This window comes from Quercus robur, chromosome 1, assembly GCF_932294415.1.
Source record: "Quercus robur chromosome 1, dhQueRobu3.1, whole genome shotgun sequence".
Classification (NCBI taxonomy): domain Eukaryota; kingdom Viridiplantae; phylum Streptophyta; class Magnoliopsida; order Fagales; family Fagaceae; genus Quercus; species Quercus robur.
In genome coordinates this window covers 36760607-36831486 of record NC_065534.1, presented here as the reverse complement: position 1 = coordinate 36831486, position 70880 = coordinate 36760607, and the positions used below count along the sequence as shown (strand labels likewise).

General features: G+C 37.7%; 7 protein-coding genes and 1 pseudogene across 12 annotated transcripts; all 8 read right to left on the bottom strand.

Moving 5' to 3' along the window:
• Positions 1–2240: 2240 nt before the first annotated feature.
• On the bottom strand, positions 2241–3099 carry LOC126688609 (cysteine-rich repeat secretory protein 38-like). The gene has a single exon (XM_050383368.1). It carries the CDS (start codon positions 3057–3059, stop codon positions 2334–2336), a length of 726 nt encoding a protein of 241 aa, XP_050239325.1. The 5' UTR covers positions 3060–3099; the 3' UTR covers positions 2241–2333.
• A 13447-nt stretch (positions 3100–16546) lies between these two features.
• Positions 16547–18401, bottom strand: LOC126706445 (B3 domain-containing protein At4g01580-like). Its single transcript, XM_050405942.1, has 4 exons — positions 18300–18401; positions 17289–17643; positions 17064–17191; positions 16547–16828 (listed from the first exon to the last, which is right to left on the bottom strand). The coding sequence occupies exons 1-4, from the start codon at positions 18399–18401 to the stop codon at positions 16547–16549; spliced, it is 867 nt and encodes a 288-aa protein (XP_050261899.1).
• A 3745-nt stretch (positions 18402–22146) lies between these two features.
• On the bottom strand, positions 22147–24265 carry LOC126706369 (uncharacterized). The gene is made up of 2 exons (XM_050405817.1): positions 22283–24265; positions 22147–22179 (listed from the first exon to the last, which is right to left on the bottom strand). Exons 1-2 carry the CDS (start codon positions 24263–24265, stop codon positions 22147–22149), a joined length of 2016 nt encoding a protein of 671 aa, XP_050261774.1.
• A 2737-nt stretch (positions 24266–27002) lies between these two features.
• On the bottom strand, positions 27003–29381 carry LOC126688592 (uncharacterized). 2 transcript variants are annotated; one of them, XM_050383358.1, is made up of 4 exons: positions 28853–29381; positions 28090–28193; positions 27865–27933; positions 27003–27279 (listed from the first exon to the last, which is right to left on the bottom strand). In XM_050383358.1, the coding sequence occupies exons 1-4, from the start codon at positions 28933–28935 to the stop codon at positions 27275–27277; spliced, it is 261 nt and encodes an 86-aa protein (XP_050239315.1). In that variant the 5' UTR covers positions 28936–29381; the 3' UTR covers positions 27003–27274. The 2 variants fall into 2 exon arrangements, with proteins under 2 accessions (XP_050239315.1, XP_050239308.1); XM_050383351.1 differs by having other exon boundaries at positions 27003–27290; positions 28853–29380.
• On the bottom strand, positions 29095–30292 carry LOC126688573 (uncharacterized). Of its 4 annotated transcripts, none has more exons than XM_050383342.1 (3): positions 29647–30292; positions 29451–29546; positions 29095–29333 (listed from the first exon to the last, which is right to left on the bottom strand). In XM_050383342.1, exons 1-2 carry the CDS (start codon positions 30281–30283, stop codon positions 29497–29499), a joined length of 687 nt encoding a protein of 228 aa, XP_050239299.1. In that variant the 5' UTR covers positions 30284–30292; the 3' UTR covers positions 29095–29333; positions 29451–29496. The 4 variants fall into 4 exon arrangements, with proteins under 4 accessions (XP_050239299.1, XP_050239281.1, XP_050239289.1 ...); XM_050383324.1 differs by having other exon boundaries at positions 29095–29380; positions 29462–29546; XM_050383332.1 differs by having other exon boundaries at positions 29462–29546.
• Positions 30293–31449: 1157 nt separating this feature from the next.
• On the bottom strand, positions 31450–49582 carry LOC126706282 (serine/threonine-protein phosphatase 7 long form homolog). Its single transcript, XM_050405725.1, has 5 exons — positions 49363–49582; positions 36533–36639; positions 35692–36449; positions 35432–35519; positions 31450–31878 (listed from the first exon to the last, which is right to left on the bottom strand). The coding sequence occupies exons 1-5, from the start codon at positions 49580–49582 to the stop codon at positions 31450–31452; spliced, it is 1602 nt and encodes a 533-aa protein (XP_050261682.1).
• On the bottom strand, positions 34204–34314 carry LOC126693200 (U6 spliceosomal RNA; annotated as a pseudogene).
• Positions 49583–55780: 6198 nt separating the features above from the next.
• On the bottom strand, positions 55781–65337 carry LOC126688562 (anthranilate synthase alpha subunit 2, chloroplastic-like). Of its 2 annotated transcripts, XR_007644305.1 has the most exons (12): positions 65064–65337; positions 64410–64594; positions 64116–64305; positions 63492–63643; positions 62777–62892; positions 62429–62675; positions 62283–62339; positions 61931–62083; positions 60805–60885; positions 59871–59957; positions 56306–56844; positions 55781–55991 (listed from the first exon to the last, which is right to left on the bottom strand). XR_007644305.1 is itself a non-coding variant. In XM_050383302.1 (11 exons), exons 1-11 carry the CDS (start codon positions 65227–65229, stop codon positions 56521–56523), a joined length of 1758 nt encoding a protein of 585 aa, XP_050239259.1. In that variant the 5' UTR covers positions 65230–65337; the 3' UTR covers positions 55781–56520. The 2 variants fall into 2 exon arrangements, 1 of the variants encoding a protein (XP_050239259.1); XM_050383302.1 differs by having other exon boundaries at positions 55781–56844.
• Between the last annotated feature and the right edge of the window lie 5543 nt (positions 65338–70880).

Here is a 70880-nt window from a genome sequence, read left to right as displayed (position 1 = left end):
TGATTTAAGGGGTCGGCACAATTAATTGGCTGCATGGAGGGAGAAGCTGAATAATAGAAAGCTGACAGCAATATATTTTGAGCACAACTTGTTGAATGAAATTGAAGGTTGGTTTTGTGGGTGTGTAATTCTCTCCAAGAACTGATCTATAAATAAACGAAACTTTTCGAGTTTTGGCCAAGTATGGAATTGAAAATGCTGACTTTTTTAGTGGCAACCTCATCAATCCTAATTCTTTTGATTAATAAAACTCAAAATTGCACTCCGACTTTGAATGTACTAGAGTGGAGTAAATCTCACACAAAATGTTACTTCTATAATATTTCCACAATAAATCACAGTTGGTAAGCTATTACTAGTGAGTAAAAAAATAATTTCAGTGGTGAACTTAGATTAAAATTAATGACAATTTTTCACTTAGGATTTAATTGTGAAAATGTTATAGAAGTAGCATTTGTCTTTTATTAATTAGCTCATGAAAATGCTAAGGAAACACTCTACATGATCCATAATTCTAAGCTCTAAACTAAAGACCAACTCAAATTAGTAAGGGACCAATGGAATTAAAGGCAAATGTTGAAAGATGTCACATGTGAGGGGGAGTATTAGAAATATGTGGTTAAATGAATAAATTTACTATATCTCAATAGTTTAAGCTTTTGGCACCATCGGTAATTTAACATTAGCTGATTGATTTTTTCTGCAGTGATTGGTTAAGCTTTTTGCTATTTTTCCAAGCATCTTTAGCACACGGGATGCAGTTGATGAGAGAGGGTTAGAGGGACTCCTGTTGCGGCTGAAATTCTAACCAAGTGAGTCCAAGTATGCACTCCGGTACTGTAACTTATGCTCTTCGGCTGTACTACATATAGCAACTCAACTTAATTCAATTAAGCCTTAATCCCAATTAAATTGAGGGTGGACTAGCCGTAGCATTAACATCTCTTTCGCTCAAAAATAACATTAACATGTCATGAATGATCATAACTATGAAGCAAGTAAATACACTACAATGATTATTGGTTAGTAACAGTATAGCACGTACATTAGGCAACATGACCAATTGTGTGTACTTTCTATTTGCATGAAATTGTTGGTGCAACAAGAAAGTAGGAGCATGTATTAGCCTACTTACCCATAAAATCTATTATAGTTGGCCATCACAAAACATTCTTGAGGGTTGTCCAAAAAAGATTTCACCGTTAGGTCTATGAACCTCTGCCAAAGCTATTGAAATTTGAAAGCTATTGAAATGGCTTGTGCCCTTGTGTGTCCAAGTTTTAGTACCCAATGTTGTACATTGTTGGAAAATCACATTTTTGTAGACCACCACCACCACCAACACCAATGCCGCCAGTCAAATCAAGCCCGCAACCTAGAGCACCAGTAAACAACATAGTCTCATTGAGTCCATGCTTGTCCTAACAACATCCTTTGAATGAAAAAGTGTACACTCCCATCATTAGCAGAGAAACTCAAATTGAAGCTGTAAAATTGAACTTGCTACCTTCCCCTCTATTTATTGCAGTGGTATAAGTAAGAATTTTCTCTGCCATTCATTTTTTATAGGTAAAATTCTATTACCAATGTTAATCTAAGTTTGTATACCTTCATGTATGATTTCAGTCATGCGGCAAGTGTTGATTTTTTTAACAAGTTGAAAAACTTATTATCTTCTATGAGAATGATAATACCTTGAAGATATGAGAACCTAAACTATGACTGAAACTTATGTTATGATATAACACTTAAATTTTTTGAGTAGCTGAATCATACTTTTAAATTTAAAAATAAAATAATAATAAAAACTCAAGTTTCTGAGTAGCGCATCTTGATTCTGTAAAAGAGAGAAGAAAAAACACTCTTCCATTAAAAAAAATAGTAAGTTCTTTTATTGTCCATATTTCATTTCTTAGACTTTGGGTTTTATTTCTTGAGTAGGCTTAAGAGTCAAGACTACATCAATAGCCATCAGTCTTCTTTGGGCTAATGTCAAGTTTCGAGCTAGGTCATCCCTCCGGTGGTTGACACGTGGCTTTACACAAAAAGAACTCAACCAAGGTTGAAGAAAAATTCTAAAAAGGATTTTGCCAAATATTTTTAAAACAGTAAAAGTTGCCCATTTTTTTATTTATTAAAATAACAATATTTAGCAATACCCCTGCCCCATGCAAAATTTCATCATCTAAGTACCAAAAATCTAACCAAATGATTACTATTGGCCAAAATTATGCAAGTGATGAAGCAAAGAGAAGTTGTCCCATTGGACAATTTTATTACCTTTTAAACATCATTACACAGTTTGATACATAAACATCAGAAACCATAACAGTCTAGGCATCAACAAAGGGGTAAAGTTCATATCTAACGTTACAACTGCCACCAACAACTCGCCCACCTCGTTTTCCATCACAACAGTTGGGAAGTTCACTAATCGCAGTATCAAGACACTTCTTACAATCAAGACCTGAAAGGTCCCTGGTGCATTGAGCCAAACCATATAGTTTGCTTGATGAATCAAGCTCTAGGTCCCCGGTAGCATAGAATTTTGGATTGGCATAAGCTTTATTAGATAAGCTGCTTAACAAATCCTTAACTTTTGGATTGAATGAAGTGGGATTTTCTACATCTTTGACGTTCCACATGTAGAACTTGTTTTTGTTATCGATTTCTCCAAAGAAATCTATGTTCGAGTACTTTAAAAGGCAGTTATCGTACCAAATTATCGCTCCTTTTTTATAAGGACAACGATCACCAAGCTCTTTGCCTGCATCAACGACACAGGTCGTACAGTTTGTGGTTGAGACATCACCTCGGCATAGGGCCAAACCATTTGCTTGATCTTGGCCTTCCCCAGTCGAGCCGAGCCCAAACCCTGTTGAAGGAACTTTGGTGGACAAAAGATTGAGCAAGCCATTTAAGTTTGTACCATAAGGGCTATTGGCAGTGTAGTTTTCCTGGCTAAAACAAAAATGGTATAATGGGCCAGCACAATTGACTGCATGGAGGGAGAGGCTGAATAATAGAAAGCTGACAGAAATATATCTTGAGCACAACATGTTGAATGAAATTGAAGGTTGGTTTTGTGGGTGTGTAATTCTCTGCAAGAACTCTATATATAGACGAAACTTTTCAAGTTTTGGCCAAGTATGTAGTTCAAAATGCGTTGACTTTATTCTTAGTGGCAACCTCATCTCAGTCCTAATCCTTTTGATTAATAAACCTCTCAAAATCGCACTAAGACTTTGAACGTGCTGGAGAGTGGAGTCAATAATCTCGCACAAAATCTTTTGGAGGCGCTTTTATATTAATTAACTCATGAAAGTTCTAAGGAAACTAGAAACCAACTCAAATTCGTGAGGGATCAATGGGATTAAAGTCAAATGTTGAATAATGTCACTATTTTAATGTGCGTGTTTTGCACTAATGATTTGTCGGTCACTAAAAATTTGTGGATGAACTTTCATGTTGAATGGATCTATGATATTCAAAGGCTACTGATGATATTTTATCTCTTCATTTAATTTTGACTGCGTTAAATTTCAATCCTCAAGTACTTGTTTTAGTTAAAGTCAATCTTTTCATTTAATTTTGAGCACATGCAAAACCATGAGCAGTGGATAATTTAGTTAGTTAAGGTTGCATGATTACATTAAAATTTGTTTAGAGGGGAAAGAGAGGGGGCCAAATGGGCATTTGCCCCTTTCTCATAAACTTTCCAGTAAAATGCTCTTTTTCTGAAATTATTTAGGGAAATACCCCTATTTTGAAACTCGATTTTCTAAAAATCAAGTTTCAAATGTAAAACTCGATTTTTTGACAATCGAGTTATAGCGAACGTGGACTTAGGGAAAAAAAAATTCTGGAACTCAAGTTCCATACAAAGAACTCGAGTTTATGGAACTTGAGTTCCACAAAAAAAAAAAAAAAAAAAAAAAAAAAAAAAAAAATTCAAGGAATTCAAGTTCTAGAAATTTTTTTTTTTAATTTTCAATTTTGTATAATTAACTCGATTGTCCAAAAATCGAGTTTTAAATTGAAACTTGATTTTCAGAAAATCGAGTTTCAAAAAAGGGGCATTTCTCTAAATAGTTTCAGACATAAGGGTATTTTACTAGAAAGTTTTGGCAAAATGGGCAAACGCCGATTTTGGCAAGAGAGAGAGAGGGATATATAAGAAGAAGGATTATGCTATATATGCTATGGTCTTCGCTATGAATGTCAAACAAGAAGGCTGTTCATGCTATCTCCCTTGAGAACGAGAGAAAACACCTATTTTATTGAGTTAGTCTAGTCATCTAGCGGCCAAAATGGGCAAATGCCCTTTTTTCGGAAATTAAACATCTTTGTGCCCTCATTCTGAAACTAAATAGGGAAATGCCCCTCTTTTGTAACTCGATGATCCTAAAATCGAGTTATATGAAATACTCGATACTCCAATAATCGAGTTATACACAGGTTTTTCCCGCACTGCTGGCATTTTTTGTTTTGAATCTCTACATAACTCGATTATTTAAAAATCGAGTTAGTTATACTGTTATAAACCCTGATTTCGTACTGTCTTTGTGTCAGGTGGAGTGTTTCAATGTAACTCGATTCCTGGAATATCGAGTTATAAAGTATACTTAATATCCGTAAAGTCGAGTTATTCTCTTATAATTTCTGCACACCTTCTCCCACTCAGTGTGCCTTGCTCTCTGCTGAACTGAGGACTTTCTGCTGAACTGTGTTGGAACTCCTCCACGGATCAACAGCAGCTTTCTTCAAACTCAATTGAAATTTGTATCACCTCAGGTAAAAAATTCACATCACAATTTTAGGGCAATGTTATTTTCATTTGATATTGTACTAAATTTTGATTTTTTAGGTTGAATGAATGTGAAGTAAGTACATTGGTGTGATTTTGGTTATTTGTTGTAGTAAACGTTGGTGAGAAGAGAATGAAATAATTTCTTTACTATAGCAACATTTTGTATTGCACATAATCATCATTGGTCAGACATTTACAACAACATTTAGTGTTGAAGACAATGTGTAGACATTACCAACAATGTCTATTGTTTATGAATGTCTTTGTTGTGTACCATTCTATGCAGGATTACATTATTTAGCAACAGTTGATACACACTGTTAAGTTGATCATTTGGTGTTATTGTATTCAGTGTCAATGTCTGGTCTGGCAACCCACAACTCTATAGGCCTCATGATGTGTTCACTGCTATGGGTCGTTGTTGGGTATTGGAAGATGAGTTCAGCTATCCAATCAATCCGAATTTGCGAAATAGTGCTTACGTTCACAATACCATGAGACAGGAGTGGGCTTGGTTATTTCGTGAACAACAAATGTTTTATGATGAGTTGGTTGGTTTTAAGTTGCCAGTGCCTCGGCGACTCGCATCACAAATGCCCAGAGACAGCATCGACGAACTTCGTAAAGCATTGAACCGCATAAGAGAAGAAAATAATCGAATGAAGATACGTCTTAATCGATATCGGACCCAAGTCGAGATTCGAGAGTCAGTGCAGGAAGGGTGGTACGAGCATGCACAGTTCATGCAATCACTTCTTGCTGATCCCATTTATCAGTCAGACGTGGAGATGTCAGATGAAGAGTAATCGTGTTGTGTCGTGGTGTAATTAGATTTTGTTGGAGAACTATTTTGCTTAACTATGTGTTATATGTATGGTTGCATTTGTACTATGTAAACCTTATTATTGATTATGAGAAGCATGCACGTTATTCGTAATGTAGATTATTCTCACATAAGTCATAAAAGTCAAATATTCTCACACATGATGTTTTTCAATAAGCACGTACGACATAACACAGAAAACATAAAATAACTTACACTAACATTATTAACTTAACCATAGACATAACACACACACACACACACCACAATGGCATTCATTCTGATAGGTAGTCCTCGTAGTTGAGGACATTGTTACGTTCTGCCGGAGTGAGTTGCCTGTTTGTTGCAACGGCTTGCTCCTCCGCCAATTGTAGCATATGATACCTGGACCTACGAAGTATCATAAGATTGTTCTCTTTTTTTATTTTCGTCACTGCACGCTCATATTGGTGCATGTTTTGTCGTGGCAGTGTGAGCGAGCTACGCTCGACAAGAGGCGCTCCGATTTGCAGGAGATCATTGTGCAGAGCGTTGGACTCGTTCACGCGAAAGTCCCACTCCTGTTGCAATCCGGCATAGTATTCCCTCTCGTCAGAATCTCTTTGCGTTCTATAGTTATTTGGAAAACGAGGTAGCATCCAATTACGCATTGACATTGGAAAATGTGACTTTAGATCGGTATGTGTAGAAGTTTTGCAAGGGTAGATGTATGTAAATGGGACTTCGGTATGTGTAGAAGTTTTGCAAGGGTAGATGTAAATGGGACTTTATATAGGGGTTTTGCAAGGGCAAGTATTCAGGTGGATGTGAGTATAAGTATTCACGTGAATAAAGATGATATGAGTTGACAGTATATTGTTCAGTGGCGTCTGTTGGTGCATGTGATTCGTTGAGGTAGCTGTCGAGTTACACTATAGCTTGTGCTACAGTAGCGGGCTGGTGATGTGTACTGCAAAAGAGGTTGCGTATTTATTCACGTGAAGACTATTCAACATTGATGTGCTTCATCTGACATGATTTGACGAGACAATGTTGAGCTGTGTTAAATGTATCATAAACTTCTCAGGGATGCTATAGGTACATCCTTTAAAAATGCTGCATTGCAAAAGGATGCATAGCTGTGTATTGACGTGCGTGTAGGTGATATGACTGGATAGGGTTCAACAGTGCAAAGCTATTGAGCAGCACTACGAACATCAATGTAGCAATAGGACCAATAACACTCGAAATTGATGCACAAAATTTTCTGCGTTGTTATGTGTATTGACGTGAGTGTGGATGGGTACTTCTGGTCAGGGTTCAACAATACTGAGCTATCCACCGTAGCTACAGTCATTGCTCCCTATGGTGGAATTTGGCAAGTGTGATTGAAGAAAGCTGATAACAACATTAGGTTTTGTAATGGTTGGCAGGATTTCGCTGAATACCATTCTATCTGTTATGGTTATTTTTTAGTCTTCAGATATGAAGGAAATTCAAGCTTCCATATTGTTATATTTGATAAGACTGCCATTGAGATTCAATATCCACGTAGGAAGAATTGTAAATTGGAAGATCATCAGGTAAAAATATCAAAAACTTAGATGAAGATCATACAAACATTTCTTCCTTAATGTACAAACCCATAAAACATGAAGTCAGAGAAAAGTTTGTTCTTAAAAAATTACAGATTATGTCCAGAGGAAGAGAGAGAGAGAGCAATCCAAGCAGCCAAAAAATTGAAGCCTAAAAATCCTTCTTTCATGGGTATCTCGTGGCCACATAATATGGTGAGCCTTTATACATAATGTGATTATGATGTTCTCTTAAATATGGCTTGGAAACATATATGGGAAGCAAGTATATTATTGGGAAGCAATTTGTCACACATCAATGTCTTGTGCTATTACCCTCCATCAAAACCTATTAAGCAATGAGATTCGGGGAAGGCTGGGTTGCATTTTCGAAAGACAATAATTTAGAAAAAGGAGATGTCACTGCCAATGAGGTGATCGAAAGGACTCCTGTTGTGATTAGTGTCTCAATATTTCACTTGGTTGACCATCAGAGTTTGGACAAGGATAACCTATTTAAAATTTAAACTAGTGATGTTTATGCTTATATTTAATTAGGGACTTTGATCAGTACTATGGTTTATTTCTCTGACCAGTTTGGTATGTCTTGTTCAAAACTATTCAGAATTCCTGTGCTTCATCTGACATGACTTGTTGAGACAGTACTGAGCTGTGTTCAATGTATCATAAACTTTTTAGCCATGCTCTGCATCCTTGAAAACGGTGCATTGCAAAAGAAGGCATATCTGTGTATTGACTGGACAGGGTTGAACAGTGCGAAGCTGTTAAGCAGCACATGTAGCACTACGAACAACATCTGTGTACCAATGTTGGACAGCTCACACCCAAAATTGATGCATAGCCAATTCAGGGATGCTCTGCCTCTTCGAAAACGGTGCATTGCAAAGGGTTGCACATATGTGTATTCACGTGAGTGGGGATGGGTACGTGTGGTCAGGGTTCAATAGTTTCGAGATGTTGAGTATCACATGCAGAACTACATCAATCAAGTGTAGCAATGATGGACAGCTTACCCCCAAAAAATTTGCTTACACTTTTGAAGGGTCCTCTGCATCCTTGAAAATAGTGCATTGCAAAATGTTGCATATCTGTTTATTCACGTGAGCATGGATGATATGACTGGACAGGGTTCAATAGTGTCGAGTTGTTGAGCAGCACATGCAGAACTGCGAACATGACTTCGCCGAACAGTGCCGAGCTGTGTTAGCCTTTTCCAACCTCACTTGCCAAATGCTAGTATTACGAGCAGTGAGTGTAGCAACAGTAGAGAGTTTTATCCCCCTGTTTCCCTACAAACTTTTCAGGGAGTCTTTGCAGGTAGAAAATGTAGTTACATTTTCTCAACATCAATGTAAAATTACATGAAGAAAACTATGCTTCCAAGTTTTACATCAATGGCTTCCGATCATCACAATTGCAATATTAGGGAGCTTTCAAGCAATGCTACAACAAACCAATAACTTGAATGAAATATTTCAAAGGCTGATCAGGCTTTTAGGCCTTTACTCTATTTTTAAGCAAACCAAATATCGTTGTGAGAGTGTGTTGGGTGAGCCATATGGATTTTCAGTGAGTGAGTGGTTAGTCTGGTTTGGACGAGTCTTTATGTAATGTATCTATATAAAGTAGGACACTATTACAACTAAGATACACAGATACATGCATATTATATCGTGACTCAAAGAACTCATATAAAAGAATTATTCGAATTATTGAATCATATGCGCGGTTGGTCTATGTGGTTTGGATCAGTCTGTATGTATTGAATCTATTAAATTTTCCTACAAGTAATGTGCAATAAATATAATTTGGAGGCATTTCACTTCCTAAGGTTTTCCCTACATTACAAAGCAAAGGACATTGTTCGTCCATGACCCACATTACTTGAATGTAGCAACAAAGAACACGTATGAAAAAAATGAGAAAGTGATTTCACATAAACTTAGCCAAAAGTAATAAACAGTTAATCTTTAGAGTTGCAAAAGTTGAACATACATAATCATCATTTGTCACACATTAACAATAACATCATGTATTGCACATAATGTGTAGACATTAACAACAACGTCTAATGTTCGTAGGTAGAAATTTTTGGAAATCATCATTGCTTGAATCTGAGAAGTCTGAAATATCTGTTTCATCATCTAACGCTGTAATTTCATTAATAGACTTCATGGCTCGCTCTTGCGCCTTCCCCTTTAGATGCTTCCTAGCTTTTTGGATTGCGTGAAAACGGTCTAGTCGCCTTTGCATTTGATTGTTCTCTTGTTCAAGACGAGCAAGTATGTTGGCAGGTTCATCTCTAGGTAACTCGGCAGAGCGTGCCTTAGGAACTCGTAACCCGTGACATCGACAATACACCTCTAACTCACACCTCTTCTCGTATAGGGTTGACCATGGTGGTTCTGCTATAGTGAACTCTATTGCGGTGGTATCTGTACTTAGTTTTGTAGGTTTGCCGACCATGATGTGTCCGACGCTTCCAAGACTCTCATACGTGTATATTGGCATATTAACGAAATCTCTCTTCTTTCCAACCCATTTTCCTCCATAGTGGTCTGTGTATGTATGTAGTTGTTGATCTGTTGGAACTTGTGATGATGCATTTGTTGAAGTAGGTCCAAACTTGTTTCGCATTGTACGATTTGATGTTGAGGCATTGTGACTCATAGCTTAATCAATCTACGAAGTTAGCGGGGTAGAAAGTTAACATTATATCACTGGTGCATTTATAACCTCATTTCACGGTCCAGGCATTACAATTTCACTTATTAGGGCCTGTCATGTCAAACCCTTCAGGAAAAACACTATATGAACAAGATTTTAAATGTTCCTAATGTCACATCAAAGGTGGGCAGTAGTTGCAACAGTAGATGTAAATGAGACATCTGTGCATCCAATTTCACAATTCTGTATTCACGTGAGTGTGGGTGTGAAACAGTGTCGAATTGGGTATCCACATCGTGTAGAGCACCGAACATGACTTGACTAAGCAGCAGCGTCTGTTGGCACATGTGCTGCGATTGAAGGAGTTTGATATGACTACAGTTGGTGCTACAGAAGCAGGCTGGTGACGTGTGTTTAGAGTTGGAACTTGGTCACCTTCAAACTTCGCTATATTAATTGTGTTTTGTCTTTCACCAGCAAGTTCGCAATATTAATTTATTAATTATGTTTGGTCTTTCACAAAATAAATTATGAAGATCACAGTGTTTTCTGTGATTTGGTCATTTTGAATGTCTGTAAACATGATGGTGTGTAAATATGACGGTGTTCATTATCTTTGGTCATTAAACATTTACAGGTTAAAAGCATCACTTTGGTCTCAGAACCATCACTCTTACAAATTACGTAGCGCCATAGGTCATGTACAAGTGTACTTTCTCTTGTAATCGTAGCCAATTGATGTGAGACTGCATTTGAGGGAATACCTACTTACTCGACTATTCGATCAAACATCGTGGTCAAAGACTTGTCGGTTTGAAGCGAGGCCCAATTTGGTCTGAATACCACATCTGTTATACCGTAGATGTTGGTGGTGGCTTGAGCTCCTGGTTATATCTGTTTAATTGTGGACTTTACCTTTACAAAATCTTAAACATCATTAGTCATTGTCGTTGGTCATTTTCAAGGATGGTAGTCAAAACGCTCTTCCCATAATTCGTGACTGTTGGTTAGAAGAGATTGCATATAGGTAAAACCATGTTCAACCTTGAAACTAAGCTCTCAAACAAACGCGTGCCATAATAATTTACAGGTTGAAAGCACCACTTTGCTCTTAGAACTTTGATGTTAGTGGCTTGAGGTCACTGTTATATCTGTTTAATCGTGGTTGGTCCTTCACAACATACTTAAACTTCACGATGTTTATTATCTTCAGCTCACTGTTATCTAATATACATGGGAAGAGCAAACCACTTCAGGTTTGGATTCCTCATATTTGATTAAAAAAAATCCGTTAGATCTAATGCTAGAGTGAATGAGGTCATGCCAAGTGTCGCTTTTATCTTTTTCGACGAGTCTGCATTGCAAGGTTTCATCAATAAATTTTGTAATGAAAATATGATGCATGAGGAATAGTCCAGGCGAGGATCAAATTCAGAATAATATAATTGCTGATTTAAGATCGACAAAAATATCCAATTAGTGGAAAATACATGTAAGCTCAGCAAAACCTCCAATAAAAATAGTTGCCTGAAGTCAAGATATAGCTTCAGCCATTGTTCCAAGGAAAATCTCCTAGGTGGTTCATCGTTAATATCAAAACCTGTAAACGAATTGTGCTTTCACAAAACCTTCCATTTGTATTAATAATTACTATAATCTAAAAACACGTGAGCGTCGTACAGAATTATGAAATAAATGTTATTTACACACAGACTTGGATCTACTTGATATTATATAGAATCACATAATAACATAAAAAATTCTTAGACCATTACATCCATTTCAATAATACTAATGATAGTAACGATGGGCATGAAACTAAGCATCATATTAATATATCAAATTACTTTCAACGGATACCATGTTCTTCAAATTGCCACTAAAATAAAAAAATATAGAACTGTCATACAATTCTCCAAATATGTTATAGCAACCACGAACTGAAAATCGTCCCCCCCTTGGGTACAATACCCAATGGGAATCATCAAGAGTCAGATGGTGTAGAAGGTGGAACAGGACGTCTATAGTGAGCTAAGTCCGCTCGCATAGCTCCAACCTCGGCAAGAAGACCATGTAGAAGCTGACCATGGGCTGCCTGAGTCGTCATAATGGTCTCCATCATAGCATGAAGAGAGGGAGGAAGAGGGCATGTATGCGCTGCATCAACAGTGTCAACATCTATCTCATCATCACCATCCTCGGCAACAACAGATGTGGGATCCCCATGCATGTCCTCATCTTGAACATCTCCAGCAGTAGACCGTACTCGTGGTCTGTTGGATGGACCAACACTGAGGTCGACAACCTTCTTTTGGGCAGTTCGCTGTTTCAGAAATTTGGCTCCTATAGGGGCTTGGATGTGAACCAACTCGTGGGAAGGAAAGTTCTTTAATCCTAAATATTTGAGGACCCTATGGATGAGAACTGGGAAAAACAAAGCATGCCTCTTATACTTGCTCCTACGCACCTTGACAATGGTTTCGATGAAAAGGGAAGGAAAACAAATGGAACTATTGGTGACAAGGGCGTAAAGCAAGATACACCTGTCTACAGGGATTGTATGGATATGAGAGATAGGGAAAATGTTGTGACAAGCTATCCTAAAGAAGATATAATTAAGCTCAGTCAACTCACTTGAGCTAATACTTCGGCCAGAATCCCGAATGTTTGATCGTCCACAAAGAACATCCATAACATCATCAATACGAGGAGACATAGAGTTTGGATAAGTAGGTGTACAAATTATAGGTACATCAAGGGCTTTAGATACGTGCTCCCTAGTTATTGTAAACGGTACACCACGTATGGACGATGCCACCTTGTGACCACCAAGATCCTCATGCACCGATAGATTCGAATAGAATTCTCTAATCAAGTCAGCTGGAGGGGGTTGTATGTTTGTACATAGGGACAGCCAATGCCTAGACTGTAGATTCTCACGAACAAAAGGATGCAGCTCCTGTAAATTGATTTGCCTTTCTCCCCAAATACGCCTACGCTTAATCAAGGTTTCAAAGGTTTGCTCATTTTCTGGCGTGAGGAACCTTAATTGATCAAACACCACTTCAGGTTCGGATGCAGCTTTGCATTTTCCCCTCTTAGTCCTCTTCGAACCCATAACTAATCGATGGTCAGTAGTGCAAACACGATCAGCTCACACAAAAACAGAACCAAAATGAAGTTTGAAGCAGAGAACAAAAATTGAAGAGTAACCAGCTACCATGTGTAGAAAATCATGCACACAATATACTGTCTAGAGCAGTTTACAACAACACAATGAAAACCAAATATTCTTATTCACGGGTTGTTTAGTTGGTGCAATAATTGTAATGCATTTTGGTCCGAGTCAATAATTTGAAGTTAGAGACCTAGAGTATATAACAGAAGTCTTATCATATAGGAAACATACAAGTGGATTTAGGAACTGACATATATCATACCATCGTAGCTACATGTAGTAAGTTTCACCAGCTTCTACAAAAAACAGAAAATAAATTGCACAATGTACAGTTCAGACATACAACCAGCATATATCTATACCACACACATATGGAGCCACTGGCAAGTTCATTTTGTGGAAGGAAGAGAACCTATGACATAGGCAACCTTACTAACAACAATGCATTTGACTAGGCAAACACCCAATTTCATCACAATCTTCATAGACATAGACATAGAAGTGTGAAGCATCAAAATGCAAAATTTGAGAATAATGCACCAACAATGTGTAATTTCAAAGACAGCAACCGTTAAAAGAGTCTTACTATGTAAAATCCTCGACGAATTTGCGCGGGAAATTGTGGGTTCTAGCCTGATGAAGCGAGAGCAATCGAAGATGTAATTTCGGACAGCTGCAAGTTCTGCAGAACTGGGGAAGAGTTACTAAAAATGGGTAATAGATTGTAATGTCCATATAACTCAATATTACGATAATCGAGTTACATGCAATCAAATTTTCAGCACAAGGGCTTGCACATAAACCGACTGTCCGTAAATCGAGTTATGTGTAGCACAAATAACAAGAATCCAGTTAATGGTGGAACGGCTTTCCCATAACTCGATGTTACAGAAAACGAGTTAATTTCAAATAACTCGATTATACATAACTCGAGTTATTTTTATGGGCCCCCAGGTATTTGGACTGGTCCAGATGCGGTCCAAGACGAATCGAAGTTTAAAGGTAGGCCTGCCACAATACTCGATTCTACTTGAATCGAGTTCTGTGCAGTGGACACTCACAAGAAATCAAATTCCTCGAGATTTGGAAAATCGAGTTACATTGTACACATGCACCCACCCAGCCCATATATTTGGACTGGTCCAGATGCAGTCCAAGAGGAATCCAACTGTATATGGCTACCTCGCACAAAACCGAACTCCGGTATAGTACTCTGTTATTTGCAGTAGAATATCTCAAGAATGCAATTTCTGTGTGTAATGGCTTGCATATAAATGGATACATCATAAAGCGAGTTATTTGCAGAGTTACTCAATTTTGTAGAACTTGAGTTATTTTCACTGGTCTCCCTTAATCTTCCTGTTAGGTGTAATCATTTGTCAACATTAATTGACAATAACAAGTAGTCTTCTAGTGCTTGTTCCAAAAATCATGCGGAGCCCTTTTATTAAATATTTTTTATTTACTTATTTTTTAGTGGTATGATTCTCAATAAAATGTAAGTTTCACAGTTTTTATGAAAATTTCAGCAAGAAAATGGATTTTGAAATAATCCAGACTCATGATTCCTTATGACAATGATAGAATTACTTGCATTTCTACCGTGTGGATGACCCACTTTCATAAGCAGTTAATGGCAGCAGTTATGATAGGAGTTTGACAGATGTTGTTTGCAGGTTTGTTTAGTTCAAAGATGATGTTTTTCTATAAATTTTGGTGTTTTGAATGCTTCCGTGTATCCTAAATCTCTCTCCTTTTTTATTTTCCCCTTATATTCATCTTTGCGTTTGCAACACCACTGTTCTTTTGAAGGACTACTGCAACAAAAAAAAAAAAAAAAAATATCATCCATTTTGTGTAGATTTGATTTCAATATAATTTAATTATCTTATCCAGAAGCATGAGTATGGTCTCTCGAATTTTAATGTTTTTGTACATGCAGGGAGCTTGGCATTGGAATAGTTCCATACAGTCCTCTTGTTCGTGGTTTTTTAGCTGGCAAAGGAGCCGTGGAAAATTTGGCTGCAAATAGCGTATTGGTACATATTTCACCAGTATTTTGTGTTATTCATTTGTATATTAGCAAAGATTTTTCAGGAAACAATGATATTTTTCTTTGAGCAACGATTCATCAAGTTTTTTTTTTTTTTTTTTGAGAAAGAAGCTGACTTATTTTATTAACTTGAAACAATTACATCCAAATCTAAAATCGAAACAATATGCGATGGGACATCTTCTATCCATACTTGAAAATCTGATATGCGTAATGCATTTTTCGGCAGACTATGAGCAACCCTATTGTCGTTTCTCTTAACATGAGAATACAACAATCGTTCAAAACTATTAGCAACCCTTTTCACATCATCTACCAGTAGACCTATTGGAGATAGGCTACACTCTGTTGACTTCAAAGCTTTAATCTGACCGAGAGAATCTCCTTCGAGAGTAGCTCTTTGAAAACCCAACTCACGCGCAAATGTCACTGCCTTCAGAGCAGCCAGCGCCTCAACCTCATCAGGCTTGTAAGCTTGATGAATTTTTTCTGAACAAGAAGCCATCACAACTCCATTATTATCCCGAATTACCACTATTGCCGCCACTTGAAATTGATTTCCCTTGGAATATTTTTTCAAGGCATTAATTGGATTAACTCCAATTGTACATGCTAGCTGGCTGGTAGACTCCAAATTGGGTGTAACAATTCTTGCCAATAATAACTCTTCATTATTATTTATATTTGCCAAAAACGTATCCTCCTGTAATACCTCCACCGAAATAGAAGGTGTATTAATTGAGTTGGACTTATTGCTAATTGGCGTGGACTTTGGCAGCACTAAATCCTCAATAATTGCAGACACTGAAGCCCAATCCAACTGCGTGGCTGAGGGCAGCATTAATGAGGGCGTTACTCCAGGAGTTGTAACTGAAGTAACGTTCCTCCAACTTCATCTATAACATTTGAAAAATTTCTACCAAGTGAAATTTTGAAAATTTAGCTATCAAGCTTTTCAAGTTGCCACATTATATTGATTGACACAATTGATGGATTAACTTCTCACTTATTTTATAAACATCTAAATTTGCAAACAGCTATAATAATGACTAAAAATTATTGCACATGGTGTTATTGTATTAAAGTGTTACAATATATACAAAACATACAACAATGTCATCTGAAAAGAACAAAATCCTATAGCAATAACAATGTTGACCCCCCTAAAATAAAATCCAAGAGTCGCCATGCAAAAAAGGCCAAAATCCAAACAAAACCGCAGAAAAAAAATACAGCATCACATTCATTTTAAAATACATATGAAATTTCATCATAGTAATTAAAAATTTCCCAAGAGTGAAACTCTAAACATCACAAAAGTACCCAATCAATAAAGTTGCAAACTGGGATGAACAAAATAGGGATGAATAGTAAAGTTGCAAAGTAAACACACTCTAAACATCACATAATATTATCATCACTTTGCATCCACCCTAACCACTTAGTCTTCGCACTTGAAAATGTGGACGTTTAACACAACACCGTCCCTCATAATCAGCTCAAATACGCAAACATCTCCTACTTGCAAACTATTTTCCCTCACAAACGCAGACCAACCAGCTGATACGACACATGATGAACCCCCACTTCGTTCATAAATGTATAGCTTCACAGGCCATAATCGGTCCACAATCTGGAGCTTGACAGGGAGTATACTTGCTTTGGTGTAGTCCTTGGTAAACCCGTCTCTTGGTAAGTAGTTGATAATGTGTTGGGGTAAACTCTGTACAAGGAACAATAATAGATATTTAACAAATATATTCCAGCAACAAGTATCTAATTGATCTACATCTTTTCACCTAAAAACACAAATAAGAAAAAATCATTACCAACAAAATGTCCAGCCACAAGTATCTAGTGTGACAATCTTTCTAATTGATCTATGAAAAATGACAGTTAATGGGAGTTGCATTTCTAAATTACAAAAATATTCCATTTTAGTGAAGCTAAAAGCTTACCGCACGATCCTTGCCATTAATGTAGGATGGACGCATGGTAACAGTGAAAAGGGGATTTTCTGATTTAAAAGCATTGGCTATAACAAGATTTTTAGCTACACCACCGTCTTTCTTAGGATGGGCTGATCCTGAAAGAAGTTGAAAATACGAAGTCATGCACATAAAATTAATAGAGCAGAAGCTAAACAAATCAAGCAGTTGCTTACAAAAGTGTAACATTCAAACCTGAACCCTCTCCCCTATAAAAGTGTTTGATGATTTCAACAGAGCTGTCATCACTCTCATCATCTTCGATCCTATGATGTACATGTTGTTCGTCGTCTAAAGTATAGTCTATTTCTGTTGCAGTGGCATCAAATATGAGTACATGAAACTGTGAATTTCCTTCATATTTGAAAACCAGCAAGTGCCCCACGGCTACACCATGAGAGCTTGCAAATTCGGACCAACCATTTTGAAACCAAACCCCCCCAGCATGTTGTGCCAACTTGACTTTCCATTTTCTACCATTTGGAATAGTGAGAAAGGCCATATCTGACAGGTCCACTCCAAATTTCTGCACGAACTTATCTGGAATCCGCTGTAAAAAGAATCTCCATAACATAAATGCAGGCTAGGGAAATAAACACATGCAATCAATCCTTATACACAATGCTAGAAAATAAAAGTTTGAATGATGGCAGAATACTTCTTAGTTACAGGCCCCCACCCCCACACAAAAAAGAAAAGAAAATCAAACAAAATAAAATGTAATCCTGCAACATTGACGTTATATTTAATAGCTATAACAGTAACAACTCTTATGAATTTTGAAACCAATTTATACAACCTAATCTTATAACCAAAATAACCATCAACCTCTACACTTTTACATTTCTCTGTTGTTGTTGAAATGTAAAAAATTTTGGGGAAATGTTGTACATTTGACAGGTCCACTCCAAAAGAATATATATTAAACTGTGAATTTCCTTCATATTTTTCCTCAATCTCTACCATGCGCTTATATCCCTGTTTCATTTTTTGTTCATATAAAAGTGTACGATGCAAAAGTACTCTGTTATGTGACTGTGTTCTTCTTAAAGTGTAACCTACGTATTGCAAAATGAAAGTTTTTCTGACTACATGTAACAAATGTACATATTTCAACAATCACAAATAAAGAAGATGAAGTGTTCGAAGTGTATTAGCATATGATTTTCAGACAATGATAGAATTTATAAATTTGAGCATACTTACAAGCTTTCCTTCCTGAACAGCATTCTGCAGAATAATCTTGAAAAAGTGTGGGGACCGATCAGCAGGACCATCGTCGTTGTCTCTCCGCCATTGAGAAGCCATTGTTCTGGTTCTCCAAACTTTCGCTGAGAAGAAGTTGAACAGTTGCTGCTTCGTACGTTTGAGCACTAAATAGTGGGTTGGTCATACACATAACCCGATTATTAAGAAATCGAGTTATGTGTACTGGGACTAAAAGGAGTCCATGCTGTGCGCAGTGTATCTCAGAGGAATCCATGTTGTGTGTGGTGGTTTGGAAGTCCATTTGAAGTAACTCGATATCCTGAACATCAGGTTAAAGTAGAATTACTCGATACACAAGAAATCGAGTTATATGGGAATAACTCGCTTATAAAGAAATCGAGTTAAGTTACATGGGAATAACTCGGTAACAATTGTAGACAATGGTCTTCAACGTATCTCGATTCTATATATATCGAGTTTCTCTCAACATAACTCGGTAACCACTAAATCGAGTTAAGTTGACTGGGCTTCCTTACCCAGCCCAGATAATTGGACTGGTCCAGAGGCAGTCCAAGAGGAATCTAAGTGCAGACAACGGTCTTCAACGTATCTCGATGCTATATATATCGAGTTACTCTCAACATAACTCGGTAACCACGAAATCGAGTTAAGTTGACTGGGCTTCCTGGACCAGCCCAGATAATTGGACTGGTCCAGAGGCAGTCCAAGAGGAATCTAAGTGGAGACAACGGTCTTCAACGTATCTCGATGCTATATATATCGAGTTACTCTCAACATAACTCGGTAACCACGAAATCGAGTTAAGTTGACTGGGCTTCCTGAACCAGCCCAGATAATTGGACTGGTCCAGAGGCAGTCCAAGAGGAATCTAAGTGCAGACAACGGTCTTCAACGTATCTCGATGCTATATATATCGAGTTACTCTCAACATAACTCGGTAACCACGAAATCGAGTTAAGTTGACTGGGCTTCCTGGACCAGCCCAGATAATTGGACTGGTCCAGAGGCAGTCCAAGAGGAATCTAAGTGGAGACAACGGTCTTCAACGTATCTCGATGCTATATATATCGAGTTACTCTCAACATAACTCGGTAACCACGAAATCGAGTTAAGTTGACTGGGCTTCCTGGACCAACCCAGATAATTGGACTGGTCCAGAGGCAGTCCAAGAGGAATCTAAGTGGAGACAACGGTCTTCAACGTATCTCGATGCTATATATATCGAGTTACTCTCAACATAACTCGGTAACCACGAAATCGAGTTAAGTTGACTGGGCTTCCTGAACCAGCCCAGATAATTGGACTGGTCCAGAGGCAGTCCAAGAGGAATCTAAGTGCAGACAACGGTCTTCAACGTATCTCGATGCTATATATATCGAGTTACTCTCAACATAACTCGGTAACCACGAAATCGAGTTAAGTTGACTGGGCTTCCTGGACCAGCCCAGATAATTGGACTGGTCCAGAGGCAGTCCAAGAGGAATCTAAGTGGAGACAACGGTCTTCAACGTATCTCGATGCTATATATATCGAGTTACTCTCAACATAACTCGGTAACCACGAAATCGAGTTAAGTTGACTGGGCTTCCTGGACCAGCCCAGATAATTGGACTGGTCCAGAGGCAGTCCAAGAGGAATCTAAGTGGAGACAACGGTCTTCAACGTATCTCGATGCTATATATATCGAGTTACTCTCAACATAACTCGGTAACCACGAAATCGAGTTAAGTTGACTGGGCTTCCTGAACCAGCCCAGATAATTGGACTGGTCCAGAGGCAGTCCAAGAGGAATCTAAGTGCAGACAACGGTCTTCAACGTATCTCGATGCTATATATATCGAGTTACTCTCAACATAACTCGGTAACCACGAAATCAAGTTAAGTTGACTGGGCTTCCTGGACCAGCCCAGATAATTGGACTGGTCCAGAGGCAGTCCAAGAGGAATCTAAGTGGAGACAACGGTCTTCAACGTATCTCGATGCTATATATATCGAGTTACTCTCAACATAACTCGGTAACCACGAAATCGAGTTAAGTTGACTGGGCTTCCTGAACCAGCCCAGATAATTGGACTGGTCCAAAGGCAGTCCAAGAGGAATCTAAGTGCAGACAACGGTCTTCAACGTATCTCGATGCTATATATATCGAGTTACTCTCAACATAACTCGGTAACCACGAAATCGAGTTAAGTTGACTGGGCTTCCTGAACCAGCCCAGATAATTGGACTGGTCCAGAGGCAGTCCAAGAGGAATCTAAGTGGAGACAACGGTCTTCAACGTATCTCGAAGGTACAGATAGCGAGTTCTTCTCAAAATAACTCGGTGATAAGGAAATCGAGTTTCCGTGACTGGGCTCAATCACCCAGTCCAGCTATTTGGACTGGTCCAGATACAGTCCAAGAGGAATCTCCAACGTAACTCGGTACCCTATAAATCGAGGTATGTTGAAGGTAACTCGGATATCGAGAAATCGAGTAACTCAGATACTTGACAATTGAGAGTGGATACAGTCGAAGGGGGTTGAAAATGGACTGCAACGTAACTCGTTATCTAGAAAATCGAGTTTCATTTAGTATAACCTTTCTACTTGTAGTTTTGCTTGCTACTTGCACTGTTCACACGCATTCAGTATCGTGCTTATTCATGGTTAAAGTGGACCTGCTGACAACCATGCTGTGAACAACAAGTCATCCATACAAATCATAACCAACCACATCCATCAGTAACATTCCCCCATTTGCATTACGCGAATGAAAAAATCATCCATATATACAAGCTTATTTGTAAGTAAAGAGCCTCTATGCATTTAAATCAGTTGATGTACAAAAATAAAAAGTTCCATTTCTGCATTTTAAACAGTCATAGCAATTGTAAGTTGAAACTTGGACAGCATCCACCAACAATGGTTTTAGGCAAACATGGAGTCATAGCATTTGAGTGACACCTTCTTTTTGTTCTTTTCAGAAGTTGCCTCCTTTCTGAGGAGTAGCCAACACAGAAATTAGTATACAACCCATGGTAATCAATAAATTGAATTGACAAATATAGAAGAGCATTCAAGCTTGCCTGCTTAAATGAGGAGCATCTACAGTTACACCTTGCGGATTGAATACAAATCTGCAGCAAAACATATACAGTTAGGGAAATAGAGACCTCATGAATACTAGAATATGTACACCACAAACAATAAGATTGAAAGAATACTACAAATTACTGCCCACATCTTAATTATAACTCATATAATGTAATATCTAAACATGTAAAGAAGAATAACTTATGATACCCCCTTGTTACTATGATTTGTAATTGTTACCTGCTACATAGCACCATGGCTTGTTGAAGCCACATTTCGAGTTGGACATGTACGACGGTTATGACCCTCTTGGCGACACAACCCACACTTCAACTTTGGTCCATTCTCAATCCACAATGAGGTTGGCAACTCCCTATCCTCGTCATCCATCTCATTGCGGATTCTCGTGGACTTGGGCCGACCTTTTTCACGGATCAACCGCTGGTTTGGCATTACGGTTCTCCTTTCTGCTGGCTCCGGCCATTCTAACCTATCTTTTAGTGGTTGGAATATAGGCTCATAGCTGTGATAGCGTTCTTCAAGGCGGTAGAAATGATCCATATACTCAGTGGCATCATGGTTGTGTTTGGCACAAACTGCTATCAAGTGGGAACAAGGGATCTTGTTTGCTTCCCATTTGCCGCACGTGCATGTCATGTCTATGAGGGAAACCCTATGGGTGTGATCTCCCCCGCCAGTGTTCAACAGTGAAGACTGTGTCTCCACTGTATATAACCGTCGTTGCGCACTCATCCTTCTAACAATATGGAGCTTCGCCTTCTCTTGATTTTCCTCGAACTTGTCATAGGCATATTTGCACCACACTTGCCCCTCTTCCAACTTCTCTAGGGTTTTGTTTCGACGTTCGTCAAAGTATGAGTTCACCTTGTAAAATGTAAACTTCACCATTGCAGTTATGGGCAAGCTACGTGCGCCCTTAAGTACCCCATTGAAGCACTCTGACAGGTTGGTTGTCATTGCCCCATATCGGTGCCCATGGTCGTGTACAAGTGTCCACTTTTCTTGATTTACCTCCTTAAGATAGTCGTACGCAGCCGGGTTGACATTCTTGATGCAATCCATGGTGTTCTCAAACTTCCTAACTTGATTCGCAGTTGCTGCGTTCCATACCAAGTTCTTCAACGACACACTATTGAAGTTAGTGTTAACATTGCTTACTAAATGGCGGAGGCAATACCGGTGATGGGTTAAGGGCGGTTGCAAGTAGCCCCTAGTGGTGTCATCGAAGCATGATTGTATCCCACGATGCCTGTCGGATATTATACACAAATTGGTGCGGTCTGTAACATAGGTCAACAGGCATGCCAAGAACCATCCCCATGTCTCCGTGCTCTCGCTTTCGACAACGGCAAATGCGAGTGGATAAACCTCGTTGTTACCATCTGTTGCCATTGCTATCAACAGCTTTCCTTTGTACTTGCCATAAAGGTGCGTTGCATCTATGCTTATCACCGGCCTGCAATGCCTAAACCCTCTAATACACGGACCGAAAGCCCAAAACGCGGAGTTGAATATACAAGTCCCCGGGACATTGGGGTCACACTTTAGTGTGGTCACAGTATCCGGATCTGCATCAGACAATGCAGCTAGAAATCGTGGCAATTCTGCGTACGACTCGTCAAAATCCCCGTAAATACGTGCAACTGCCTTCTGTTTGGCTTCCCAAACCTTGTACATAGTTACATCATGCCCATGCCTTGCATGCAACATACTACGCAAGTCCCTTACCTTTCGGGTTAGGTCTTCCCGTACATACTTCTCAAGTGCAATGGAGATGAACTTTGAATCCATCATCCGCCCATCAGTTGGTAGCTGGAGGGATGAGCAACTATGGGGACCCTTACATGTACTGATAACCCACATCCCGTGCTTCTTGCTGCAATTGGCCCGAATTGACCACAGACATGCCTCATTCTTACACCGCACTACCAGCCTATTGGTGTCAGACTTGATGACCTTGTATTGCTTATTATGCTCCACAGAGTAGAGGGTCAACACATATTGAACAGAGGCTTTATTCTTGAATAGCATCCCCCTTGCTGGGTGGTCATCTTTATGCCAACTTGTAAGATGTCCTGTACCCAATGCAGGTGATGGGTCATTAATATTGTCCCATGTGTTTGATGTGAACCATTCTGGGATAGGAACTGTTGTAAGGCAATCCTCCTCGTTATTTTCAATCAGTGGTACATCTAAGACCTCCGCGTCGTCCACTGGTCCATCAGTATCAATGAACTCTTCATACACATCTCGGCTGGCATCAATATCAATTCCCCCGTCCATATCAGCTTGGACATGCTCATATGTGTGAATAGACCCTCCCACATCATGTGTATTGGTGGCGCCCACCACTTCGGTGTTGTCCAAATGATCTATTGCACATGGTTGATTATTGTAGGGGAAAGGCGTGGCATAGGCAAAGGGAGGATGCACGTCAACCGACAATGAGTGTGGCTCTTCCACCCCACTGGCATGCTGTGAACTTGCACTACCATGGAACCCAACAGCCTCAACAGTTACATACAAGTCAGACGCTATGAACTGGGGGGTCCGCTTAATCACTGCCCACATCATGTCCACGTCAGCATCGCAACCCAACGGATTTGAGTTGTAGACAACCTGAGTACTCACAAGTATCTGGGGGGCACGGTACACAATGGATATCTTATGTGACTCCTTGTCCAACCGTAGAGCTTCCATTATCTTCCGGTGCATTTTTCTCAAGTGTGTTCCCCATTTCAACTCAATGAACTTCTGCTTCACTGACTCGCCTTTATAGGACAACCCATGCAAGTCATGGAAATACTGTTCCCCATCATAGTAAACGTAGAAGCAGTGACGACCCATGGCAGACCTGGATAAGGACAATTAATTGTGGTTATCATGCAGAAGATAGGGGGTTATGTTAATGCAACAGTAATTACTCTTTTACAGATGCACTATGATGCTATCCTAATTATAGGTGTACACACTTGATTCGTTTGAACACAAACATTGGCCTTTTAGGGGAGACGTGCCACAACAAAGAATTAGGGTGTTTGTAAACTCGCTTGGTAAGGATGCAATATGGAGTAGGAAAATGCAAACATGGTCAGCAAAACTTGTTCACCTCGCAGGCTTTCTTTTTCAGAACCCACACAGCAAAGACTTTCAGAACTGAAAGAGCCATACAATTTAAACCTCAGTATACATTACACATCATTATTGTGTAGTTACGAATGAATGCATATGTCATCATATGAATTCACCGTACAATGTTTGTTTATATATATGTTTATTTAGAATGATTATATACATATTTCCCAAAAGAGTTTTCAAAAAAAATTATTATATACATTACTATATAAAACTCGACATATTTAGGAACAATATGTATACAATGTCACTATCACACACACATACACACATATAAGATTATTCTCACATAAGTCATAAGAGCACACAATAATTAATCGTTTCTTGGACAATTTTTTCCAGGATTTTCAATGCACTAACAGTTTTTGCAATTCCTAACAAAAATGTTTCAAAAAATTGGTGCCCTAAGCACATACATTATATGTAAACATACCTATACATGTGTGTGTGTATATATATATATATATATATATACATGTGATCATATATGGGTAGGTAGCTTTGTTTATATTTACATATATTTGCATATACATACATACATACATGTATATATATATATATATATATATATTTCCCCTTATATGTGTGTGTGTGTGTGTGTGTATGTGTGTGTATATATATATACATATATTTGGGAATGCCACATATACATCTTATTATATGGGTAAGTACGTTTGTCTATATATACATATATCTATACAATGTTTTCTTTATGTATATATATACACACACATAATGTCAGAATAAGACAGTTGTAGAAAGCAATCCAAACCCTTAAGTAGTTATGTAAGTCAATCCATTTATAAGTAGTTATGTAAGTGAATATATACCTGTCAGGGAAGATGTGCCAGAACAAAGAAGAAGGGGACCACAGCAACAGCACGCCTGGTGAGGATGCAATAATGACAAGGAAAATGGCAGAAGAGTTAGCAAACTTTGTTCACCTCATAGGCTTTCTTTTTCAGAGACCAGACAGTGAAGGTTTTCAACACAGATAGAGCCAGACACGTGCATGGATTCTGAAATGTGGGGAGGGGGACAACATGACTCGATATTAAGTAAATCGATTTTATATAAAACTCGATACCACATAAATCGAGTTACTGTTGACAAGACGTATTGAAATGACGGCATTTCAGAAACTCGGTTAATGAGAAGTCGAGTTACATGTAACTCCGCATGCTATAACTCGATTTCTATGGAATCGAGTTGTGGCCCCATTTCCACTACAAAAGCTCACTTCACACGTTAGAAGGTGCAACCACATTCTAGTGCAAAGAGTTCCCACCATTGCGTTTTTGTAGAGCAGGATGGGACGAACCTATGTTGTGTTTAACGGTCGTGTTCCAGGCATATACGACAGTTGGCTAGATGCGAGTAGACAAGTTCATAAATTCCCAAACGCCAATCACAAATCATATAAAGATCAAAGGGAAGCCAAAGCTGCATACATGGAGTATTTGCATGGTAATGGTATGGGCGTGCATGGTGGTGTGTCTACGTCGTGGGAAACTCCAAACATATCAACCTCAACTCCACCTAGCACTTCTCAAAGCGAAGGAACCAACTATGGCAGTGGAGACATTAGGCACACTTTGTTAAGGTATCAGTTGGAAGTTGCCATTGAGGAGCGTGACCACGCAAGGAGGATCGCAACGTTGAGTGCAAACATGTTGAATGAAGTGGTGGCTCATGTTGTGGGGGATGATGAAGTTGATGCACCCACGAGACAACGTACGGATGCATGAATGCAAAAGTACGACTTCTTGTTGTGGTATTTAGTAAGATATGTATACTTCCAAGTACCATCTGTTGTCATGTGTGCTTTAAGTAGAAGTGTCATCGTTTTCCAATTGTTTCACTGGCAGATATGTATATATGGAAAAATAACCTTATTATTTTTGTTTTTGGACTACTTTGGTCTTATTCGGTCCATTATATCTACTTTGGTCTTATTCGGTCCACTGTGGTTTCTAGGAAAATCGGTGTACTACATTCTATTTACTCTATTTGATCCTATTCAGTCAGCTTTGGTCGTACCCCGTCTATTTGATTCACTGCAGTCCATTATTGTGTACTTACAAAATACTACATCAGCCTATACACAATAAGCCACGATTAACGAATGTACATGACGTAAAAAACAACAATGAATTGCATAACCTCTACATGAACGATTTGGAAATCCTCCTCGTTGGAGGATTCACTGCAATCCATACCAATCAAAGAAAATTCAAAGTTTAAAAAAGATAGGATTGGAATTATTCATACATGATAAATCGTCCAACATTAGAAAATTATCTAAATTCTTCAAGTCAATTCTGAAAATTTTAATAGCCACAATATAGAAAGTCCAGAACAAAATGACCATGAATAAAAATTGACACCAACCAACTAAAAAAACAAATAACACAGCTATATAAAGGTTCTTGAATCCCAAACACAGTAAATAAAACCCTAAAATTATGATGTACCTTGTAGTATTATTCTGAATTAGAAAAAAAATGAACACTTAAAATTTAAAAGTTACGTAATCTCGTGAACATTACATGGAATACTACAGGTTTCAATAGATACATTACAATGGTCCCTCTAGCTAGCTCCACTGGACAAAACAGGTTCATCTCTATGAGAGTGGTCTTGCCACTGCCAATTCTGCCAACAATACGTATTTTGTGCCCTTCCTCAAATGTGCAACTGATCCCCCTCAGAACAAGTGCATCAGCCTATATTTGATCTGTTTTATCAATGATATATAAAGCCATATTATAAAGCCAAGTTTGAAGCAAATAACACAACTCTCAATCATGTGAAGATAAATAGAAAACCAGTCAGATTGGTAATGAATGCCAAAGCATTAGTCCGCTTAGATAAAGTCCAGAAGAGCAACTTCAAATCAAGAATGCTTGCACTTCCGTCAAAAGTGCAAGCATTCCTTTCCCACTAAATACTCCACAAGAGACAAACTCGGTATCATCATGTCTAAATTTTTTAGCAATCAAACCATGTAAAGCACTAAACATATGAGGATTACCCACGTCAACAGTTTGGTCAATTAATGCCAACTTATACATCAGAAGTCTTATTAAATGCTTCTTCCACTTCTAACTTATAGGAAGCTCAAAGAAAATATGTTTGATGATCACCAAACAGACATGTAAGAAGAAAATTTTACAGCATCGTTAGTTTGCAAAATCTACAATTATTTTCATTCCCACATGATTTCAACACATTGCAGATAAGGATATATATATATATATATATATATATATATATAAAGCACAATGAAGGCAAATAAATGGAAAAAATACCTGTATGCCCAACAAAAGTATGTGTACATTTGCTTCCTCTCCAAAGTTTTAAAGTTGTATCACTTGAACCTAAAATCGTGGTAGCATAAAAATGAACCCCATAAGTTCATAGTGAAAGACATTCGTAGTTGATAATGCATTCCAATCTGATGTAACCAATTCCAACTACCAACAAAATCTAAAACAATATCTAGCAGAACAGTCATCTACTGAATCATATTATACCTGTAACAAGCTCGCCTGAAGGCAGCTTTATGAGTGCTTGGATTGCTGCCTTATGAGCCTCCCAGGATTCTGAAGGTTGGCCACTTCTCCAACGTCTTAATGTGCTGTGGTGAAGGAGACATTAGATACTAACCGAAAATTATTGAGAAAAATGCATATACCTTTGTAAGCATAGATAATAATTCAAACCCAAAAAACGGCAATACACAAACAATAAAAGTAACATTCAAACAGTATGCAAATTTTTCATTAATGCCTCCATCATTTCATTAAAGCAAATGATGGACAAGATTTGATTCATTGGCCAATGACACACACAACATATATATATATATATATATATATACTGAAAATCATAAAATAAGAAGGCTAATTGATGAAAAAATCAATAATCAATTAAATGTTTCTCATTGGGTTCCCAATTTGCTACCAAAATGAAAAGGTAATATATACAATGATAAATAACAATTACAAACCCCAAGAAGCAAAAGGAACAAAACATGCACACATAACTAAGATTTTTGCCGTTTTCAGCTTTGGGTAAGTTATATTGTGAGCTGCTCTAGAACAATGCTAGAAAAAAATATAAATTCTATTCTCCAAAGTTCCTACTAACGAACTTGTAATCAAATGTACACAGATCTAATCATTCTAGAGAGGAGGGGATTTAAAGGAGATTAAAATTAATAAAATGGGAAGGAGGATGTACCAATCTAGGAATTGTAGGGAAGGCGAATCAAAAAATTAGGAGAGAGACACATACCTAGCCAAGCATTGTAGAGACTCGGATAAATGATTTGCTACAAAGGAGTTGGTTCTGCCATTGATCCGCATAAACTTCGTCATCAAACTCTTTTACAGAAAGTATCAAATTACTTCTTCTTGCTTATCAACAATACCACACATTTGTTTCTCACAAAACTAACAAAAATAAAAAAACAAATTACTCTCTTACAACCCACTTTACTGTAGCTAACAACATACAAAAACACAAGAAAGTTTGGCTTCAAATGAATACCAATCCAGACATTTGTCAAATTGCAATCAAAACTCCAAGTGCAGAAAAACTTCCTAATACATCAATAAATACAATACGCCTTATGGGTTTTCTCCAAAATATCAATTTCTTGACAACAAACACATTGACAGCCAGTATTCTCCCCAAGCAATGATCCAGAAATAGATGCACAGCCACCAAGATTCTCCCCAATTAGTAGAACATTTTGCATGCTTATTCCAGTCACCTATACACATGAAGAATAAGCACACAAGGACAATCCAGCTCAATGGCCTTTTCGTGTCCACCATTGCAGTTAGGTCTAAAAAAAAAATACGACTTTAGAAGAAAAGTGAAACGTAACTATGCAGTCACCTATAGGCAGGAAGTATAAGCATACACTAAGGCATTTAATGATCTTTTCGTTTCCGCCCATATGCCCTAACAGGTCTAATCTTACCTGTTTCATCAGACACAACAGCATAATTAAATTAACATAATCAATCAAATGCACAGTACAAGTAGCTCAAGAAGATGGGAAGTGTAGACGAAGTACATACCATCACCGGTCCCGCAATCGGGAGCATGCGCACGCGGGCGTCGCGATCTCCGCAAAGCCTCCACCGGCTCAATGTCCTCAGCCGGTATCTGCTCAATCTGTACAGCCTCTCCGTGGGCGGTTTGAGATGGAGCTGACATGGTGGGGTCCACATGCACTAGAGGTGGGGTGGGCATGCCTGGTGTGGGGACAAATATGCATCCACCATCATGGGCAGATCCACTGAAAACTGGGGGCGACATACGAGGAGGGCCCTCAAAGTCCGTGCTAGCACCATGGGATGTAGTGTGGGCTGGAACAGTGCCCTGATGATCGACGCTATGGGATGGCCCAGCACCATCGCCAGGCGTGCATCGCGGTGTCCTGCCGTCGTCATCAGACAGTACCCAATCAGTGCCAAGCCATGCCTCTTCTACACCCTCCTCATTCCCTTCCTCGTAGATGGGAGCCGACTCGGTCGTACGGCTGCGACCAGCTTGACCACCTCCACGATGTCCACCCCCACGAGACCCACCACGTTGCCCGCCACGAACTGGGGCCTGTCTATCAATGTCAACTGCTTCTGCAAGCGCATTCGCCAATTTAAGTCGGCCTAGCTCCTCCACAAGCTCTAGTGTAAATGTAAGGTCAGTGTGCATGTCAGAACCTTCATCGTACCTCGGTATAGACCTAATCATCGTCCGAACCTACAAAACAAGGGCGTCATAAAAGCAAGAACGCAAGTATGATGCAAAACTTGGATAAATCTGTTCCAAAATCAAAAGAAAAAGTAGCAAACATAGCTAATGAAATCCTTATATTACTTATAATTATGAAGCATCTTTAAAAAGACAGTGTATAAAAATAGGGGTTGGCCCCCCCTGTGCAAGAATTTATAGTTCCAACCCAACACTCAGGAGGTTGTATGTTTCCTGTTATGTTTATCGCTACGCAATCTAAACATTGAGATAATACTTCTAAAAAACACGTATAGTTGGTTGTACATAAGTTCAATCTTAGCATAAGTGAAAATATCAGAATTTCACTTCTGTATCTAGGCTTCACGAGATTTACAACTCCATTAATATCACATTGCAATCAGGACACATATTTTGAAGTTATTATTTCCTAACGTACACGCCCAAATCAAATGAATTGAAAATATCAAACGCAAGCTTCAAGTTTCAATTAAGGGAAGTACCAAAAACTTAGAACATATATCATACTTGAATCTAGTATAAATGCACATCTCCTTGCTGCATACTTGCAAGATTTTAAATGACCTTTAAGCTGTTGGGAATTGCATTCTACCAACAGTTTAGTAAGGGACTTCCCAATCCTAGAGGTAATATCTATCAAGGAATATGTAATACATTAATCAGTCCTGGAGGAAAGGCTATCTAAACTATCATGAAATGCGAATTTATCACTACTACACAGAGTTGCACCGTCCATTTTAAAGTACAAGCCAACCAAAAACAAAAAAAAATAAACAAAAAATAAAATAAAATACAATAAAACCCAACCCAACCTACCCTTTTTAAAAGTTGAATGTAATTATATGAACAAAGGTGTGGTCATCATTAGTCATTGCCCATTAACCATTCCTCATGCAAACAAATTGGATCAAGACAAATTCAGTTTGTTATGAACAACTTAAATCATGCAGTATTTTGACTTTAAAACATAATGACATGTCATGCAGTATTTTTTCACTTTAAAACAAAATGACAGAGAAACTTATAGAGATGTAACAACAATAATTATTGTGGACTTCAAAATATGCATGATAAATCTGCTGAGGATATTTAATCCAACAATGGTTTCATCCATAAAATAGGAATTGTTGCCTCACCATGAGTTCCCAATACGCAGACTCTGGTGTTATGTACCGCCTTGTGTGGCGATTGTACCACATCATGTACTCAACGAGATACGTATCATCATCGTCTAGGAGATCGGACCCGCGAACTACATTCACTCGGTTGGCCCATTGCCGAATAAAGGGATCATGTTCTACCTCCCAGTTCTTCTCCCATTTACCCTGAAGGGATATCTTGTGAAGGGTAGTCGACGTATCCACGACACTTGGAACTGGTTGCTTCATCCCAAACTGACGGAGGACTCGCTCAGGATGATGCCACTCCACTATCCAAAAGAATATCAACGGCACCTCGGCCCTCCAAATATGCTGCCCAGCAGTGCAATACGCAGGTAGGGAGCCTAGCGTATGCGTGTACGGCTCCCATACAATCTGCATAAGTAGATTATGTTTGTGATAGTGAGACATCATACTAATTTAACATTATGTTTGTGATATGTAATATGCAAAGCATGGAATTTCTAGCTTCTAGTCGTACACAAAATCTTCAGGGATTATTGGACAGAAACTAAAAGAACAACAAAATTGACCTGCAAAAAATATTAAAAGATCTAGGTTGTTCATGTCCACCATTTTCAGCCCCATGTTCATATGCTGGACAGGGTTCAAAGCTAACTGACACCATCAAATACTAGGGTTTTCAATCTGAACCAAACTTAGAGGAGGGTACTACAGCATCCTTATGGCTGTAAGATGAATCCAAGTTGATGATTTCGCAAAATCTTTTTATCGTAATAGAAATATTGTGCTACATTAATTGCATTAGTCATTAACAATGTTTCAATGAATGAGAACAAAATGACTATTATAAGGTCTACTGAAGACATTGCATTTCAAGTACCACTTTATATTGCAAGAAATGGAAGCTATGTAAATTATTACATGGTATAATCCTCATCAAATACTGTTATTATATTTCTATGTAAATATATATTTCTTATAAATTTTAGTGTTGGAAATTACGTAAGCCTTTTAGTTATCTCAAACTAATCATGTCAATGTCTAAAATTACATTCCTCTTGAAGAATATGGTGATCAGCATATTTTGCACGCTTCTAAAATTATATGAATAAAGTACTCGTTAATAATCCATAGCTTTTAATAATTTTAGGACTATTAAGGCAGCTAAAGTGGGGACAACTTAAGGAGTTGCATGCTGCAATTAAATTGTGCTCTCCAACTTTGGTGCAAGGAGCACGAACTAACTTTTCATTTAGGTCAACAACAAGAGGTAATGTGTCAAGCGTCTTTATGTTTTCTCATATATCACTGATTAACAATTATTTGTTTCTTTAAACTTAGGCCATTGTTTTCCAAGAAGACAATCGAGGCTGTGCATATTCAAAATATACCACTTGAATACGTAAATCGAAGTCAAACAGTATTCTACTAGACTGTAAAAATATAACCTTCAATTCAGCAAAGGTAATTTATAACGTACAATGTAACAATGTTTTTTGCATCACAATAACAATGTTTGTAATCCTGGATACCCCTATGTTAGAAGAAGAAATACTAAATTGTCTACTTATTAGGCAGAGCAATAACTATGGTTTTAAGCTCATAACATTTTATTAATTAATTACAAGTGATTTCACAAGCTTAATTACAAACCGTACAAGCTTAAATTACAAACCACCTGCAGCACCAGTGGCACCAATGAATTGTAAAGAGCTTAGATTCACATTGACTACCTATGAAAACACCATCAACTAGAACATCCCAAACAGATGTTTAGATAACATAAAAGTTTATATTAACCTTAGATGGTCACTTAATACTAAATATTGCTATGTTCTGTCACAGGGGTAGTGAAATGCATAAACTCCAAACATTAGTAAGTTTTTGAAGGCAAAGCAACAATTGAGACTATCTTCGGTGCTCACTCTGGCATCCTATACAACCCCAAATCTCACAAAGGGTTTAACCTATACCCTGGACTCTCGAGTTCCTAGTGGGGGGGCACTAATGGCTTTGTATTTTGGAAATTTCACAGTGTGGACCCAAGCAATGACAACCATCCAGCATTGGACAAGGACAAGCTATGGCAATGGCTTAGCCTATGGTCACTCTATGACATTCAAGTCAGAGTAACTCCATCCTTTAGTTTGCTTAATTTCAAATTTCAATGAAAGCCAGAGAAGTGATCATGTGTTTTACGGGCCAATGATCAATAATGTCATCATTCCCTCTGTTTCTGTACTTAGGCCAAAAATGCAAACTTGGGTTATATTTTTGCTCTCATGTCATGATTACACAATAATTAGATAAAATTTTCGTAGTTTAACATTTGCAGCTTTCCCAACGTTCTAAATTTAAAGAATTTTATCATTTTATGAGATTTAACAGCCAACTATATTACAACAGTGAAGAGAAGCTCTAACTCAGCAAATTTAATTCAACGAAAATCTGGAATATAATTGTGGTAATATCTAAGTCAACCACCAAAACTATAGCGAATCCAGAAGGTGTGAAATATTAATAAGCTTCAACAGTTCTAAAAAAAATTTCTATTTTAAAGCTTTAATATTGAAGTATAACAACTATCAAAGATTCAAACTCTCTCTAAAAGAATTATGAGCACAAGTCTGGGCTAACCTGTTGAGCAAGACTCCAAAACGCATGTAAAGAAGCAGAAAGTGCAAAAACAACGAAGAAGACAGTGAAGCAGAATTCACGCAAGGATTAGGGAAAGAAAAAAATTTGGACCATTTCTCGATTTATGCGTGTCATCCTTGCGCAGGGGCCATGCGTTTTGAAAATATCATTTGTATTCTAATATGCCTTGATTCCCTTGTTCTGAAAAGACCCATATTTGTCAAGTTTATAGTTAGAAATTTGTTGTTTAGAATTTAATTGATATCTTCTGCGTTTACAATCATTCGCCTTATATAAAGTCTTAAGAAATATTGTTTTGAAATTTTTTAGTTCATTTTCATAGCAGGCTAAAAGTTCTATTTTCTCATGTTAAGTAGGTTGAAACGGTGTATAATAACATAATCAGAAAATGAACACAAACTTTTGATTCAGTTAGTAGCTGGAAAGAATTTAAAGATGTCATCGTCAGTTTCGAAGATGCATCATTAAAATCAAATGAATTACTTGAGCACACAAATACAACCAAAGACAAATCTGATCATCTTTGGTATACTATTAGGTAAATTAATTTCTCATTGAATTATAACCAATTACATAATCCAATATGTGCGTCTTCTCTTCATTGCATCAGCTTAATGACATTTGTAACAATTGGTGGAGTTTTTGTTTTTTGGTTGCAACACAAGTTTGAACTCACTGCCTTGCACTAAACGAAGACTTCATGCTCAATGTTTTGCGCATGTTGCACGTGCTTCAAACATCTTGGAAAAGGGACAATTTATTCTGTGTTTTTTTTTTTTTTTTTCCGTGTAAATCACAAACGTTTCCGTACATAATGAAGAATATAGCCAAATTCTACTTTATATATATATGACTAAATTTATATATAACCCATTGATTTAACCCAACTTAACCTGAGTCATGTTAGTTGGGTTGCATTGGAAAAAACCCTTCAATCCAACCCAATTTGGAAAAAACCCTTTGATTTAACATTCAAGAATTTTTTACTTTTGTTTTACTTTATGTAAGGACGAGCAAGTATTCATGCAGGTGCTACAAATGGAAGTTCTAATGTGAAGTACTTCACGATGGACATTCCAATTGAGTTAAATGATGGGATGGAAATCCAAGTATCAAACAAAATGATTGGATGGTATTATGAAATCAACTCATTCCTACAACAATCCAAGAATTCAAAATAAAATAAAATTGAGGGAAACGAAAATAAAAGCATGTGCGGTGCATTTGAGGAAAACGTGCTCGGCCCGTAGTTATAAGAATTGAGGGAAACGTGGTCATAAGAATTCAAACTAAATTAACCGAATACCTGCTCGGCCCGTACTGTAGCCAGTGACGCCCGGTACGCAGCAAGGACGTGTGTGGCATGCTCTGCGGTGCATTTTGGCCCGCTCCACCTACCAAACATGAGATGTCGACAAATGCTCATTACTGAACCTTACATTTAACAAACTTTGCTTTTATATTTCACATCCATATACTAAGCATTGATAAGTTTCTTTCGTTTGTTAGTTTGGCATATTTTTAATTATATGAAAGAGACAAATAACGAGAACTCAATGAACGTACCTAATGGCAAGGGGCCCTGAGTGCACTGGCGGTAGAGGCGGCCTCACAACAGGGCATAATTGTGGGAACCTTGAATAGGCCCATAGCTGCACCAACAAGAGTGCTCCTCCAATCTGCATCGCATCCTTCTTCGATGCACCACAAAGTTGCCTATACAGCCAGGCCAATGCTGCACTACCCCAGCTATACCGTCTCGCATTGCTGACTGGGTTGAGCAACTGCAGAGGCAGCAGTGAGACCCGGTCCGCAGACCTGTCCATGAACAAGAGGGCCCCCATCCGTACAAGTAGGTGGTAGCGGGCATATTGCTGCACGACTTCGTCAGCAGCGTCCACAACTAAGGGAGCGGCAAACTGTGCATCAAGCCAGGTGTATCTTATCCTCGCCCCAGCAAGGGTAGACTTGTTTGAGTTTGGTATCGGGGGTGGAGGTTTATGGCCCAACAACTGTTCGCACAGCTCACTCCATTTGTAGTCTGTCTTCCCAGTGACAGGCAACCCATCCACCGGAAGCCCCAGCATCACCTCCATATCTTGCAAGGTGATACCCATTTCTCCATGGGGTAAGTGGAACGTGTGCGTCTCCGGACGCCACCGCTCAACCAACGCCGTGATCAAGGCGTGGTCGACCTCCATATCAGGAACCTTGAATAAACCAGTCAACCCTGCTGCATCTATGTGTTGCATGATACGTGGATCTAACCCACCCTGTGGCAATACACATTTACGGCGTCGAACCTTTATCATGCCAGGCGCCTCCTGCACACGGACGAGTATTCTGTTAGGAGATTAAACACGAGGTAATTATAAAACAAACATGTATTAATAATACTACTACATACCTCGTCAGCGGCGCACCTCCAAAGTGGACTTGACCGATGATTCGGCTGCTGGGCCAACTGGGTATCCACATCGGGTCCAGGCCGCACTCTATCTAGTGCCTGCATATCTGACATGGCAGCAAATACATTGTTAGCAATTTTCTAACAAGTAAACCACATTTAATATAAAATAAAAGCATAGATTCAGTAAGACATTATATTTTGAGCACAAGATTTTCAACATCACTTCTTAAATAAATAAGAACTTGCCATAAAAAAAATTATTTCAGAACTATTTAAATCACTTCTTAAAGCTTCGGATAATTATTAATTAACTATTTATGAAAATATAAGTTATAACACCACTCGATTTGCCAAAACCCCTCATCAAAACCCCAAGCACATTTAAACTCATTAATGAGAAAATCATCATTGCAGCATATAAAAGACAACAAAATTCTCATCTTCATTAGTAAATTTACTACTTCCTTAAGTTTCAACAAAATAATCAAAATCCCACACAAAACGCAACCTAACATTAACCAACGTCAGAAAATATTTCAGAGGGAGAGGACCGTACCTGTAATCAGCGGCGGCGGGAACCAACGACGACTGATGGAGACTCGAGGAAGAGTGGGGAAGCCTGATCGCAGAGCGAGAGAGACAGAGTGTGGAGAGAGAGTGATGGCAGAGAGCGAGGGAAAGAGAGTGTACAGAGAGAGCGAGTGACTGAATAGCGTTGTGAGACGTTAGGGTCCTATTGATTCAAACCGCTGAACATAACTCGATTTCCAGTTTCCCGAGTTATGGCCGTCTACACAAACATTTTTTTATTGGGGAAAATTCGAAAGGTCAGACTAACTCGACTATAATAATATCGAGTTATTCATTAAAACTCGATTTCTCTATTGTCGAGTTACAAAAGAGGGGCAATTCCCTATTTAGTTTCAGAAAGAGGGCAAACGAATGTTTAATTTCCCAAAAAAGGGTATTTGCCCATTTTCTCCGTCATCTAGCTAGTGTAGTGTGTTTTAGATGGGTTGATTTTCTTTAGTTTCTTATATATGTTGTGCAAAACTATAACTATACCTTAAAAAGGATATGATGATGTTTGAAAAAGTTGAACAGTCCATCATCTTGTAGTTGCTTATTAGCTTTAATTAATGGGGCTATTATCTAGATGAAGTCCAACTCATTTATGCACTAATCTAGATATTTCGTTTGCCCAAACTATTAAGTATATTATTATATAAAAATAACTTGTATATGCTATGCTATTCACGTATTAATTTATACCTTATTATGCGCTATGATTAGTAGAAAGAATATATATATATATATATATATATATTCTTGATAATAGGCCCTAGGATCTTTATTATAAAAGGTGTTGAAATAGTTCATGTCCTGCAATGGCCTCTTCGCAACTGAGAACAAAATATAGAAGTCAACAATATTCTAGATAAAAGTAGGAAAAAGGTTGTCTCATATCTCACTTCTCGGCGAGGTTTCGACTCATCACGATTCTTTTGACTGTGGCCATGTGCGTTTGACACAATAATACACTTTATTTTAATATTTTTCACTGTTTTGAGAATTGGTTTGTTAAAAAATATAAATTATTACCTAAAAAATGAAATTAGACTAGAAAGTGTCGAATAGAAGTGAAATATGGATATGGGTGAAAACATGGACAGTCATGGGGCTATTTGATCAAAATATATAAATAAAATAAAGATATATATATATAACCAAAGTCTCTGAAACTCCCACAATTTTCCTCATCAGCATTTTTTATTTATATTTTTTATTCTCTAATTCTCTGGTCACTACCACACGATAGACTCACGCTTACTCCTCAAATACCACAGTCGCCACACCAAACCACAAAGCAGTCTTCATAATCGATTTCCTTGACTGTTGTGGATGTTAAGGTTAATATTTCTTTTCTTTTTTTTTAGGAACTTTAGGGTTGTTATTTCTAGGCGTGAAGGTTTGCTTGCTGTCTATGGAGTTCCAAACCTAAAGGTGTTACGGATTTTTGGTTTCTCCAATTTGCATTCTACCATGATCATCAAAACAATGACTATAAGGTGTTGAGGCTTGCGCTTTTTCATTACAATGACTTGCCTATAGAAATCAAGGTATATAGTCTTAAATCACAGTGTTGGAAAAAAGTTTAAGAACAATGGCCAAACAAGGAGATATGTCATTGGGAGTCACTTCTTGCTTTTGACCTTGCCTCTGAGAAATTCAAGCTCTATACGACACCGGTTTCACCAGATTTTGACCATGTTCTGGAATTGAAGATTAAGTATTTTGATACTGTAGGGACACGATTCTCAAACGGCCCAACAATGACGTTGGGCTCGCGCGTGAAGGATCCCTCACAATAAAATTTGTAGAGAGTGGGCTTAAAAGGCGAGCGTCTGGTCACGGGGCGTTGGTCCAAACCGGACTTTAGGGAAATTCAGACAGAAGAAGGCTTTAGCCTGGATATCCAAGCCCTACAACTTTGTAACTTGTGGGATTGGACTCCTCGGATCGTGGCCGAGGAGCATTAACGCCTTTCTCCGGTTACCCGGCGGGGGGTTTTTTTTTGTGGTGGTGTACATATATTATCCGGGCATTCTCATCCCTGGGGTTTTTTCCCAGGAAATGACATGGGACTCCCTTCTCTTAATTAGTTTACCTTTCCTTTTATACTAGCCTACGTTTGTTGTCCCTCGTCCACGTGTAGGGTTAATTTTTCCAGGACTGATATTTGTCCCGTCAATCTAATCCCAGAATTGTTGGGGATTGTTAATAAAGCCTAAAAATCAGGTTCTGTTAGGTGCAATGTCATATCAATGAAGGGTATTAAGGACAATTTCCCCGAGATATTTTCTGATCTTTTAAGTTTGCTTGTATGCCATTTTCATCAATGAGACTTTGGGTCTGCCGAGGACTAAGCTGTCCTCGGCTATATCTTCGGGCCACTTTGGGCTTACTATTTTTGAGCTTGGGCCCTGGCCTCCTTCAGTTTGGGACCTGTGGACTCCCCATAAGCGAGCGGGCTGAGCCCACAAACTATTGTGCCCCACATTAGCTCCTCAAAACCCTGCTGTCCAACGTCTTGGTTGGAAAGGTGGGTTTTGGTAAAATCAAGCCTTTATTGCGGTTCATTCAATTCCGCCCTTGATCCATGTTGGCGACTCTTCACCTCCCCGAGGAATGCGCTGGTCTACAAGACGTTTCCCTCAATTTGCGCACGTTGCCATTATGCCGTTTGGTTATCTGAAGCGTGCCTTTAATATCTTCCCATTTACGAGACCTCCCAGATCTAACGGTTACTGATGGCGTGGGAGAACGAAACGGCACGTTCTTCTTTATAGATTTCCCTGGGGATCTGAACGTGTTATATACCCTTTTCTTCGTTCCCTATATAAAGAGAGAAGACAAAAGGCGATTTTCTCATATCTGAACCCCTCAGGCCCTTCTCAAAGTTCACTTCTTCCATCTGGTTATTCCCCATCCAATAATACATCCACCATAGTAGTCAGCCATGAATAAACCCTTCCTCTCCCAGAAACGCCATGTCCTAACAAAACTTGAGATGGCTCGGTCGGGGCAAGGGTGGCGGAGACTCAAGATTTGCCTCCCCATTCTTTTAGCCAAAATCCGAAGCAGGGACTCGTCACATCCCACTTCCGGTGTGACTGAGTCGAAAACCTCCATTATCATCTCCACCCGCTCTCTCATGAGCATACCTAATATGGCTCCAGTGTGCTAAGAGTTAGGATTGAGGCAGGGACTAAATGCCCTTGCTTCTTCCTCTCTTTGTTCACTGGCGCCATCCTTTGATTCCCCTTTTCCCTCTTTTGCTCCTTTCTTTTTCTTTTCATTTCTTCCCTCTTCTTCTCCTCCTTCTTACTCATGTCCTCCATCTTCTTCATTCATCTCCTCCATCTTCTGCTCATGTCCTGCATCTTCTTTTTCCTTTGCACTCCTCAGCGACAAGAGCTTGCTGAAGTGCTTCCATGTGTTCCAATTCTTCTTCCTTCTCCTTCATCTTTTCTATATAAGGTTCTTCTCCTGATATGAGCAGTACTGAGGCAGAGATTTTAGAGAGACTTTGAAGGCGAGTTTAAAGGACACCTAACTGTTTACTTATCTGTATTACGGATGTTATTACTGCTTCAGCAGTTCATTTTTTGTATAGGCTTGTTTAAGCCCTCCCTTGTACGTTGTAATAATTTTTCGTATTAATAAAAGTTATTGTTATTCTATTTCGTATGTTCTGTTTATATGTTTTAATAAATTTGCAAGCACTGCTCGGTACAACAGTATAGCATTTGAATCAATGACAACTAAGGCCAAAATACTCGCTAATAAAAAGACGCCACAATAACTTTAACAAAATTATTATTCGACATAACGATCCGACCGGTGAGGAACGAGACTTACCTTAAAATTAGCCGAGATGGGGACTAAGTGCTCGATAAGGTGTAAGAAGTAGTTATCCGAGGACATGTCACCCTCCCGATGAACAGTTTCCTTAGGCTGACGATCATCAGGTCGTTTCGCCATCTTCTTTACACACTGGCCTTAACCTTTTCCAGTATTTAAGCCGAGAAACTTCTCCATCCGAGTAGTTGGTTTCCCAAGAGGCCTGAGTCCGAGGACTTCGCACAGCCTGGGTTTTGTTTAGGACTTATGCTTTTTCTTTTAGGTACTTGGTTTCCCCATAGGCTTGAGTCCGAGGACCATGCAAGTCCTAGGTTCTGTCCAAGGCTTATGTTTTTTCTTCTTTTATGTTCCTGGTTTCCCCCTAGGCTTGGGTCCGAGGACCATGCAAGTCCTAGGTTCTGTCCAAGACTTATTTTTTTTTTCTCAGTACTTGGTTTCCCCATAGGCTTGAGTCCGAGGACCATGCAAGTCCTAGGTTCTGTCCAAGACTCTTTGAGTTCAAATTCTCCCTTTCATCAGGCATTTCCCGAGGCGCCAAGCAGGGGTTGTCCTCGGCAACGGCTATTTCTCGGCGTGGGCCACAGTCCCTGGGCCCTCACGCAAAGCGGGCCTGGGCCGCGAATTCAATTACCCCACGAATTAAGTGATATTTCTGCAACCTCTGGCCACGCAGTACTCTCTGACGTCCCAATGATCGAGGTGCGCCTTTACGAGGCTTCTTTAATCTTGTGGTTGCAGTTGACGTTGGAAGTTGAGCCAGAACCATTTTGTCCGTAGCGTTCCTTGGGACGCCGCGTGAGTTGACTGCCACCACCTTGTCTTTTCAAATAAATAGGAGGGAGAGAGAGTTGCTTTATATACGCACCAATCCTTTAGTTTTCTCCCACATCATAAATCCCATATCTGGTGCTATCCTCCCTTAGCATAACATGTTTAAGGCGAGGGTTGGGAAGAAAGAATTCTCTCCGCCGCAGAAGCACCGTGTCCTCATGAGACTCAAAATGGTAAGGTATGGGCACAGGAAGCATAAGTTCAGGAGAATACTCCATTTCGACCGAGGGGGAAGGGTGTCTCTCCCTCTTTTAGTCAAAATCCGAAGCAGGTTCTGTCCATGCCAGAATTTTGGTGTGGCAGAAGAAAGATTTTCAGCCATCAGCGCCTCTGCTTTGCGGCAGGCGAATATTTAGAGAAAGCCCCTCAACTTCCAACTCCCTGCACCCTTCCCACAGACGGCGCCAATTGTAGGGACACGATTCTCAAACGGCCCAACAATGACGTTGGGCTCGCGCGTGAAGGATCCCTCACAATAAAATTTGTAGAGAGTGGGCTTAAAAGGCGAGCGTCTGGTCACGGGGCGTTGGTCCAAACCGGACTTTAGGGAAATTCAGACAGAAGAAGGCTTTAGCCTGGATATCCAAGCCCTACAACTTTGTAACTTGTGGGATTGGACTCCTCGGATCGTGGCCGAGGAGCATTAACGCCTTTCTCCGGTTACCCGGCGGGGGGTTTTTTTTTGTGGTGGTGTACATATATTATCCGGGCATTCTCATCCCTGGGGTTTTTTCCCAGGAAATGAGATGGGACTCCCTTCTCTTAATTAGTTTACCTTTCCTTTTATACTAGCCTACGTTTGTTGTCCCTCGTCCACGTGTAGGGTCAATTTTTCCAGGACTGATATTTGTCCCGTCAATCTAATCCCAGAATTGTTGGGGATTGTTAATAAAGCCTAAAAATCAGGTTCTGTTAGGTGCAATGTCATATCAATGAAGGGTATTAAGGACAATTTCCCCGAGATATTTTCTGATCTTTTAAGTTTGCTTGTATGCCACTTTCATCAATGAGACTTTGGGTCTACCGAGGACTAAGCTGTCCTCGGCTATATCTTCGGGCCACTTTGGGCTTACTATTTTTGAGCTTGGGCCCTGGCCTCCTTCAGTTTGGGACCTGTGGACTCCCCATAAGCGAGCGGGCCGAGCCCACAAACTATTGTGCCCCACAGTAGTCATATGTTTTTTTGCTGATTCTTCAAATTTTTGAGCCTTTAAGAAGTAACAACTTAATTTTTTTTAATCCAATTTTTGCAATATTATATTTTTGTTTCTATTATGTAGTCATATGTTTTTTTTTTCAATAATTTCTAGGCATTGATTCTTTACTCTTTCTTTTGGCTTTTTAGAAGTTTTAACATCTAAATTTTGGGTTCATGTTTTGCAATATATGAAATTGTCTTGACAAATTTCAATTGCTATAGTCATGCATTGTTCTTTTGAGGTAACCTATTTTTCTCTTATATTTTTTCTATTATTAGGAGCATTCCAAGTGCTTCTTAGATTGGTCGTCTTCTATCTTGATTAAAACTCTATGGCCTTTCAACTGGTACATCCTTCTTCTTCTTTTTCCATTCATATATTCTGAAATCTATTCTTTCCAATGCATTTATTTGTCTTCATTCTCTAACAAATTCAATTTATTCATCTGATACGCCTTTTTGATGTTGTTCTTTTACATGTTAAAATATTATAACTATTGCCTATAACACTAAATTAGCTTTTCCAATTCTCAAAAAAAAAAAAAAATTCCAAAACCTATTGCTCTAATGACTCTTTCTGAGTGTCAGTGTCATTTCTGAGTGTAAATAATTACTGTTTTCTATATAAAAACTTCTATAGTTTTTATTTTCTTATTTTTGGGTTTTTTGGTTGCATTTTATATGGCAAGAAAAAACCTAGAATTTTGCAAACAAATTGAGCAATGGGAGGGATTATATTATATTAAAAAAATGATCAAGACTTTAATTTTCATTAAAGAAAGGATGCCATTGATAATAGACCTGGCATGCCTAACATTATTGGTGTTAGTATTTTTTTTTTTTTTTTCCCTCTTAAATTGTAACTTATTTTTTCAAGTGATCATAGCTTTAAGCCAATTTAAAATTTTTGTTCAACTAATTCGCGCATCGCACGGGTTAACAACTAGTATTATATATAATAAAAGTTGGGCTTAGACGTCATGGTTGCGCCCCATGGCTTCACCAAATTACAGAAATTTTATTAAATTTTTAGATTTTTAAAGAACTAAAAAGGAATAGTATACTACTAGGACTCTAATTCGTTCTTATCATTAAATAAAATTAAATTAACATTATTTTTTTTATTTGTTAGGATATATTTCTTAAATTATGGGATAATATTTAACATACAAAAATTTAATTTAGATAATATATATCATCTAATTAACATTATTTTTTTATTTGTTAGGATATATTTCTTAAATTAAGGGATAATATTTAACATACAAAAATTTAATTTAGATAATATTTATCATCTAAATTTTCAAAATTTTAATTCTACTCTAATTAAAAGTCTATTTTAAAAATTTTCTAAATTTAAATTTCATCCCACATTTTTGTTGTTTCTATTTTCCTCAAGTTGCAACTTAAATTTTATTAATTATTATTATTATTAAATTAATATTATTTTATTAGAATATCAAGTTACAAAACTTGATTATTAAGGGATAAGCAAAATCCAAATTCTTCAAGAGGTGATTAATATAAATCTATCCCCAAAAATAGTATATATCTCCATTAATTTGATAATCTTTATCTATGTCAAAAAACAGTATATATCTCCATTAATTTGATAATTTCTATGTTGATGACATTTTAAATAAATAAAAAAAATAGATATATATATATATATATATATATATATATCAGAATAAGAAGTCTAAGAAACAGCCTCCAAAGGAACACAAGAGGTTCGACTTGAAGAAACTTTCATATGAGGAAAGGAAGGCCAAATTGATTGAGAGATTGAATGCTTTTAACTTCGTAGCTGATGATAATGAGGATGATGAGTGAAAGTAGTGTTGGATTTAGTGCTTAATATTTGTTGATTATCTGTGATACATTTTGATTTTTTGTCAGCGCAACTAAGAACCTAGCTGTGTTTTTCTTTTTATTAAATTTGTCATTTTTGCAGGTTGTCTTTCATCATCTAGATGTTTAACTAGATATGAATTTTTGCATCATTTATATAAATAAAAAAATATCAACCACGTTCTCTTTCTCCCTTTTTTAATTTTTATTTTTTATTAGCATTACATTGATTCTTCATCTCAAAGATGAGGCTTCCATTGCTCCTATGGACATGTACGTATCTCATGCAAGCATATATGAACTTAAATTGCCTTTCAATATTTTGAATGCTTTATTATTTTGCTAGATGTGATTAGGCTCAAAAGTATATGCTTCATTATTTTTCTAGATCATTTAAATACACTAAAACTAAGTTAATAGGATTTATTTTATATAATTTATCAAACAAAATGAAATAAATTTTGTCAAGTATGGTTTATTCATGTTGTTCCCTTTTTACTTTTTATTTTTATTTTAAATATCAGCATTTATTTATGTAAAGTGTGCATAGAATTATGTATCCGTTTGCAACATTAATTAATATTTTTTTGTTAATTATTAGTATAATTTTCTATTCCCAACAAATTCTTCATTAATCTTTTTATATTTTTGGTTTTAAATTGCAAAATTTTGGACCATCATTATAAAATAGGTTTTTTTTTTCCTTGCAATTATGGAACTTGTAGGGACACGATTTGTTTAACGGCCCAAGAGTAACGTTGGGCTCGTATGCAATGGGCTCCAACAATATGATTTGTAGAGAGTGGGCTTGAATGGCATGACCTTGGGCACAGGTGGACGGTTTGATCGTGGCGTCCATGGAAATTCTTGTACGGGCGGGCCTGGCTTGACTAGCTAAGCCCTCCATTGGAACGGGTTGTAGGACTTTTGTCCTCGGACGCTGTCCAAGGATCCTTGTGTCCTTCCCTTTCTCCCCTTTTACCGGGGGGGAAGAGTCCCCTTTTTCTTCTGGGGGTATTTTCCTTTTATACTCATGTTTATTTTCCTGTTTAGAGTCCACGTGTAAGTTTCACTTTTCTGGGGTGCAAACCTGTCCTGTCAACCCATACCCAGTATGGTTTGGGGTCGTTGGGAAAGTTAAAGGGTATGGTTTAAAGTATGAACTTGTCAGATACAGGGCTTGGTATTATGGCGTTGGCAGCTTTTTCCCTTACCCTGCCCCTAAACTCCGTTTTCCCCTCTCTTCAGGCATTTCGTGAGGTGCCGAGCAAGAGGTCGTCCTCGGCAATGGCTCTCCTCGGCTTGGGCCCTAGGCCCTGGGCCCCCATGTAGAGTGGGATTGGGCCGCGAATTCACTAGCCCCACAATAGCCCCTCAAAATCCTGCTGCCCGACTTTTAGTTGGGGATGAGGATTTTGATAATGTTGGGCCCGCATCACGACTCACTCAGATTATGTACTTTTTGATATTTGGGCTTTTCCATTTGCATAGGAGATGAACCGGATTAATAGGCATTCCTTTAGTCTTTAGTCACGCGGTGCCCTTTGACGTTCCAGTGTTCGAGACGCGCCTTCACGAGAATCCTTTAACCTTATGGTTGCAGGTGGCGTTGGAAATTGAGCTGAAACTATTTTGTCTGTAACGTTCCTTGGAACTCTGTGTGAATTAAATGCCACCTCCTGGTCTTTTAAATAAATGGGATAGGAGGTTGCTCTACTTACACATAAATCCTTCAGTTTCCTCTCAAACCATAATCCTTCAGCCATAATCACAGCCTCCGTATCCGGTGTTATCCACCCTTAGTGTAATATGCTTGAGGCGCGGGTTGGGATGAAGGAACTCCATCCGCCACAGAGGCGCCGGGTCCTTCCGAGACTCAAGGTAGCGTGGTCTGGGCAAGGGAGGCACAGATTCAAGAAAATATCCCGTCTTTACAAAGGGGAAATGGTGTTTCTTCTTCTTTTAGTCAAAATCCGAAGCAGGTACTGGTCGCACCAGATTCTTGGTGCATCAGAAGTAGAGTTTTCCGCCATCAGCGCCGTCTGCTTTATCGCAAACGTGGTTACGTGAAGGCCCATCAACTTCCGGCTCCCTGCACCTTTTCTTCAACGGTGCTGGCCTCAAATTGGGTTCTCTGCACCTTTTCTTCAGCTCCGCTAGCCCGAAGCCGGGCTCTCTACGCCTTTTCTTCAACGGTGCAGGCCCCACGTTGGGTTCTTTGGCTGCCTGAGTTATAGGCATGTAAAAGCGTTGAGGAATGGTTTTCCTTGAACAACAGCAGCCAACCTCTCCTCTGTGTTACTTCCTCGGCTTTCTCTTTATTTTCTTATATTTTCCTTTTCGCTTATGTAGTTAGCTCAAGTATAAGCTTATTCCAGCTTTTCATTGTACGCTGTACTATTTCTTTGTCTTAATAAAAGTGGAATTTATTTACTTGTTTTGGATATTTTTCTCTTCTTTTATTTTTTTACAACAACTACTTTGTGAATGGGTGTGCTCTGGGTGTGTTTTTCTTCAATGATACTTAGAGCAAGAAACCTTGAAACATAATCCGACTAATTCTAATTTACCGACATTACCAGGCATAATAACGATAATTCACAGTAAATTAAACTTAGGAAACTAACCGAGATAACGGCTGAATATTCCGTAATACATGCGAGGAGACCGTCCGAGAACGATAAACTCTAAATAATCCATCCGAGAGGATGGCCGAGCATTGAGGGACTTCGATTGTGTTTTTGGTAACATATTGCTCTATATTGCATCAATCCCTTTGGTACTGAGGATCCGAAAGCAGGCTTGGGAACCCATGCAGTTTAGGGATTAACCCAATTGTTAATGAAGAGCTCTCTTCGGACCGATGTTAAGGTCCATGTAACGTAGTTTTTCTTTTGAGCACTTGGTTTCCCCAGAGGCTTGAGTCCGAGGACCATGCAAGGCCTTGGTTCTGTCCAAAACTCGTAGTTTTCTTTTAAGTAGTTGGTTTCCCCAGAGGCTTGAGTCCGAGGACCATGCAAGGCCTTGGTTCTGTCCAAAACTCGTAGTTTTCTTTTAAGTAGTTGGTTTCCCCAGAGGCTTGAGTCCGAGGACCATACAAGGCCTTGGTTCTGTCCAAAACTCGTAGTTTTCTTTTAAGTAGTTGGTTTCCCCAGAGGCTTGAGTCCGAGGACCATGCAAGGCCTTGGTTCTGTCCAAAACTCGTAGTTTTCTTTTAAGTAGTTGGTTTCCCCAGAGGCTTGAGTCCGAGGACCATGCAAGGCCTTGGTTCTGTCCAAAACTTGTAGTTTTCTTTTACTTATCTATTGATTTAATTTCCAAAGGTTAGCCCCTAGAATTGCCTATGCCCTTGGCACTGCCCGGCATAGCTCCTAGTGGGAACTTATGTTGGAACAACAACAACCTGTCGCTGGTAATGGAGGCACCCTCATAGACCCTTGCTCGACAAAGGCTTAACTCCGTCGCCGCCTGAGAAAACGCGCAAGCCATTCCCACAGACGGCGCCAATTGTAGGGACACAATTTGTTTAACTGCCCAAGAGTAACGTTGGGCTCGTATGCAATGGGCCCCAACAATATGATTTGTAGAGAGTGGGCTTGAATGGCATGACCTTGGGCACAGGTGGACGGTTTGATCGTGGCGTCCATGGAAATTCTTGTACGGGCGGGCCTAGCTTGACTAGCTAAGCTCTCCATTGGAACAGGTTGTAGGACTTTTGTCCTCGGACGCTGTCCAAGGATCCTTGTGTCCTTCCCTTTCTCCCCTTTTACCGGGGGGAGAGAGTCCCCTTTTTCTTCTGGGGGTATTTTCCTTTTATACTCATGTTTGTTTTCCTGTTTAGAGTCCACGTGTAAGTTTCACTTTTCTGGGGTGCAAACCTGTCCTGTCAACCCATACCCAGTATGGTTTGGGGTCGTTGGGAAAGTTAAAGGGTATGGTTTAAAGTATGGACTTGTCAGATACAGGGCTTGGTATTATGGCGTTGGCAGCTTTTTCCTTTACCCTGCCCCTAAACTTCGTTTTCCCCTCTCTTCAGGCATTTCGTGAGGTGCCGAGCAAGAGGTCGTCCTCGGCAATGGCTCTCCTCGGCTTGGGCCCTAGGCCCTGGGCCCCCATGTAGAGTGGGATTGGGCCGCGAATTCACTAGCCCCACAGAACTTATTTAACTAAAGTAGTAAAAATTTATTTTAAAGCCCGGTATTAAATTCTCACAGGCTCATATGCAATTTTACAATCTATATGGTTCAATTTTTTTTTTTTAACTCAGTTTAATTTTTTTTCTTGATTTTGTTTTTCAGATTTGTTATAAAAGATTCCAAGCATCCTAAGAAAAGTGTGTAATCTATATGTAGAGCTCTGCAATTTTTTTTTTTTCATTTAGAATTTACCACTAAATTTTGATGTGGCATTTTATAATTGGCTTAAAATTTTGCCTCCTACAGAAACATATAGTTGACTAGCCTCTAATAAGTGGCCCCTGCATTTTTCAAACCAAAATGCATTACTTTGTAGCAAAACAAACCTTGGCTTGTGATGAAGGATGTTTTCTCTTGGTCTGCCTCATCCATCTTGATCTGATTGTAACCCGAGAATGCGTCCATGAAGTTCAGCAATTGGTGCCCAACTGTTGAATCTACCAGCTGGTCAATGCGTGGAAGAGGATAACTATTCTTGGGGCATGCCTTGTTCAAATCTGTGAAGTCCTCGCACATCTTCCATTTGCCATTAGCTTTTTTGACCATCACTACATTAACTAGCCAATCAGGGTAGTAGACTTCGCAGATGAACTCTGCTATTACCAACTTCTAGAATTCTTCTTTGATGGCGTTGTCTCATTTTGGGGCAAACACTCTTCTCTTTTGATGGATAGGCTTATAGGATGAGGGACACATTTAGACAATAAGTAATCACGCTTGGGTCAACCCCAGGCATGTCTTCGTGGCTCCAAGCAAAAACATTCATACTCTTATTAAGGAATTGGACGAGATCCTACTTCGTCTTCTCCTCCATGCTTGTTCCGATTCTAGTGAACTTCTCCGGGTTGGACTTGTCCAAGGGGACATCTTCCAATACTTCAATCAGCTCAGCAATTGTTCTTCTTTCTTCAATGTTCATCGTCGGCATCTGCTCGTCCATTGCTAACATAGCCAAGTAACATTCTCTAGCAACCAGCCGGTCTCCTTGTACTTCTCCAATACCATATTCTGTTGGGAATTTAACGGACAAGTGATAAGTAGACATTACAACCCTCTAAATATTCAAAGTTGGTCGTCCTATGATGGCATTGTATGAGGACAAACAATATACAACAAGAAAATTTACTTCCTTATTGATTTGTCGTGGGTAAGAACCAACTACAACTGGTAAGGAAATAATGCCCACCGGTAGAATCTTCATTCCTCCAAACCCAATCAAATGTATATTCACTAGACGAAGTAATTCCTTACTAACCCTCATTTGTTGGAAGGCCGGATAGTAGAGTATATCCACATAACTCCCATTATCTACTAACACTCTTCTTGTTGTGTAATTTGCAATCATCAAGGTGATAACAATTACATCATCATAAGGATGATGCAGTCTCCTCGCATCTTCATCTGTGAAAGTAATAACAGGCTTGTCTACTCTAGACGTTCTTGGTGGGTAGCCAGTGAGTTGAACATTCTAAACTACCTGTAAGTAAGTCTTCTTGGCTTTGGATGAACTTCCAATTGATGTTCCTCCCACAATAACCCTTATTTCTCCAAGTGGTTGACTCACCGGTTCTTCTGATTTGCCTTTCAATATTAGCCTTTCGTCTTTGTGGTCTCGTCTAAGGAAATTCTTCAACTTTCCCTACTTAATGAGAACTTCAATTTGCCGCTTTAAGTCGTAACACTCGCCCGTGTGATGTCCATGATCTCGGTGGAAACAACAGTACTTGTTTTTTTTTTTTTTTTTTTCCGTTTGCTAGGATCTCCTTTCATCTTCTCTGGCCATTTCAAGGACGGGTCATCCTTGATTTGCATCAACACTTGATCAAGTGGAGCATTCAAGGGAGTGTAGTTGGAATATCGTCCTGAGGACGATCCTGCTTTCTTGCCGTCTCAATCTCTTTTTTCTCCTATCTTGGCCTTCTTTGGACAAGGGCCTTATTCTGGATGGTGCACATACCCAGCTTCCATTCATTCAGCCTTCTTCTTTTTCTTGGCAATAATTGCATCCTCAACATTCATGAAACTTTGGGATGAGTGTATCAGCTCAACCATCGTCTGCAACTCTTGGTCATACAACTTGTGAATGAACAAATCTGAAGTAACCCCGTTGTAAAAGGCTATCAAGAGGATTTTTTTCATCCATCTCGTCTACCAACAGGGCTTCCCTGTTAAAACAACTGATGAAAGTTCAAAGATTCTGGTTTTCTCCTTGCTCAATGTTTAGTTGGTTAAACAAAAAGTGCTTATGTCTTTGGCCTCCGACGAAGTTGTTGACGAACAGCTTACTTAACTCCTGAAACAAAGTTATGGTGTTTGGTGGTAGTTTACCAAACTACACTCTAGCTAGGCTTTTTAGTGTAGTAGGGAAAGCTCTGCACATGATTTCATCTGGAACGCCTTGAGGTGCATGGTTATCTTGAATGTGGCAATGTGATCACAAGGATCTTGTGTTCCATCATATGAGTCTAAGGTAGGCATTTTAAACTTGGAGGGTAGAGGATGACTCGTGATGGACGCGATGAAGGGAGAGTTAGTTCTGTGGACGAGATCATCCACATGATTCGCCCTCCTCATGGAGTCCATCTCCTCCATGGCCTTCTTTATCTGGTCCATTTCTCTCTCCAAATGTGGCACCCTCCGAGTGACGATACCTCTGGACTAATCTCCTCCTTCAACGCCGTTCTTCGCCCCTCCATTATCTGAGTTTTGCCTATATTCCTCAGCACATCATTGTCGACGTTGTCTATTGACTTCTCTGGTTAGCTCCTAGTTTTGTTGTGTCAAGTCTGCCATCGCAGCTGCCATGGACTGCAACTGTTATTGGACGAACGCCGATAGTGGTGCTAGTGCACGATTTGGATGACTGGAGGCATTTCCACTCTCTTGGTGTTCTAGACTTATAGCCATTGACCTAGGCCGAACCATACAGCCTTTTGTCTTAGAAAGCAAGGTGGTTAACACTTAGAAATTTTGCTCACCGCTTCCCCACAGATGGCGCCAACTGATGATGCACGAAAATCAATAGGCTGAATGCTCCGGGCTATAATGACTGTTTGATCACCTGAAGAGAAAGAAAAAGACTGTCAAGAGTGACCGGGGTGAACCGGCTAAGGACCTCCAACAATTAAGTCAGTTTTCTCTCTAGAACACAAAGATAGAGTTAGCTCCTTTTTATAGAGATTTTTTAGTGGGTCTACTTGTTCGGATCCATTACCATCATGGGAGATGTGTAGGATTAGGGAATCCTCCCCACATTCCAGAATGATAGATCATGGTTTGATTGTTTGGTGTTTGTAGAAAAATTCTCATAAATTACTAAGTGTCATTTGGTTGTCCATGCCTTTATGTGACATGGACAACTAGACTACTTTGGACGGTCAAAACATTTATGGACAGATCCTATTCATTATTCAAGGTACTTTTTATTCAACTCCCTTTCTTGTGAATTGGTCTGGACGCAGTTTGCTCATGGACGAATTGAACTTAATTCAGCCAACCATCAAAAAGGAACAACTAAACAAACCCTAGGCTTCACCACCTAGAACTTGCCTGCAAACCCACATCACCACCTAAGGGCATTTAGCATCACCACCAAACAAGGAAAACAAGTGAGGAGACATTCGCAACTCATAACAATTAGTATTTATTCAAACTCATCTGTCTTTCACCCTTACAAGAACGCTAGTTAAATAGTTTTAGGGATTATACTAATATGGAAAGCATCTAATCAAATCCCTAAAAATTTTCTATATTAATAACCAAATTCAAAATTCAAATTCGAGACTCTCAAGGTATGGTTATTGCCTCTCTCTCTCAACTGCTCCCTCAGGAATTTCAAGCTATAGATATAGAGGCCTCAGTTGTGATAAGAGCTTTGGATTTTGCTTTGGAGCTGGGTATTGCACAGGTGGTTCTAGAGAGTGATTCTAAAATAGTTACGGATGCTCTTGCTGAGGAGGGTGTTTCTCTATCTTCATATGGTCTTTTAATTGCCAATGCAAAATCTTTGTCCTATAATTTTTTTCAATTACGTTACTCACATGCTAAGAGAGAAAGTAATAAGGTCGCTCATAGTTTATCTAGGTATGCTATTACTATTTCTAATTTTATTGTGTGAATGGAGTTTGTTCCTCCACAAGTTGCTTCTGTTTATCAGGCTGATTTATCTGGCCTTTCTTAGTCTTAATAAATATCTTTTTCTTTCTCAGAAAAAAAAAAATTCAAATTCAAAAACAAAATTAATTACAAATAAAAACATAAAATCTTGGTTCCTTGCATCATATCCATATTAGTATAACCCTTAAAACTATTTAACTAGCACTCCTGTAATGGTGAAGACAGATAAATTTGAATAAGATTAATTCTTATGAGTTGACAAATGTTTCCTCTTTGTTTACTCTATTTGGTGGTGATGCTAAATGCCCTTAGGTGGTGATGCCTAGGGTTTGCAAGCAGTTCTAGGTGGTGAAGCTTAAAATTTGTTCTATTGTTACTTTTATTTCTCTTTTATCTCCTATTTCCTACTTGTGCTGCATCATAAGGTCTAGTGTAACAGCAAAAGGGAACTTAACGAATATAATTAAGAACAGTTTGATCTTGCAGATGAGTATTCCTCTATCAACTGTTAAAGCTTAAGTAAAATGATTTTTATATATGTGGTCTGGCTAATGATAATAATTGATTTGTTTCCTCTTGATAGGCTTAAATAGTGTTAATGTAAGCCTATGTGTAGTTTGCTTGGGTGCTTTTTTTGTTGTTGTTTAGTTTGATTTTCTATGTGGTTAGTAGTGTTGGACTGCTGTGCGTTTGTAAACTTTTCAGTTTGTTAACAAAATTCTGATTCATAAAATATATATATCATCATCACAACACTGTGAATTTTACATTTAATTTTAGGGAAAAATGCCCTGATACCCACTAAATTTTAACGTAGTGGCCATTACATCTCCTAAACTTTTATTTTAGCCAATTTACTCCATGAACTTCACACGTGTGCCAAATTAGTACTTCAGTTAGTTTGCTATTAATAAACTAACAGAATACTCATGTGACATGCACGTGAGATTCAATCGCCTGGCCTGAGACCCATGGAGAGATGAGAGAAAAAACAATTTTGAGAGAGAACACATCTAAGTATCAACTGGAAGCCACAGATTTTTTGAATCTTAGGAGAGAGAGATGTTCATGGTCCTACCAACAACAATCTCACCGTTTAGTTTTGTGAGAGGAAAACCTAGATTTGAGATGTGGAGATTAGATTTGGGTTTAAATCTAAAAAGCAAAAGCTTGTGAGTTTTGGATATGGAGACTATGGTTATTTCGAAGAGAGAAAACGGCTAGAGACAAGTTAGAGAAGAGACCTATAGTGGCAGTGGAGGTCTTAAGTCAACCATGGTGGTTGATGTGTGGGTTTAGAGAGAGAAGTTGTAAAACTGAGATGAGGTGAGATGAGACAGAAGTTGGGTTTTGGAAACCACCCTCATATCGTTGTCTGAATAACTGAGATGAGATGTAGAGACTGAAAATAAGTGTGGCTTCCTGTAAATGTATTTTGGGAGCTTGTACATGTTTTTTTAATTTTTGTACAGATTACAATTTCTTTGAATATACAGATAACAATTGATTTAAATTTGAGATAGCAAATAATCATTTAGCTTAACTTGCAATTTTTTCTAATAGAGTTTGATCTGATCTGCATTTTCTTCTAATAGAGTTTGATCTAATCTAGTATGTTCTTGTGCTTAAGCTTTATCTGCAGTAGGGGATAAAGACGAGGCTGTCTTGATTCTGTCCACAGCTTTGCTGCTAGTATCTTTTGTTTTTTTTTTCTTTTAAGTTTTTTTTTTTTCTCACCCCCTCCCCATTGGTCTGGAATCTGGATGTCTGTATTTTGTGTCTTTTAAAAATGAGGTGCACTTGCGTGACAATTCTGTTAGTCACTTTTTTTTTTTTTTTTTGATAAGCTGTTAGTCACTTAATGGTTAGGCTAACAGATGGTTCTATTTGCCACATATACAAACTTTAAGGAATAAATTGGCTAAAACAAATGTTTAGAAGTGCACTTCAAAGTTCATGGGGTCTCTAAGCATTTTTCCCTCAATTTTACATTCAAATACATATTTATTCATTCGATAATGCTAGAGTCAACAAATTTCACATCTCATTGAGGTGGCTGATTGTGATTAATGCCATCTCATTGAGGTGGCTGATTGTGATTAATGCAATATCACGTTACTTTCACTAGGACCACAAACATCATTTTTATTGTTCACCAATTACAATTTTCACCTCAGTTATTATGAAAAATTGTGACATTTGATTTATTGTATTTTCTTCTGCATTTCCTAAAGCATTTTTTTTCCCCTAGAGCAATATAGCAAGTACTAACTTAGAACCATCCAAAAACAATAGTGAGAACCTAAAACAGCAACAGAGATAACAAGTACAGAAGATATGCTAGTATATATAATATGAGAAACCATTACATATTTTAGAAATGTATGGTTTAAAAAATGTGCAAATTAATATCATATATAATTTAAACCTCTTCTCAAATAAACGTATGATTTGAACCATGTAATTTTGATTGTTTTTAATTGTACCTATGCATGTACACGTGATTACACAATAATATCTTCATAATGAACAAAACCTACATCTGTTTTCTCTTTGAAAAATTATTAGTTACTCTCGAATAGCCCACTAAGAAGAGTGAAATGATCCAAGTTGGGGGAATTAAAAAGGTAGAAGAAAACCCAAAATTACATTAGTAGGAGTAATATAAATGGTCTTATAAATTAAGAAATAACAAAGAATATAACTTCAAATATAACAAAATGAAAAAAATAAATACATGTGACCAACCCTAATTTATTTGTTGAGGATCCATAGTCAACCCCAAAACTTTGCGATTCAATCTTCTTCTTCCTTCTTCTTCTTCTTGTATTACATACTCCTGGATTACAATGATATGGTACTCCATCTCATTTTAATACAAAAAAAATTCACAATTTTTTTCACAACTATTGACGTGGAAAGTTGTAATTAGTATAGCACTTTCACATGATCATATCATTGACACTGCTTTTGTTACTTTTTAATACCAATTACAACATACCATATCAACAATTGTGAAATTTTGCATCCTTACACTCATTGTTATCCAACAGCATTGGCATTATTATGCCTTCCTAGATTTCACATTCAATATTGACAAAATTCCAAAGCAGAAGGTATTTTGCATACTTCCAAGGCCAGCATTTCACGTACCTCTTAGAACTTGGAAGGAATATCTTGAAGGTGTGAGTTTTAGCTCTTATCCACGTCCTCGCAATTAAACCTCATCATCTAACAAATACTAGTATTTCCTTTCCCCTTCACAAAAACTGGAATCATCCACTCAACCCTTGTACTTAAAATTGGGCTATCAAGGAAAAATAATAATAATAATATATAAAAGATTCTACTGGTGGATAAAATCTAAATCATTTCTCTACAAATGAAGACTCTGCAAGATCAATGGCACGGGCAAGAGCAGCAGCTTTATTCTCACACTCTCTTTGCTCATCAGCAGGATCACTGTCAGCCACAATTCCAGCCCCTGCCTGGAGATGAGCAACCCATTCTCGGCGCTTGTTCACATCTTTGTATGAGTACATTGTGTCGAAACGTGTGTTAGTTGGGAACACAAAGGTTCTCAGACCAAGGGCAATGTCCATATCACCAGAAAATGAAATGCCTCCAAATCCACCACTGTACGGCCCACGCCTTGTGACTTCCAGCTGATCTATTAACTCCATTGCTTTCACCTGCATTGCAACAGAGCAAATTGACAAAACTAAGAATGAACCTTACAAGAGGTAAGAAATAATTCGATTAATCTCATTCATATTGTCAAGAAAACACGTTAACTTGGTCAGAACTCTGCATTAAGGGATGTGGTTCTTTCCTCTGGCTGGAACTCTTCTAGATAGTTTATTTGAAATGGATTGCAATGGCAAATAGTTCTTGGAAATGCAAGAACAAGAAGAAATGCAAAAAGGATCCGTACCTCCTCAGGTTTGCATCCAAGTACAAGTTATATGCACAATTCACATGAAACTTTTTTCTTTTTTTCTTTTTTTGATAAGTAATAAAGATTTATTGATATCAAAAAAAGAGACACCCAAGTACACAAGTAATATAAAGGGGTGTACATATCAAATACAAAAATTACATAAATCAAGTAAATCCAAAATTGAAGAAAAATGTTGGTTTCTCCACACTCAAAACCAGTCCAATAAGGTTCTGAAAAATAGAAACTTGAGATCAAGCATAGAACGCTCATTGTCTTCAAAACACCGACTATTTCTTTCCTACCTTGCCAGCAAGCAAGAAGCTCAACAACAAACATTAGCATAACCCAACAAACTCCAAATAAACCAAAAACCATATCCCACAACTCCAGAGCAACCAGACAATGAAGGAATAGATGGTCAACAGTTTCACTATTACACTTCCACATATAACACCAATCCAAAATGCATACCTTTCTTTTCCTTAAATTGTCAATTGTCAAACATTTCCCCAAGGCAGCAATCCATACAAAGAAATCCACTCTAGAAGGAATCTTCTGCTTCCAAATGCCTTCCCAAGGGAAAACTACTCACTATGGCCAACCAGAAGATGGTAGTACGCACTAACCATAAACCCCTTACTCTTACAAGGTAGCTAACATCTCTTATCCTCCCCAATCCCCCTTACAAGAGTGCTATAAATGGTATTTATGAAGCTCCAGAAAGCTTCCAATTCCCGATTATGTACATTCCTACAAAAATGTATCTCCCAATGAAGGACTCCATTGGTGTACCTCATTAGATCAACCACACTCACCTCTTTGTTTCGACAAATCCTATATATTTCAGGGTAGCAATCTGCAAGAGAAGATATTCCACACCATCAATCTAGCCAAAACTGCACTTTTGATCCATCTCCAATTTCATACAAAATAAACTGAGATAAAGAAGGCCACCCCCTTCTAATATTTTTCCACAAACTAACTCCATATGGACCAGAGAATGAGCTAGAACACCAACCACCCCAATCACAACCATACTTCACCTCTATCACTTGTCACCATAGAGCATCCCTTTCTTGCCCAAATCTCCATAACCACTTCCCTAATAAAGCTAAATTAAAGGTTCTCAAGTTCTTAATCCCCAAACCACCTGAAGAAAGTGGAGTACAAACCGTAGACCAATTAACAAGATGAAATTTGGGCTCATCCCCTAGGCCACCCCATAGAAAGTCCCGCTGAAGTCTTTCAATTCAGTTGGCCACCGAAGCAGGAATAGGAAATAAAGAAAGAAAATAAGTAGGAACATTTGAGAGAGTGCTTTTAATTAATGTGACTCTACCACCCTTGGATAAATATAATTTTTTCCAACCTACTAATTTTCTTTCCATCTTCTCTAGAATTAGATTCCAAATTGTCTTGTCCTTGAATTTTGCCCCCCAAAGGAAGACCCAAATATTTCATTGGAAGATACCCAGTTCAGACTTACCCAAATTTACCTTTAGACCTAACACAGCCTCAAATCAAATGAGCATCATACAGAGAATCAGCATTTGATCAATATTAACATCACAAAAAATTAGAGTATCATAAGCGAAAAGGAGATGGAAAACCACCAAAGATCTTCCTAGTTCCTGCAGAATCACCGACACGAAAACCTGATAGACGACCTTCATGGACAACCTTATCCAACATTCTACCAACGGCTTCCATAACCAACACAAATAACAAAGGAGACAAAGGATCACCTTGCCGCAACCCCCTTGAACTCCCAAAAAACACATGGGGAGAACCATTAATAAGGATAGATAAACGAACCATTGATAAAAAAAATGAAATCCATCGCCTCCACTTATCTAAAAAGCCACAACGCTCAAGCAAGTGTGTAAGAAGTCCCCAATTTACATGATCACAGGCTTTGTCTATGTCCAATTTACATAACAACCCTGGTTGACCAGACTTCAATCTATTATCAAGACATTCATTAGCAATAAGAACGGAATCAAGAATCTGCCAAAGGCATTCTGAGGTGCTGAAATGATATCTCCTAAAACCATGCGAAGTTGAATAGCCAAAACTTTAGCAAGTATTTTATAAACACCCCCACCCCCCCCCCCCCCCCAAACAAGGCTGATAGGCCGAAAGTCCTTTACTTCCACTGTTGCAACTTTTTTAGGAATGAGAGCAATGAAAGTTGCATTCAAGCTTTTTTCAAACTAAAGTTTGCATGAGTAAAGCAAGTGGAAACTTTAAAAAAAACCCTATTATTTTTTATATAGGAAATGAAGAAAAAATTGAGAAATGACAAAAAAAAAAAAAAAAACCAAACTTTTAGGCTCCTAGAAAGGAAAAATCCCTAGAAAATGCTTATCTAAATTGGCTGAAGATAATTCTGAATCGTATTCTCTTCATATTTTATACATCCAAATACTGTTTCTTAACATACAAGACAATACTAAACTGAAGGTGAAGGATTATCCACAAGAGGTCAATTGAAGATAAATCAAGAAATAATGGAATGATAATCTATGTATATTCTAACCACATGTACCATAAAAGAGTGTGATGAGCCCACCTCCTACCGATTTGATTTATCCTGGTGAAATAGGACAACTTGAATTTATTTAAATAGTTCTGGATTTTAAAGATTTGGATATCCAAAAAAATCTTTAGAACCGTTATTACACACACGCACAGAGAAACACCTAGCAAAGACAAATTTGTGTAAAAGCATTGGTTTATGTGGAAGATAGATGGTGATTTAAAAAAATGAAATAAAACCTTTGGTGCTCCGCTGACAGTCCCAACAGGTAATGCAGCACGCAGAACATCCCAACTGGTTAAATGGTCAAGTAACTCTCCAGTGACCTAAAAAGACAAATCTTGTCATCAAATGAGATAAACGAGAAATTTTTACTAAATGCATTTAGTCAATAAGAATGCACCAAGTGCTTGGAGATCTAGGGGGGGAGGGGAGAAGAAGGATTTGAGTTGCGGGATTAGCAGCATGTTGCAATTATCTCTCAAAAAAAAGTCAATAAGAATGCAATAAATATTTTGAAGATTCAGTTCTCAAAGTGGTGCAGATACCAGAAAGTCACATGGTTTACTAATATAGGCCACTACCCATTGAGCCCAAGCCAGATTAATTTATCAGACCTTTAAGTTTTTAATATTTGATGCAATTTATTTCCAATAATTGATTATGGATTATTTGCTTTCTTTATGTGATGTAACGCTTGAAGGATGCTCTACTTCAAGGCTCCAGAATACATTGTTAAGTACCTTTGAAATTGAAGAATAAAATTAATTGAAAATTTTTCCATAACTTGGTGGTGATTCCAGGAAAACTCTAGAGTGAAGCCTGGTGTTCAGACCATTCTAGGTGGAGAGCAAAGGGTTTGTTATATTCTTCTTCCTATATCCCTAGTTTCTACACATATTCCTTTTGCAAACCATGAAAACTGCACCACAAAGCCTACTATAAGAATTCAACCGGAAAGAAAATTAAAGGAAAAAAAAACAGGGGGAAGAAACAAGACATCTACAATTTTAGGTATCATTTTCATGACCAACATTTAAAGTTTACTTTTGCACCTGCACAGGGGATCATTGGTTAAGATATTATCATAACACGAATAAAAAATAACAGATTATGTAAACCTTCTTTGTCATAAACTGCATTTATGAACTGACCAAGAAAAAAAAAACTTACAGTGGAGCTGATGTGCATAACATGGGAATACCGCTCAACGTTCATGAGCTTTTCAACCTTAACAGAACCAGGTTTAGAGACCTGCATTAGCAGCCTGTATTAATACAGATTGTGACCATAAAGTGAAGGTTTATGGAAAACTTATGCAGTTTCTGAAAAATACATAGACGATGATACATAGTATTAACTGTTACCACACAGAAACTAACAAAAAAAGCTACCAGAGAGTCATGTGTTCAACCGTGTAATCTAGCAAACGCATGATAAATTGCTGTCTCCCATAATGGAATCAGAGAACATATACAAGACTGGAATTGCTTTCCACATACATCAAAGGCATTTGATACTTTGTAACCCTTTTTTGAGTTCTGAGACATACAGATCCACCAAATCTCATGACAAAGTATCAAATTCCCACTCAGGTATTCAGCAAGAAATTCTATGGTAGACTCTTATGGAAAGTTGAAAACTTATGTACCAGCTTCACTTTGGCTTGAGGAAATGACCAAACAATTTTCTGCAAGTCAATAAGGCACAACCAAATCCACAGAAGATAAAGATTTACAGTATAGGAGCAGAACTGACAGTAGGGTAACCACATTAATCTCTTAAAATTGAACTCAATTGTTCAAGGTATTAGGGAAATGTAATAATGTTGAACACGTGACTGTTACCACCAAGATAAAGCTGTACATGAAAATGCTTAACAAGATTGCTATTTGACCACTTCTGACAAATACAAAGAAAGTGAATTTTATAATGAAAATAAATAAATATGTTATAATAACAATATATGATAAGCAACCTAAACTATGACAAATAAAATGAGGAAGCAAGCTTAATGAAAGCTATGCAGCAAGAAACAAATGAATTAGCCAATATGAATGATTTTATTTATTCATCCCAGAAGGGTATATGATGAATGTCAAATTACCAAAGAATAGAAAATACTGCAAATTCAGAGATCTATCTTGAGGCACACCCACATTATAGGTTCATATACAATCACCATGTTAAACCATTGACCTGAGAATAAAAGGACAAAGAGAAACTTGATATAAGTGAACCATATCAAGTTTCTCTTTGTACTTGGAGTTTCGCAGCCTGCAGAGAAATAAGTACAAACCTTTCCAACATCATTCCTCCCCAAGTCAACTAGCATAATGTGCTCTGCACGTTGCTTTTCATCATTTAAAAGCTCTTTTTCCAGCATTAAATCTTCTTTGGGTGTTTTCCCTCTTCTGGCAGTACCAGCAAGGGGTCGATTAGTGATCTTTCTCTGACAACAAAAATAAGAATACACATTCAGGTTATTAAAGCCAATAATTATGATACATCAACATATATGTATAAAATACACTAGGTTGAGAAATGAAATTCCAATAAAATAATAGTATAATATGTATGCTAGTAAGACCAGAATAAGAAGTAAATGAAGCAACCCATGCAACAATTCCTTTAATTACAGTAATAGTTACCTTCTTCACACGGGTAAGAATTTCTGGGCTTGAAGCAACAATAATACACCCCCTAGCCTGATCATGAGACATATAAATGAAAAGGCCAGGTTTTCAACATCAACTAAACTTTCCAAATGAACAGTGATAGGAGAACGCAGGCATACCTGTAAGTAAGTCATGTATGGACTAGGATTAACAATCCTTAGAGCTCTATAGACTTCAAATGGGTCAGCAAATGTTCTTCGTTCAAAACGTTGACTCAATACAATCTGGAAAATATCACCAGCCAGAATATGTTCTTTAGCCTGCAAAACTGCCTCTTTGTATTCCTTGCTTGTCATGCTTGACATTTTCAATTCAGGACCAAAGAGATGAGTGTGTAACTTGATTGATCCTGCAGGAAGCCTCGGGCTGAAAATGATAAATCAAATTATATGTTTTTAAATTGTACTTAAAAGAAATAACAAAATAAAAAGTCAAATGGAAATATAAACAAAAAATTGATTACTCACGGGACTATATCATGTACTCTAGATACCAAAGTTTCCAATTTCTGTATTCCATCATTGAAGGCCTCCTCAGCAGAAGAATATCGATCTAGTCGTACCCAGTGAATCACATATGCTTTCTGATGTCAGAAAATTACCAATTTATAAAAAATAAAAATTATAGATACCCACACACGCATATATACACTCACCAAAAAATTACATTCACATACAAACACAGACACACACAGTTATTCACATAAAAAAGCATCCCACTATGGCAATAAAAATTTAAAGTAAAAAATTGTCCTATATTTCTCATGATATATAATTATGCACACACCCCAGTGAATCTTGAATCCACCAGCTAGCTCTTGCTAGGGTTGGAGGTGCCATTTGAGCTTGAATATATACATATTGCTTGGTGCTGAACTTTAATAGCAAATAGTTGGAATGGAAAAGAAAAGAGAAAAGTAGTCTAGAAACAAGACCATATATAGGAGCCTTCAAATTACAGGACATAAAAGCTTATATATTGCAGCTTGTGTTTAAAAAATTGAAACTTAACAAGAGCATGGAGTTGTCCCTTTTGCTTATTTGACTAAAATTGAGTCCCCTTGCTTATTTGAATTTGCTACAGCTAAAGAGCTAAAACCACATCAGCCATTGTGAAATTTAGTATAAATGTTGCTTAAATCCATAAATTACTTGTTTATCTCATAGGTCAAAGTAAAACTACCTTCGCCACATGATCAAACACAATAACATCATCATAGAGACCAAGATGGAGATCAGGAAGGTTCCTGTCATCAGGTGGGGCACTAGAGAATGGCAGCTTTTTCCTCTCCGCATAGCGCATCGTATCATATGAGAAATAACCAACCCATCCACCTGTTCAACAAGAGAGTAATACAAAGTAAAGATTGGAAATTTCATTATAAAACTTCTTTTTTTACAACTGTATCATGCAAATATGAGGAAAATAATTGTATACATAATGAATCTTTGCAGGAATCTACAAAACTAAACAAATCTAACAATTTTCCTGACAGGCAACACTACAAATACAACCATGTGTACAAAAATTTGAGAGTCATGAGTTCAACTAAGAGCTCTCTCTCTTGGGCTTGGGGGACTAGACCATGTGTACAAAAATTTGAGAGTCATGAATTTAACTAAGAGCTCTCTCTCTTGGGCTTGGGGGACTAGTTTATGCAATTTTGTTATAAGTGGACTATCTTTTTCCCTTTATGACAATAATAACCTTCCTACCACAAGAGACAGAGCACCTATCTCACTCAAACCATGGGGTTAGAGAAATCCTGCAAATATAGCAAAGTAAGTTACCATCCCCTTCTCTTACCACAAAATGCTTCTGGGAGCTCGTCAATAAGTTGGGGTCTCCATCCCTCCATGATTCTTTGAGGAACCACCATTGGATCATCCACAATCTCCTCTACCCTTTTCCCTTCATCATGGTTCATAATTGTAACCATATTCTCTTTTGCCACAATTTCTATTGCCGGCTGAGCTCCAACCATGCTATACCGCCCCTACATAATTTACCCAACTGAAATATAAATGACTCACATCTCATGAGTGCACATAACAACAAATCTAAAAATAATAATAGGAAGACAAGAACTAAAGCTCTTACGATATTAGAACCCATCACACCAGGCTCAACCGACTCAAACAGAAAGCTTGGTGCTTCCCTATCATCTTCCTTTACCAAACAACGGTATGCAAGCACCGGAGTTAGGTGATCGGATAATATGCATCGGTATAGAGGAATTAAATTCCCCTTCTTCGAAGCTTCAAAAAACCCTTCCGAATTTTCGACTGCATCAATTGTATCATAACAATAAATACTCTCACAAAACAAAATATCTCATAATTCACATTTTTTCAGCTTTATGAAAAATGGAGAGAACAAAATCAGCCTCATCTGAGTAAAGCATCGTTTTGGGCTTGGTAAAATTGAGTGCTTTTCTTTACTTGGGTCCCAATCTATCAGATTCTCCATTTGGTAACAATTAAGAAAACAAAAGTACAACAAAATAACTGAAACTGCCGTTTTGTAAAATGTAATGCATTGACTTAAATGCGTTTATTTTCCTTCACAATTTTCTCGGCAAGCATACAGAGGAAAATAGTCCAAATGTGATTTCAAATTTGATTCTGTTCATGGTTATTGTTTGTTTGTTTGTTTTTTTCTAAGCAACCAAACAGAACCTTAGAAAATGAACATAAAATTGACTTCAATGACTCAAAGTATCAGCATTTGGAGAAGACAATGAGAAATAGTTACCTAATGAAGGAGACCTCTGGGCCGAGCATTTGAGTGTGAAGGAACGCGAGTTCGAGCCCAATATTGTGACGGAGCTTGAGGTTCTCCGGTTAAAGTTGACGGAGAATGGCGGGGTTAATCTTAGAGTTGACGGAAGCTGGAGGGGAGTCACGGCTAGGGATTTCATGGTTAGAGAGAATTGCTGGGATTTGGAATGGCACACGACCCGGCTATGTAACCTATACGACGGCTTCAGGAAAAAAAAAAACAAAAAACCTATAGCCTGATTCCACTCTCAATTTTGATACAAAGTACCCTCAAATTTACGAATTTATAAATTTTAAATAATATGGTTAAATATGTAAACTTACTAATTTAAAATTTCCTAAATTTTAGCTAAATTTAAATTTTTTTTCCTGCCTCCACAATTCTCTCTTACGTTAATTAGTAGTCCATTTGAATTCCACTTTCCATGTTTTACTCTTAAAAAATTGCTTTTAATATACCAACAACGTTTTCCACTTTTTTATTACCAAAATCATTTTTTCAACTGCACCATGTCTCACTCCTAAAAAATTGTTTTTCATTTGCCAACCACGTTTTACATTTATTCAATTTCTAAACTCAATTTTTTTTACAACCCCGTAAAATACATTTTTCATCGGTTCCTTTTCAGTTTCTTCGCATTTCACACTTTCTCCACTAGCCACTGTTGATCAATTATTATGCAGCGGTTTGGCTTACCTTCAGTACTTTTTTAACTAGACATGTTTTTCTATTTTAAATATACAATGATAAGTAAGAGTGAGATTTAATTTCCACATTTTTATTTGATCTCCACATTTTATTTAGTTAGTGGATAATATAGCAGTTTCTAACTAAAATAAAAAAATATTTCAATTAAAAAAGTATTGGAAGTAAGTCAAACTCTTACGCATCTATATCGCAAAATAATTGCACTTTCTTATTTAATAAATAAATAAATTTAAAAAAATAAAAAATAAAATAAAATAAAATAAAAAACCACACTTTCTTCTCATCTCTTTTTAGCCTGTATCTATTCTGTTTTTTCGTGGAGAGAAGAAAAGGCTGCCAAAATAAGATTTGGCCAGTGAGGAGAGCAAACAGATCTAGAGCCATTCCGAATCCACTCATCTACTTGAGTTTGGTAATATGCTCCCACCGAACAACCTCTCCTTATTTTTTTAGTCTCTTTAATATCTATTTTCTTTTAATTTTACAGTATTGGTTCTTTTTTTATATATAAATATTTTCTCTAATTGTTTCACTTTGATGCGAATTCTCTTTCAAAGGATGAGAATTATATATATTTTTGTCTTTTTGTGGTTACTGGGTTTGAAATTTTTGACTAATTATTCGATATTGTCTATTATAGATGACGAGGGCATTTACTAATTGTCAGGAATCATCAATTTTAAATTAAAATCTCACACCCAAATCCACTAGTAAGTGGTTACATAATCTCAAATTCCCAGGAATAAACCGTTAATACAACCTCATTTTATGTATATTTTGGTTTCAATCCTTTGTATTTGGATTGTGTTTATGAATTTTACCGTCTTTGAATGTGTTCTAAGTGGTGCACTCTCTTCCTCATATTCTTTTTCTTATTGATGTTTGATTGTTCTTCAATTTTTTCTTTTATATTTCTTCGTTTCAGAATTTGAGGAATGTGGTGAGTTGAGTCCATTGCTTTTGTGGTTAAATATGTGTTTTAGGTGTTTGTAAAAATTATAATTTGTGATAAGTGTCCCAAGCCTCCTTCCCTACAACATATTTGGTTTGCAAACACATATAATTATTCTTATTATTTCTCAAGCGAGTGACCCATTTTTAAAATGAAGCCAACGTTGTCTCCAAAGATGTTGAGCCCAGGTAGTGTTGTAGTTGATCATCAACGACAAAATTGTTAGCATTGATAGCAGTGAGGGGGATGGAAGGGAGTCAGTGATGAGCTATAGTCATTGAAGCAGATAGTTCTTAGTTTTTAAAATTGTTGTCAATTTTTCAATTTAAATTTGTACTACTATGAGCATTTGGTTTACTTCTCGGTGTTACTATTACCCCATTTGGAGTTTGATCAATTCAAGGCATATGTTTTTTTTTTTTTGGTTGCACCTACCATTTAGCAATGGTTGTTGATCTATTTGCTGCATGTAGAGAAGATGATTTTTTTCAACTACGCAGATAGAGATTAGGATTTGAAATCAAAATGTGTCGCACAAATTCATAAACTTTTTTAGAATATTAAAACAATAAAAAATCAAAAGATAAGAGATTAATACTACTTTTTAAATATTAATAAAAAGATAGAAATTAAGTTAATCGCCCAAATTTACCTTTAAAAAAAAAAAAAAAACTATATTATTGGACAGATGCATAAACCTCACATTGGGATGAATGAAAATGATGACAATAAGCTTTAAAAAGAAGATATAGGAGTACTATACTAGCCTCATCACACACACTTCACACCTGTGATGAGGCTCTTCTTTTTTTGGTTTGGTATCTTATATTCTTCACTTATTTCAATTTGATCTTTACACTTTTTCTCACAAAAATTGCACATTTAGAACTATTAATATAGTTAGAAATGTCATAAGACTAACTCTAAAAAATGAACAAATCCACACACGAACATATGATTTTAATACTATTTCGGTATTCATTTTTTTGAGCTAGTTTTATGACATTTTTTACCATATTAATAGTTCTAAATGTGTAATTTTTGCAAGAAAAAATATAAACCTTAAATTAAAATAAGTAAAAAATATATGATACCAAATAAAAAGAAATAAGAGCCTCATCGCACGCTCGAAGTGCATGCGACGAGTATCTATTTATGTCAGTGGTCTCTGTTTGCTTTATAGTTTCTAGTATTTGGTCAGGTTGGAGATTCTGACTTTTGGGGTCATGTTTTATTTTGGACACAACGCGTAAGTGAGCATTGATTGCGAAATAGTTTCCTGAAATGAAATTTCATTGTGATTGATATTACAACACACCTCACTTGGACTAGGATACCATGTATGATTGTTGGCTCCTTGCTCCCTGATTGCCTAAAAATTTGGCGGATTCATTTCTGATATGCTGCTTTTCGTTGTGATATTATTACACTACACAACATGAGGCGGAGCCCAGCCACGTTGCCACGTTTCATTTAACCCCAAAAGGTCATCTTTCTTGTATACTTGTCACACTAATGGTTAATTTCTTTTCCAAAATAGACAATATTGTGGTGTCACTACGGGAACACCTGTCAATAATATTATAGATAATTAATTTATTTTTGAAATTTTGTAAATATATCTGAATATCTGATCATTAAATACAACATATATGCTATAAGCAAGAACAATAATCAAATTTATTTGTTGCATGCATTATAACAAATAGAAATCCTTAAAATAAATAGAATTATTCACAAATTGAATTCATAAAAAATGAATGATGTAAAATCCGATCAGGATTTGTGTTGGACACAATTTCTTTAAGAAAGATTTTGTCTCTCACAATCAATGCTTTGAGATACTTGGACATTTATTGCCCAATAATCACACCAAATAGAAGAAGCACAGCAATATGAATGTTATAGTCAACAAAATTGTATCTCTTTCTCTCCCTTTGACTATGAACATGAAATGTAAAAACTAAAAACTATGGTGGATGATTATTGAGAAACTCTCTATTTATAACGGTGCCACATAAATAAACGCATTATTCAATATATAAAAAATACTACACAATAGATACTAGATGACTCAATAATAATAATAATAATAATAATAATAATAAATACAATATGCCATATAAACATGTGTCATAAGTATATAAATTTATAAAATGCCTAGATTCTTTCCTGTAGGGGTAAGGGCCCAAGATCGCATATTGGGCCTTGGGCTTTGTCCGAGGAGATAAATAGGTCTAAGGAGAAACTACTAATGATGAGACGTTCTCAAACCGAGACTTATAAGTGGAGTAAACAAATGGTTGTCCAAGGAGTACATGCTCCTCGGACTTGTGAATATGGTTGAAAAATATAACCCAACGATTAAAGTGGCCTGCCGAGAAGGTTCAATGACAAAGACAAGTTTCGTGGACATGAGAGAAGGAAGGGAACCTAAAAATATCTAAGAGAAGGCTGACACCACCACATTCAATGCACAATGGCTACTTTACTAGCCACATTTATGTGGAAAAGACCTCTGAACAATGCCACATTGACTACCGCAACTCACAAAGCGTCAGGGAAGGTAGCTGATGGGACAAGCACTCAAGTGTGGGCTCAAATAATCGACAAGTGGAGGGTAAAGATGACACCAAAGAAGATATATAAGGTAAAAGACTCTTCATGGAGAGGGGATCGAAAAATAGAAAGGGAGGAGACTATAGCAATTTAAACTGTCTTATTATCCCACTATGATCAATATACAATGACCATGGCCTCCTCGGACTGAAAGTCCATTGATATCAACACCTCTCATTTATGTTTGACTGTCATTTAATCCAACTCTAACTGTTGTCCAATTCGTTAAGTCTTAGTTCTTTGTCCCATTCTCTACAAATTCATTGTATCAGGCTCATTGGGCCAAGGCTCTATACATTTGGGGCTTGGACCCCAAATTGTGACCTTACATTTCCTATGCCGGGTTCATAGATTTTACTGTTTTCCATATTCAAGTGGGAACTTTAAGAGTTAATTTCTAATGATTTTGAGCAAGTGACTACGGGCCCGTTTGGAATGTGATTTTAAAAAACAGTTTTAAGTGTTTAAATACTGAAAACTATGAACCCAAAAAATAATATATATTGGGTTAGGGTGTTTGAGTCATAGTTCCCAATTTAAAATGTTTAAACATTATATTTTAAGAACACATTTGAATCAATTTTTAGTTTTTGAATAACAATATTGAGTGGTATTGTTGTAAATATATTGAAAATTGTGGGGCCCATATAATTTGACCAAACACTCCGTGAATAACAGCTGGTGGAAGCTACATCTTTTCCTTTCGCATCCCCCTCTTTCTTTATTTTGGTGGAGTTTGGATACAAGTTGCGTTTCCTGCATTTTCCCTTTCTTCTTCTTTTTTCCACGCGTTTTCCCCAACAAGCGGCTACTATTCATGCACTGTACATGAACAGTAGCCGCAACTTTTGACCAGTCTTCCGTGAACAATGCACGAATGCACTGTTTACAGACCCACAAATTTTATTTTTTATCAACTTTTTCATTAAAAATGGGTCCCACGACACTATTCATATATTTAAAAATTATTTTGCTACAGTGTTTTCAGTTTTCAATTTCAGCAAAATAAGTTCTATCCAAACAGACCGTTTGTTGTCTCTCTTTTTAAAAACTCACACCTATTAATAATTTTACTATACATGTCAAATGAGTCATCACTTTTTAGAAAAAAAAAAAAAAAATATATATATATATATATATACACTCACAAATATAAAACATACCATTATATTTTTTCACTTTTAAAAATATATTATTAGCAACATGATATCAAACATATTTTTTTCATTATGAATATTTTAAACACATATTTTCACAACACTTTTTAAACTATAACTTTCACATCATTTTGAAAATTTTTGTTTACAATCACATATCAAACGGGTCCACATGATGTTTAATCTCCTCACAATGGATAACACATTCCAATTTGGACCTTTCTCAAAAGATACGTGGGTCCTACTTTAATTTTGGCACAGAAATAGACAACCAAACACTTGCTAAAACTTATTTTTCTAACAACATATTATTGTCAATTGTATATTTTGTTTGACCTTGATTTGCATGCAAAA

Excerpts from the sequence above, each read along its gene's own strand:
- LOC126688609 (XM_050383368.1), bottom strand. The coding sequence starts at position 3,059 with ATGTTGTGCTCAAGATATATTTCTGTCAGCTTTCTATTATTCAGCCTC.
- LOC126706445 (XM_050405942.1), bottom strand. The coding sequence starts at position 18,401 with ATGGCTTCTCAATGGCGGAGAGACAACGACGATGGTCCTGCTGATCGG. Across the intron at positions 17,644-18,299 it reads CTGTTCAGGAAGGAAAGCTT|CGGATTCCAGATAAGTTCGT; the intron begins GTAAGTATGCTC and ends TTCTTTTTACAG. Across the intron at positions 17,192-17,288 it reads TTATAGGGGAGAGGGTTCAG|GATCAGCCCATCCTAAGAAA; the intron begins GTTTGAATGTTA and ends AACTTCTTTCAG.
- LOC126706369 (XM_050405817.1), bottom strand. The coding sequence starts at position 24,265 with ATGGGTCGTCACTGCTTCTACGTTTACTATGATGGGGAACAGTATTTC. Across the intron at positions 22,180-22,282 it reads TGAAGTTTACATTTTACAAG|AGAAGGCGAAGCTCCATATT; the intron begins GTGAACTCATAC and ends AGGAAAATCAAG.
- LOC126688592 (XM_050383351.1), bottom strand. The coding sequence starts at position 28,935 with ATGACGAAGTTTATGCGGATCAATGGCAGAACCAACTCCTTTGTAGCA. Across the intron at positions 28,194-28,852 it reads TCTCTACAATGCTTGGCTAG|CACATTAAGACGTTGGAGAA; the intron begins GTATGTGTCTCT and ends CCTTCACCACAG. Across the intron at positions 27,934-28,089 it reads TTCAGGCGAGCTTGTTACAG|GTTCAAGTGATACAACTTTA; the intron begins GTATAATATGAT and ends CCACGATTTTAG.
- LOC126688573 (XM_050383342.1), bottom strand. The coding sequence starts at position 30,283 with ATGCACACTGACCTTACATTTACACTAGAGCTTGTGGAGGAGCTAGGC. Across the intron at positions 29,547-29,646 it reads CGATTGCGGGACCGGTGATG|GTAAGATTAGACCTGTTAGG; the intron begins GTATGTACTTCG and ends CTGATGAAACAG.
- LOC126706282 (XM_050405725.1), bottom strand. The coding sequence starts at position 49,582 with ATGGTCAAAAAAGCTAATGGCAAATGGAAGATGTGCGAGGACTTCACA. Across the intron at positions 36,640-49,362 it reads ATCCTTCATCACAAGCCAAG|ATATGCAGGCACTAGATAGA; the intron begins GTTTGTTTTGCT and ends CTGCCATGTCAG. Across the intron at positions 31,879-35,431 it reads CTACAGTACGGGCCGAGCAG|ATTGTATGGGAGCCGTACAC; the intron begins GTATTCGGTTAA and ends CTACTTATGCAG.
- LOC126688562 (XM_050383302.1), bottom strand. The coding sequence starts at position 65,229 with ATGAAATCCCTAGCCGTGACTCCCCTCCAGCTTCCGTCAACTCTAAGA. Across the intron at positions 64,306-64,409 it reads GTGTGATGGGTTCTAATATC|GGGCGGTATAGCATGGTTGG; the intron begins GTAAGAGCTTTA and ends TAAATTATGTAG. Across the intron at positions 60,886-61,930 it reads GGAGGAATGATGTTGGAAAG|GTCTCTAAACCTGGTTCTGT; the intron begins GTTTGTACTTAT and ends CTGCTAATGCAG.